Raw genomic sequence first — 72,089 nt, 5'->3', positions numbered from 1 at the left:
GTTAACCATTGATAGTTGAGGAGGCTCCATGCATGTTTGAAGAATGTTTAATTAACCAAGTGCCTATAATTTTTGAAGATAAGAATGAAGGTAATGATAATGGTGCTAGATTTACTTAAGGTATGTATAGTTATGACGTGCTAAATATATCCACTATTTATGCTACATAAGAGCAACCCATAGTGAAAACAATTGTTGAAATACCTTTGTCACAAAACAATTTGCTTGATGTTTCTTGTCATGAAGAAGAGTTGTGCGATGCTTCACTTATATCCATGGCACAACTAGTGAATGAACATGTTTGTTATTTTGTTGAACCATCATGTGTTGAGTTTAAACATGTTATTCACATTGCTGGCGAGAATGAAGAGTTTAAATTACTATCTTCTTTAAATACTTGGGGCTATATTCAATTTGATAAACTTTGTCCACTCAATTGTTTAGAGGTGAAATTATTTGCTAGATCTGAATTGCCATGTCCTTCTCATGTGATTTACCATGTTGTTAGCAATTATGATAGTAAAGCATAATATAATGTGCATCGAGTATATATTTGTTCGAAATTGAATATACCTCCTTTTCATGATAAGATGTATTGTCTAGAGAACCACATGCATATAAGTAATTCTGTATCTAGTTCTTCTAGTTGTTTAAATGAGTTATATATTGGTTTGCAAAAAAGGGAGTGTTGTGGTTGTCGGCTATCAAGATTTTAGAATCCAACCATATGGACATAAAGAAATCTAACTCACCTGGTGTTGTGATAACAAAGATAAGTTCAATAGGTTCAATGACAAGGTGAAACCAAAGACGGTTTCCAATCAAGAAGGTGAAGATGATGAGGACACAACTAGCTCAGATATGCTACACCACGTTGAACAGGCCCAACCAATGCATTGGGTCGATTTATTAGGGGTGAGACTAATCACGGTGAATCTGGTCGATCGCCCATAACCACGCCCAAAAAGGTCTAATACTTTAATTATCCCATCAACTGAGTTAGTGGTAATTAAGCATGGCTAAGCATATAGTTCTAGCTAGGTTAACATAAGTAACACAAGCTAGTCGATTTGTTACCCAAGGTTGACAAAGGACAGATATCAAGTAAACATGGCACAAGCGAGCAGATAGGTAATACCCAGATCCCATGTAATTAGCAAAACATGCACATTTATTTGCAATCGATAAAACATTTATAAATTGGGATCAACATGCTCAAGGGGAATGTGCGACTTGCCTTGCTTCTTCACTTTGATCTTCTGAACTCTTTTCCTCGTGACCGCGGAATTCCGAAACGGCGGATTCTACACGCTGGCACACAAAACAAGGAAAAACTCTAATAAAAACCATGCAAACAGTACATAAAAAGTAATAAAATATGTAGAGCTCAATTTTAGATGAATTTTGCAAGTTGAATGGCTCAATTCAGAGTTCGAATGAATTAGATATGATTTTTAGAAGTTTTGAGCCATTTAAATAAATTTCTAGAATTAATACCAATTTATTGCGCAACTATTAATTATTTTCTCAAAGGAAAAGATCATCGCTGACGTCAGCAAGGGGCGGCCGGCGCCGACATGCGGGCCCCACTAGTCAGCGGCACAAGGGCGCCGGTCCACCGTGGACCTGGACCACTAAGGCGGTCCACCACCGGTCCACGGGAACCGATGGCCCGGATGTGGACACCCCGAGTATTATACCACCACATACTATTGGAGAAGTGGGATCCATACACGCATAAATAGCCACTCGTCCTCAATGTGTCCATGATCGCAGTTGACATCCTTCTGTTATAATAACCGGAATGTCGAGTAGTGAGCGCAAGTCATAACCGTAAGATAGTTTGCCAGTCCACTCCATCATATGCCCGTCAACCACTTGAAGGTGGTGACCAAAAATATACCCCAGTGACTCGATCCAAAGCACTATCCCCGATTATCTCAAGCGATTAAAACCCGTTACTCATGCTTAGCTAGTCCCCAGGAATGCGACTAGCCTCACACTTTCATCTCAAGCAATTAATAAACATAGCAAGTACCATAATAGGGTTAAAGTGCAGCGAGGTACATGACACATAATAGGGTCTGAGGTCCCAACATACAACACATAAATATAGCAGCGGAAGTCTCAAATAGAGTTCATAAGCAAAAGACAAAACCGGTGGTGCCACAACCCCAGTAGGGCAAACCAACCGGGCAAGAGCCAAGCTGCAAGAGATCACTCATTGCCCTCGCCGCCCTCGACAGAGCAATGACCACACAAGAAGCATAACTCATAACCGGAATCCTCTCCTGAAATTGCAGACACCAGGTTAAGTACAAGATTGTACTCACAAGTCTCATCCAAAATTATATATACATAAGGGAGAGAGAAGTATGCAAGCTTTCTAGCCTATAGTGGGTCTCTAGGTTCAACATTTGCATAAAGCTAATTTTATTGAGCAATTAATGTGTAAAATAAGCAAGGACAAGTAAATCTAGCATCATTTTAATCTATGGACAGCAAGTATATAATTCCAAAATGTATAAGCCAATGAGCCCAAACGGCGCTCTCATCATCAACCATGGACAACCAAAGTCCATACCAACATGGCACAACATGCCAACACCACCATCAAACATAATCCCATCTATAATAATCCACATTTGATGCTAATCATAACCGACTAACACATCAAGCATTGTCCATAACCGAGGACGCGGCTATTCGAATAGATTATACTCTGATCAGAGGTGTACAACTAGACCCACACGAAATGAACAAAGATCAAATGCTACACACCCCGTCGAGTGCGGTACACAAGTGATTCAAGCTCATTACATGCCCTTTCTTAGCCCCACCCCAACCACCTATACCACACTGGGGTTCCCGACGACTCAATCACGGGCGTGCGTGGTGTGACCAAGGCGGGCGCGCCACGCGGGAGGCACCCCTGGCCAAACCTAGGCACTTGAGGCCCTCCAAAGGCTACCTGCCTCACGACTCTCCAACGTGGTATAAATTATCACAGTAGAACTAGTAAGAACAAGCCGATCCCAAATAAGGCATGTGGAAAGTACGTAGGGTGCTTGATTAGATGTCAAAATGTTCGGTCCTTAACGACCTAGACGGGGCTACTTGCATCAGGGGAAACCAACCTCCCATCATCGCCCTATCACCCGTCCAAGTCCAACATATTTTATCAACCATTATTTAGTGTAAGTGCTCAAGTTTTATGCCCAATAATGCAAGTTGTCTATATACCACAATTAATAGCATTGTCCATCCCTATAGTTCTATTAGCACTAAGCATGGTTAAGCATTAATGAATAAGACATCCCAAGTAATCCCAACCAGTGGTAATAGGGTATAAGGACAGCAATATCACAAGAACTAAATGCATAAATAGGTTCTACCCATACACCATAAACCGACAATATTAATATCCAGGCAATGCATGCATATATATACGAACAGATTGCAACCAAATCATTTTTAGAGAAAGCATAGGTTCTATATGCTTAGGTGCTTACCTTGCTGCTGAGGGTAGTCACTATCCTCCTCGGGATATGGCTCGTTACTCTCCGGAATCTCCGAATCTATCGAAAAGAAACAATATGTGAATAAGAGCCAAATAAACATGCACATGCAAAATGATCAATAAATTATGAAATAAATACAGTGGGTAGATCATATTTTAACTTGAATTTAGTTGAAATAATCACCAGATTATCACTTATAGTTTGGGAGATATGAAAATGACAAGCTCTCAGGTGCTGAAAATGGCAGTTCTGCAAATATTAACGTTTCCTTTAGTACATTAAAATTAAAATGCATTTCAAACCAAGATTTCATAATAATGATTATTTTTAGAGTAAAGTACATCACTCACAGCTCCTAAGAAAAATTATTTCACAGCTATAAGTGTTGTCATTATTTATTTATGGATTTTACAAGTTAGAAACATAGGAATGTTAAATAAACTCCTAAACATGATTTAAGAGGTAGTTTTTCCAAAAACAACACCACAAAAGAAAAGAGTACTAAAATATAAGCTCAACAAAATTGGTTTCACAATTTTAACTTTTACCAATAATTTCTTACGAATTTCTTAATAGCTAGACCACACAAGGGATACATATAGCTATTTATATTTTTACTGGGAAAACCAGTACAAAAGTTGGTCATTCTTATTTTTCAACATTGAATATCACGTTTTTCTTAATCCACAAAAATTTGGTTCACTGAATTTGCAGTTCATATGAATTAGTTATGATTTTTTAAAGCGCAAACCTCTTTCAGCTCAAAAGCTATCAGAAATCGATTTCTATTTTCACTTCCCCTTTTCTCCAACTTCCACCGGACTTTGCTCACATGGCAGCAACCTGGACGTAGGGTCGTGCGAGGCTAAGGACTCGGGCTGATGGCAAGAGATGTAGCAAGGCCTTGGGATGACGGTAAGAGACGTTGACTAGGGCTGCTTCAACCGAAATCAAAAGAGATTAACACCGGATGAACTGCAGCCACCTCCTAGCTGCAATAATGTAGATGGATGACCTGTTGAATGTTGCTGTAGATGTTCAACATGAAGGGAACTAAAAAAAGGCACCATGGATGGCATGGAAGCTCACCAAATGGAGGGAAACAAAATCATGTTGCTGCTGCAACCATGCAGGCTGAAAACACCACTCTCTTCTCCTATTTCGATCTCTCTCAACTCTCCATGCATGTGCAAGATGTTGGGATGGATGGAAAGCTTGGATGATGGGGATTGTTGTGGTCTAACATGCAGGGATTGATCTTGGGCTATTGGATGGGATTTGGGGAGAAGTGAGATGAGAGCTCAGCTTGAGGAAGAAAAGAAAGAACAAGCAGTGAAGATGAAAGGGGAGGAAGAAGAAGGGGTTTTCTCTGCCCCCACCCCCTTAAGTCCTGAGGTGGGAGCACGCCCATGGGTGTGTTGTGGGGCTAAAGAGGCACCCAAGGTCAGTGACAAGTGGGCCTAAGTCGTGGCTGTCTATGAGGGTGAGAGAGGTGGGTGAAATTTTTTGCAATTTCCAGGATTTATTTTCTTTCCCTCTCTTGGTAAATTCAATTTGACTAGGTAAAACTAGTTCAAAAATTAAGGGATTTGGTGTGGTGATAGGTGTTGTTTTCTAGGTTCCATTTTTCAAAGTTTCACTCAAAAATTTGAAATATTTTAATTCTGGTGAAAAGATGAAATTGGTTAGGCTGAAAGTTGGTTTGAATTTTGAGGAGGCCTAAACAGAGAGTAAAAATTCAACAAAATTTATATTTGTTTGTGATAAATAAACTAGTATTTGAATAAATTATTACACATGTACACTTTTGTTCAAGTTATTGTTCAAATAGAAGTGGTTTCAATTTTACCGATTAGAGTTAATTTTGTTATCGCCTATGATCAAATTGCAATATAGTAAATATGAAATCTAAAGGACAACAAATGCACTTCTAAATACCTGGTTATGAATGTAGGGCTGTTACAGCTCTCCCCCCCCCCCCTAAAAACAATCTCGTCCTCGAGATTGCGACGCATCGGTGAAGAAGGAAGGATAATTATTTCGGAGATGATCCTCATGTTCCCAAGTGGCTTCATTCTCGGTTTGGTTACTCCACTGAACTTTGAGGAATGGAATAGAGTGATTGCGAGTGACACGCTCCATTTGGTCGAGGATGCGAATTGGATACTCGCTATAAGAAAGATCGAGTTGTAGGTCAAGATTTTCAACCTTTGTTTCTTTGGTTGGAACCCGGAGGCATTGCTTTAGTTGTGAGACATGGAAAACATTGTGAAAAGCTGAGAGTGATGGTGGAAGGTCCAGCTTGTAAGCAACAGCCCCTCGCTTAGCAAGAATGCGAAAAGGACCGATATAATGAGGTGCCAATATTCCTTTCACTCCAAACCGGTGTGTGGACTTGAATGGAGTGACTTTGAGGTACACATGGTCACCAACATCGAAGGTAAGCTCACATCGACGATGGTCGGCATAGCTCTTTTGCCTAGATTGAGCGGTTTGCAAGCGCTCCCGAATTAACCGTACTTGTTCGTCGGCCTCCTTGACTAAGTCTGGACCAAAGAATGGCCTCTCCCCGGACTCGGACCAGTTGAGAGGTGTCCTACATCTTCTTCCATACAAGGCTTTAAAAGGAGACATTTGAAGGCTAGCTTGGTAGCGATTGTTGTAGGAGAATTCGGCGTACGGGAGGCATTTTTCCCACTTTATTCCATAATCGAGGACACAAGCCCTCAACATATCTTCCAATATTTGATTTACTCTTTCAGTTTGGCCTCCGGTTTGTGGGTGGTATGCGGTGCTAAAAGAGAGTTTGGTTCCCATAGCTTTGTGGAGACACTTCCAAAAATGAGAGGTGAATTGTGGTCCATGGTCCAATATAATTTTTGTTGGCACTCCATGAAGGCATACAATGCGAGCGAGATACAACTCCGCCAAATTACTAACTTTTGATGTGGAATGAACGGGTAGAAAATGAGCCGATTTTGTGAGTCGGTCGACAATTACCCAAATGCAGTCGTTGCCTTTCTAGGAGGTGGGTAGACCGGTGATAAAATCCATTCCAATATCTTCCCACTTCCATATGGGAATAGGGAGTGGTTGGAGAGTGCCCGCTGGTCTTAGATGTTCGGCTTTCACCCTTCGGCAAGTGTCGCACTCGGCAACATACCGTGGAACTTCCCGCTTCATATGGGTCCACCATAATTTTTGCTTTAGGTCTTGGTACATCTTGGTACTACCTCGATGGATTGAGAAAGGAGAGTTGTGGGCTTCATTAAGGATTAGTTGTTTCAGTTTGCGATGGTTAGGCACAACCAAGCGCTTCCCGAACCATAAAACACCATCCGAATCTTGGTAAAACCATTTTAGCTCGGATTCGAGCCATACCTTTGTCATCTTTTTGGGCCTCTTTGATCTGATCATATAAAGTAGGTTTCACTTCTAGGGCAGCAAGGGAACCATGTGGTACCATTTCTAAACCAAGTTTATGAATTTCCGAACATAAGGTCTCCGATCGGGGTTTTACCAACAAGCAATTGCATTGCGGTTTTCGGCTCAACGCATCAGCAACAACATTGGCCTTCCCCGGGTGATAATGTAAACCCATGTCATAGTCTTTGATGAGTTCTAACCACCTTCTTTGCCTTAGGTTCAGATCTGATTGGGAGAAGATATATTTCAAACTCTTGTGGTCGGTGTAGATTTCACAACGGTTACCGATAAGATAGTGCCGCCATATTTTTAGTGCATGAACAAGAGCGGCTAATTCAAGGTCATGGGTTGGATAGTTCACTTCATGAGGTCTCAATTGACGAGATGCATATGCCACAACTCGGCCTTCTTGCATAAGAACACAACCGAGTCCTTGACGAGAGGCATCGCAATAGATATTGAAGCTTTTGTGTATATCGGGTAGGATAAGAACGGGAGCAGTGGTTAACTTTTCTTTCAAGGTTTGAAAACTTTGCTCACACTCAGCTGACCATACATACTTCTCATTCTTCTTCAATAATTGAGTCATAGGCTTAGCAATTTTGGAGAAATTCTCAATAAACCGACGGTAGTAGCCAGCTAGACCAAGAAAACTCCGGATGTCGGATGGATTTTTGGGTTGTCCCCAATCTAATACCTTTTGAACATTACTTGGATCTACAGCAACTCCACCTTTGGATAAAACATGACCATGACATCCAACTTCTTTCAACCAAAACTCACATTTGCTAAATTTGGCATATAGGCGGTGCTCACGTAATTTTTCCAATACAAGATAGAGGTTCTTTTCATGTTCTTCTTCGGATTTGGAGTAGATGAGGATGTCATCAATAAAAATGACCACAAACTGATCAAGATACTCCATGAAAACCGAATTCATCAAGCTCATGAAGTTTGCCGGTGCATTGGTTAAACCAAAGGACATGACGGTGTACTCATATAGACCATAACGGGTAGAGAAGGCTGTTTTTGGTATATCTTCTGGTCTGATTTTGATTTGATGGTAACCCAACCTTAAATCAATTTTGGAGAACACATGAGCACCTGTCAGTTGGTCAAAGAGATCATCAATTCGGGGCAATGGGTACTTGTTCTTGACAGTGACTTCATTCAACGGACGGTAATCAACACACATCCGCAAGCTAAGGTCCTTTTTTACAAAGAGAGCCGGACATCCCCAAGGTGAGGAGCTTGGCCTAATGAAACCTTTTGCTTGCAGCTCCGTGAGTTGCTTTTTCAATTCTTCTAGCTCATTTGGAGGCATACGGTACGGTCTTTTAGAGATTGGAGCCGTTTCGGGCAGCAAATCTATCACAAATTCAACATCCCGATCCGGCGGCATTCCTGGTAATTCCTCTGGGAAGACATCGGGGTAATCACACACCACTGGTACAGCAGCTATATCAAGGGTTTTGGCGCCCGAAAGAGCATGGAGTTGTGGGGAATGATCATCAAGTGCAAGAAAGATCGGTTCGCCGGTATTATTTTTGAGTGTAATGAGACGACAGCCACAGTCGATAACCCCATGATTTTTGTGCAGCCAATCCATGCCTAGGATAACACCTAAACCCTTTGTATGGAGGATGATAAGGTCGGCGGTAAATTCTACCCCTTGTATAGCTATCTTTGTGTCCCGACTAATAAATTCAGCTCTCATTTCTGAACCGGGTGATGTAACAATTAAAGGTGGGTGCAACATACTAATTGGGAGTTTATGGTCTGATGCAAAACCTTTGGTGACAAAAGAATGTGTAGCTCCAGAATCAAACAACACACTAGCTGGGTATGAATGGACAAGTAGCGTACTGACAAGAACATCCGGTGCATCGTTCGCCTCCTCGGCTGTGACATGGTTCACTCTACCCCTCTTCTGAGTTTGCTGACCCTGAGGTGCTGACCTGAGAGGTGGATGAGGACATGGTGCTGCTGGTCTTGGTCCTTGGAGTTGTGCACGATGAGGGTACGGGCATTGGTTGATGTAGTGGCCCGCTTGCCCGCAATTGAAGCAGTTGTTGGAGCGAACGGATGGGCGAATAGCTTGCTGATTTCCGCCCACAGGAGGCGCGACACGCTGCTGAGGAGGGCATGGCACGAATCCTTGTGGACGAGGAGGTGGTGGTGCTTGAAAACGTGGAGGGGGCGGCCGCCAACCACGGGGTTTTTGCGAACCACCCGCGGCTGAAATCTGCGCAGCCCTCTTGCGCTTGCGCTCGGCTTCAAGGTTCTTCATCTTGCTTTCAACGACCACGGACCTGTTGACGAGGTCCTAAAAGTCCAGAAAAGAGTGTGCAACGAGCTCGAGTTGCATCTCCGCCGACAACCCGTTCATAAACCGATTTTGCTTGCTAGTGTCGGTATTGACATCATCCGGAGCATAGCGAGCTAAGTGGTTGAACTCGCGGAGATACTCCATGATGGACTTGTTGCCTTGAGGGAGAGATAGGAACTCACGTTGTTTGAGGTCCATAATACCCTGCGGCACATGGGCAGCATGAAAAGCATCCCGAAATTGAGCCTAAGTGACGACACGGCCGGCGGGTTGCATGGCGAGAAAGTTCTCCCACCAATCACCCGCTGCGCCTTGGAGTTGCTCGGCTGCCAGGTTGGTCTTCTCGGCGTCGGGGCAGCGAATGAGAGTGAGCTTCCGCTCGATGGTGCGAATCCAATCATCAGCATCAATGTCACGCCCGTGATAAATTCGTCCCGAAATAAAAATCATTTTCTAAAAGGAATAATAGAATTAATTAAAATTCGAATAGAATTTGGCAAACGTTAAAATGCATACAAGAAAAATTCGAATGTGGCCCAGAGAATTTTTGTTAAATTCTCCTTGGTCTAAAAGTAGCCCTCAAATTTAACTTGAATTTTCATAACACCGGGAATAATTATTAAGCAACAAAAACAATTATCAAAGTTTATTAAAAAATAAAATAAAAATTAATCCTCCTTTTCCCTTTGGGCCAAGTCTGGCCCAAAGTTTTCCTCTCTCCCTCGGCCCACGGCCGAAGTCTCTCTTCCCTCCCTCTCTTTTTCCTCTCCTTTCTATCCCAGGGCTCCCCTCCTCCTCCCGGCCCACCTCTTCCCTCCTCTTCCGCTTGGGCCGCCCCTGCCCTGTCCCGGCCCAGCCGACCTGCCGCCCCAGGCCGCCTCCCTCCTCTGCACACGCGACGCACGTGCGCGCCTCGCGCCTAACCGGTGGGTCCACCCACCCGGTTGTCTTCTACCTCCCAGCCCGCTCCTCTCTCTCCTCTCTCCCGTTAACCCTTGCACCAATTCCTCCCCCAAATCCGCTCCATTCATGCCGGATTAATTCAAATTAGTTAGAGAAATGGAATCCACATCCCTTCCTCTCTAGTTCCCCTAACTTTCCCCCTTTAATCCCGTCCCCAATCGCCGGGATTTAATCCCCCTTCTTTGACCGCCATTGATGCCACCGGCCACCTCCTCCGGTGCCGTTTCCGCCCTCTCCCGTGACCGGCACTCCCTCCTTGCCCTATAAAACGAAGTCCTCCACCTCCCCTCGTTCCGTTTTCGTCCCTCCTGAGTCTCTAGCCACCTCCTTCTCTCTCCCCAGCGTCGGCCGACTCCAGCCGCCCCTGCCGCCGCGTCAGCTAACCGGCCGGCCGTGCCGTCGCCTCCCCCGGCGTCGCAGTCGTCTCCCCTTCCCCGGCATGCCGTTCGTTTCCCGCGGAGACCTCCGGAAGTGCATCCCCGCCGGCAACAGTGGCGTTGCTGCCACTGTTCCGCCTCCGGCCACCTCTGCTGCGTCTCCTGTGCGTCGGCCGACGTCGCCACCACCTCTCCCGGCACCGGAATGCCGTCCTCTTCCCCGGCCAGGCCACGGCATCGCCCGAATTTGTCGTAGGCTTTCCGGACCTTCCATTATATTTGAGGGATGAAGTGAATAATTCAAGTCATCAAACAAACATAATGAAACATCCAACGCCTCGAGAGAAGAATATTGGAGACATTGCTAGGCCTTTAGCCTGCCAGTCAACTTTAGCCTGAGATGTGCCCGTCAAACCACTCGAAGGCGGTGACTAGATGTGTTACACATTCAAGAGACTTGACAAAAATGGCTAAAGATCTACAACATCTCAAATATTCTTAACTCATACTCATGTGAATCTAGTTCCCAGGATGTGCACTAGATTCACACTTTCATCTCAAGCATGATTATACATAGCAAACACAAATAAGATGAAAGCGATTATAAACTACATCTACTTTAGTTACATTGGTCGACCGGCCAAATAAATATATAGAACAGCGGAAGCTTGTCTACCCAATCCACAAGCACACCGACTAGGGATTTACCCCATTAAATTTAAGTCCTAGAAGAAGCAGTCGATTACCCGCATCACTCAAAGACCAAGTCTAAAACCTGCAAGCAAAAGATTAATTCAATAGCAAGAGTCAAGACAAGCCTAACACCCTACTTGCAAGGCATATAATCAAGGAAGGCATAATATGGTTCTTTTTAGCATAAAGCAAGTTTTATTTGCATAAAACATTTCTAAATAAGGTTTACTTTCAAATAAATTTCAGCAAGCTAGTACTTGACATATTGGGCATCAAGGTAGGCATTAATCATGTATAAATATGCACCTCATTGCCTTCCATGGCAGCAAGGAGATCATTCTCAAATCTCATCACAATTTGAAGGTAAATTTTAGCATTAAGAAGAATAAACACAAGTCTATACTCAATACATATCCACACGTCGCTCTTGACCGCGAGCACAGCTAATCGATTAGTTTTTACTCTGCAGAGTTTGTACACTTTACCCACATGATGCGAAATAATAATCATGCAAGAGCATGGCACGCGATACATAAGTACCCGATTTATTACCCGCAACAAAGCTTTTCTAAAATTCATGATTTAGCCTTACACCAGCACGATACGTGTTACTCCATACTAAGCCATACACGTTATATGACCTAAAACCGTTAAGTGGCGGGCCCACACCTTAAACTTAACGCCGTGGTGGCGGACACAATGGGAACCCACCACGTGGCACAATACCATTGTATTGGACACGCTTAGTCACCTAAACTACCACTTCGAGGTAAATACGAAGCTCCTCTGAATTATACGAACTTATACACACCGGCCTACCAGAATGTAAGGCTAAACCATAAATAATTTACTAAGCTTGGGCTATCCCATACTAGCACATGTGGTTGCACTGTATACAAAATGAACTGACATTGAGTGAAGTCCTTAGGTCGGTTTGGGCACACTCTCCCCCTATCGGTACACAACTAATCACCATATGTGCACCACTTGAGGCCCAAACCTAAAATCCATGTTTTCCACCATTTTATTTATCAAAATCACAAGTATTAAAGTTCTATCCAGATTAATTAAAAATCAATTTTCATGTTTGTAATGAGCCCAAAATGACAAGGAAGACCATTCTAAGCATGGTTAAGCTTTATAGTAACCTAGTGTCACCAAAACTCATATATAAAGTGGTATAGTCATATTGTTCCTAAGGTTAGGAATGAGGAATATGGATATATGTGGAGTTAAGGTGATAATGCAAATAATAGGAGTTTATCTAACAAGTTTAACAAAATTTTAATTTATTAGTGTACAATCGACATGCAAGATTTGCAAACATTTTCAACAACCTCCAAAACATAGGTTCAAAGTGATCAAAGAGAGGGAGGTGGGACTTGCCTTGAATCAGGAAAATGTTAGCACCTAAATCACTTCTTCACCGTTTAAGCAATCATCTATACAAAGTATACGTTATGCAATTAAACACCGAAATATGCGAAAAATCCAAAATGCTCTAAAATGGATGATTTATGCACAGTGAATAGGTACTGGTATAATATGAATTTAGGTGAAAGAATTTCTATTTTATCTCTTTTTATTTGGGAGTTATGAATTTTAGAAGTTTCCTCAGTATAAGGTAGTATCACCTAGGTAGTGTTATAAAATATTTTTATAAAGTGATGTTTATTAGTTTTGACTTCACAGAGGTGTAGAGGAGTGTTTTCTAAGACTAACACATTTGGTTTCACAATTTTTGGACTTAATATGAATTCTTAATGTATTTTACAAGTTATAATGTGTTATAGGTGTATAATGTTCTATAGGTTCATGGCTTTAGAGGTTTAGGTCCAGAACTTGCCTCGTCTAGCTAGTGATGTATAAAATGAGTATTTTAGTTAACTAATCTAACCTTAGTTCATAGGCTTATGGTCTTTATTATCATGGTTCATATTTTATAAACTAGGGGAGCTCTAGTCCATGCTAGCAATTTATTATATCAACCTAGAAATTATTATATGAGCTAAGTGCCTGAAGTTTTGGTGGATGGGGATGGAACTATGCATTCACTGGTCTAACAAGTTTTATTTGGGTTTCATTATAGCTAGAGTGTATTTCTATATACATTTATATATATACATATTGCTCAATCGATACTATGTGATTAGCACCTATCCTATAAATTTAAAGTTTAGAGCTATAACCTCTACAGAAGGTTCCATATTTTATTTTACTATGTTGAAGCCCACTATTTGCTGGTTCTATAGATATTTGGTTCACTTCATTTAGACTAAAGATGAATTTTCTACAAATTTTACAATTTAAGGTTTCTCTATGTTGGTTATTACTTACATAAGTATTTAGAGGCTTTTATCATACAGTAAGTATATAATTTTATTTTATAACTTGGAAGTATATGTTTTGGTGATTCTACAGAACTTGGGTTTGCTCAAAAAGGATCTAAGATGAATTTTATATGAACTTCTAAAATTCAGCTTATCTAAAACTAGTCATTTAAAGGTAATAGTTTTAGAGGCATTTGATGTATAGTATGTATACTATTTCATTTTGCTTTATAGGAGAACATAAGTTGGTGGATCTGTAGAAACTGAGTTTGCTCCAAAATGAGTTGAGATGTACTTTATATGCATTTTATAAGTTTGTGTATGCTTTATGTATGATTTATCTTAGACCCATTTTAGAGACAAGGTCTGTGCTGAGGGTGCCAAGCTTAATGTTACCACATTAAAGTTCATAGTTTTGTGAACCTATAGAAAGTTGAATCATCTCAAAATAAGTTATATTTGATTTTATATGGATTTTACAAGTTTAGGTGTTTTGCTGTTAAAAAGTAAAGGCTTTTAGTATTATCTTTTACATTTTCAGATTTTAAACTCATTGGGTCCACCTGTCGGTCTCAGGCCAATATGCAAAAAGGCCCCTAGGGTTTCAGGAAATCAAACCGCAGTCCTATGACTGTTCTGTGTGTCTTGAGCTTTTGCAGAAAGGACCCTACATTAACCTAAATTCTTGTGAGGAGATCCCTGGTTCGAGCTGAAGCAGATCAAGCCATGGCTGAGCTCGATCTCAAGCTTGCCAGCGGCAAACGGTGGCTTGGTTGAGGGTGCGACCAAAAAAATGAAGATCATGCTATTGCGATTCCATTCCTCTACTTTTCTCGGTCAGTGGACATCGGAGTAACGCCGGTGGCGAGTCCGAGCGGCGGCTGTGCTTAGGCTGCTATTGCATTTTGAGTTGGTGCTCGATTCTAAATGAATGAAATGCATGAATGCAATCCTATGGACTCAAGTGTGCTCACCGAACCTTGAACGAGGCGCAGGAAAGTCTGGACAGCGGCAGCGGTGAAGAAGATGGTCCGGCGACGGTGTAGAGCTCTGGGAAGACGGCAACGGCTCGATCCACTCATCGAATTGATATGCATGTGTTTTCATGGGGTTAGTGAGGTCCCAGGGATGGTGTATACGCGAAGAATCGGACAATGGCTCACCGGAGGAGGCGGAATCGACAATGGCGATGGCGACCGGAGGTGAAGAAGACGGTAGCCGATCTCCGCACTTGCTGCGCCATTGCCTAGGATTTTTGAGGGTTTTTGAGGAAGACTTCAAGGAGAAGACGTTGGCACGACGGCTCGGCTTGGTTTGGTCTACAGTGGTCGGAACGACGACGATGTCAGCTGCGGCAGCGCTTGGAGCACGCTCCGGAGTGCCGTGGGCACGATGGCGTTCCCGTCGATCCGCTGCACGATAGAGGATGAAATTAAAAGGATAAATCATCGGCATGGTGAGAAGAGTATGGAACGCGAAAGAGATGGAGATTACCCTGGCTTATTTACGAGTACGATAGTTGTCTTCTTTGCGGCCGGCGGCAAGGATGAGGGCGACGGAGAAGTTGAGAGCCTCCTCCCTCGGTTTCTTCGGCTTAGAGGTGGAGAATGATGTGTGGAGATGCAGCTGGGAGGAGGAGAAGGCTAGAATAGGAGTTTGATGGTGTCGACACGTTGTGGCCACGCGTCGTACACAGCCGGCGCCAATCTCTCTCTCTCTCTCTCGGCTGTCTCTGGTCGGCTGGAAGATTTGCATAGGGTGAGGACAAGCCAGAGTGGCTGCCAAGTGGGTCCAGGTCGTGGCAAACTAAGCTAGGGTGAGAGCGTTGGGCAGAAACGTGGGTGAACAAAAGTTTTGAATGATTTTCAGGATTATTTCTCTCTCCCACTTTAGTAATTTAAACAGAGAAGATAAATTCTGGAAAAATTATTTTTATTCATGATAAATGACCTAGTATTTGAATAAATTATTTTACTTATACACTTTTATGCAGTTAAATGCACTTTTAGACAAAGGATGGTTTTAGCCGATTAAGAACTACAGTTAATCTAGTTTTTATTAGTTTGACTGATTTATTTGAGGTACCAAATTTAGTTATTAAATTATACCAAAATTACAGTGAGTTGTATGAGTTGAGTAGAGCCTACAGGAATTTTCCCATGATTTTATCTTGCACGAATTATTTTAGATAATTCGCAAGACTTATGTCTTATATGTGTTTCCCTTTCCTAAATGCATGTAAATGTTTATAAAAGTTATATTTGGACTCTCATTAACCTGAGGTGATATTGATATGATATTGATATGATAGAATTACAGTTTACCTTACACATGTCATAAGCTCCTTACTTATTTATGCATAAGTTTACTTTAGTATTAAATTAAGAGAATGCTTAGAGATGATTAAGATAGAAAATACCCTATATGATATAATTTATTTGTTCGCTTTCATGTTCATGACATGTCTTCAGATGGATGTCCAAATTAGTTTTGTGAGGCTTGACATTAGCCATGTTGATATATTTTAAGGTGTATGGTTTCTATTTTAACTTCCTCTAGCTAATATTCATGAGACCTATTATGAAATGCAAATCAAATATTCAAATGCACATGAAGGACTCAAGTCAAAACATGTTTTATGCAAGTATGCATGCTTTTACTCGTGTTTGCATTTATGTCCTAGTTTATAAATGAAAAAGTTTTAATTTGTTCTCAAATTTTACTTAGGTTCAAGTTAGATTGACCACACCTAGGTTAAAAATGGAAATTTTTAGCTCTCAAAAATGGAAAAGTTAGCTTCCAACTATTTTGATAGGAAATTTTGAAGGTCTAGAATTTGGGTATGTTACAGAATTTCGCCGGAACACCGCCGTGCAGCGCCGGCCTCTCCATCCGCCTCGCCGGAATTTCCCCGGTCGGCCCTTCCTTCACCCATGCGCTGTCGGCCGCGCCACCACCACCTCCGGCATCGCAGCGGCGAGCCGGCGACATCATCCTCGGCATCACCTCCCCTCCATCCAAACCCCTCTGCGGTCCATCGTCGTCGTCTCCGTTCGTCCTCGTCGTCGATGTCCCGTCGGTCGCCCGGCTCGTCGTCTTGCTGCGCCGCAACCATCGTCGTCATCACAGCGCCGTGTTCCGCGCCGTCCTCGCATCCGTGCAGCTGCTGCCGGCTGCCCTGATCGCCTCCTCGCCGGTTCCGGTCGTCATCCTCCCATTGTTCCTGGTCGTCGTGGCGTTCGTCCCTCCATCAAGCCGATCGCGTTCGCCGCCCGTGGTTCGTCAAGCGAGCCGCTGCAGCCCCATTGTCGTCTTCGTCCTTGGCTCCGCGTCATCAAGCCTCGTGCCGGCCACGTCTCGCCTTCGTCCAAGGATCGCCGCCGAAGTCGTTTGCCTCTGTCGTCCCCGAGCCGTCTCCGCCGCGCCCGTTCGTCGTCGTCGTGCCGCGCCTTTTCGCGTGGTGGTAACGGTGCCTCCTCTCGCTGCCCCGTCCTCGTCCTTTCGGTGTCGCCCCGTGCCCATTGTGCGGTTGTCGACCCCGGTACCCGTGTACCGGTGTCAGTAGTGTTCGTGGGTGCGTGTGATGACCGTGTTTGTGTGCCCGCTCGGTAGCCGCGTGGTTTCCACGTGTGCAGCCCGCGTGGTGTCTGGTGGAGTCCGTTTGTCGGCCACTCGCCTCGGTTGACACACGGGGTCTGCTTCCTTCGACCCGTGGACCGTCTCTGTGTACCCGGTCCACTGTGCTCCCTTAGATTGACATGTGGGTTCCGCATGTCAACGGCGCAGCCTTCCTGTCTTTTCCAGGCTAGCGCTTACACATGTTTTATAGTTGCAAAGCCTAATTACAATAATTCGTAAATCTCCACGTGACAGCATTAAACTTCAGATGACCATATCTTGGTCATACGAGCTCTGAATCGACCTGTTCAAGTCTCCTAATGTTTGTTATAACCTAAAGAACCCTGTGCTTTCTTTTTATATATTGTTATTGCTTCTTTATAGGCTTGTAGCTTTGCTTGTGTGCTTCGCGTAGCTTCTGTCGTTCTGGAGGTTCCCGAAGCGTGGTTCGCGGTCGTCGTCGAAGCTTCGGAAGGCCGTTCTCTCTGAGCAAGGCAAGTCGCATCACCCTTTAGCATATTGACTCCCAGTTTATAAAATTATTTTGATTTAAATTAGTGCATTACCGCTTTACTTAAATTCCCACATTATCACTGTTTTATTTAGCCATGCCTATTTACCTTTGTTATGACCTTATTATTATTGCTATTGTTATTATTACCTTGTTCACCCTAGGATAAACAAAACCCCAACTAGTGGGTACTCTATTAATGGTTCCACTAGTATGAATTTAGGTACATGCTTCGCTGATTAATTAGGCAACACTAGGTGGTTTTATAACTTTAGACTTTGGGAGTTCTCATATCATTTGGACACTGTGGAATGGTTGGCTTGTGATGGAATTGAACACACACCTCCCCCCCTCTATTCAAAACTCTCCAAATGGTTTTAGGCTAGGCTCGAGGTGCATGGTTCTGCTAGTAGCACCTCAGCCACTATAAGGACCGGTCTTCGGGCCTCTGTTGCAAAGCACTACCGTACTAACCACATGTCTAATGGCTAAGGCTTAACTCGGTGCTCAGTCTAGTCCTGGCAAGAGTACACGGATGGAGATGGACGAAGTCGGGGCTCGATGGACATCTCTAGGGCAAATGAAGGCTACACGGGCTGCGGCTCGGTATTCAAGATGTCATGGCACATGGCCGGTGTCCTGCTGCTAGCGGCTCAATCTTACCTACCTGTCTCGGGATTCCGGCCGTAGGCGAGGTTGGGTCGGTGCTTTTGTCACGGCTAGGATGGGTAAAGGGGTTATGTCACATCCTTTACGACGGGTTCCACGGCTGTGGAATGCAGAGTAAAGATGTGTCTTGTGGGTAAAGAGTATAATCTATTCTAATAGCCGCGCCCTCGGTTATGGGCAAGCCTAGCAATGTACCCAAGTTAGTGGTTTAATTCTTAAAACTTGCTTAACAACTAAAATGTGGAATAGTTGGCCTGGGTTGGCTTGGGACGAGCTGGGACCTAGGTCGGGTTGCCAGTTCGGTCTGAATCATCGTAGGCCTTGGGTTAAGCCAGGTTCGTGTGGGTTCACGGCCTTGATTAATAATACTGTGTAGCTCTAGGATTGTCTTTATAAAATAGCTTTGGGCAACTAAGTGACTCTTAAATGCTGTTTACTGCAAAACTTAACCCCTATATTATTACCCTTTGTACTCCCTTGCATTAATCATGCATCTCCCGGTGTGACTTGCTGAGTACTGTGGTTGTACTCATTCTTGCTCTATCTTTCCCCCCCTTCAGTAAGAGAAGCTTTGGAGAAGAAGTCTTAGGTGGAGCCCTGGCTTATACCCCAGTTGAGCGCCTATGAAGATGGAGCCATAGGCCCGCTAGTCCGCTGCTGTTTATTTTTGTTTGTCAGGCCTGAAGTGCCTTTGTAATAATGTAAATATTATCGATATAATAAAGATGTGTCTTTTATATCATGTTTGTGTGGTGTACCCCGGCTTTTCCTGGGACGGGGATTAATACACTAGCGTTATGGAAAAGGTATTTTTCCGGGCGCGATAAGCTGGTATCAGAGCCATCTCGACTGTAGGATAAGCCAACTGGATAAAACGTAAGGACATATTTTATAAATGAAACTATTTGCGAAAGTTCCTTTTTCCTCCTTTCCCTAATGCTATTTGCAAAAGGTTTACTTCCTTCTTCCTTCTTCGAATTTCAACTAGTACTAGATGGTCAGCTTTGTGAAGAAGAAGAGATCGTCAATCGTTTGTTGAAGCTCCAGAAGACTGTTGGATCCACTAGCGAAGCGAAGGAAGCAATGAAGCCAGCTGTGAAGTAGGGGTGAAGATCTTGGAGAACCCGTCGCAGAACCTAAGCCACCCTCTAGAGTAGAGTCGTTAGTCGTGTGTTTCCTTGCTTGTGTGTGTAGCGCGTGGTTTGCATCAGTGGAGTGTGATGTAACCATGCTAGATTGTTTGCTTAATCAACTTGCAGAATAAATAGAACATACATCATAATAGAAAAAAAAATAGATCTGTTAAGGTCCTATCCTTAGATTCTAATCTGTCTCTCCCCTTTTGTTTCCCTCTCTCCCTATCCAAACCTAGTAACAGATGGCTGACAATGAAAAAGGCAGTATGGTCAGAAATCAGGACGTGGGTACCTCAAGCTCCCGAGTGAATGAAGCACCAGACACCAGTTGTGTGGCAGTGGTCCAACACCTGATTAACTAGAACAAATTGCTTATAGAGATACTACAGCAGCATCAGACGCCAATTCTGAACCCGAGTCAGATGCAACCTCAAGTGCAGTTGGAGGCAGTCCAAGCACTCACACCACAAGTCAGCGCTCCGCCAGCATCCCAACAGGCCCGTCGTGCCATGCCACATGTGGACTCAAAAGAAGCAAGAATCATTTGTTTTATCTGTGTTGAACAAGGGCACTATGCAAGGAACTGTCCTCAGCAGAAAAGAAAAGCACCAATGCGAACCGAAGATGAGGTCCGTAAGATGACCATTACCGGCATAGAATGGCCTCCACCAGGAATGACAAAACGTCAGAGAAGAAATTTCTTCCGAGGTGCACCACAGTTGACAGAACATCTTTTGGCTAATGGAGGTAGAGTGTCTGATAGCGAAGATTCAGATGAAGTCTCCTCACGGGATGAAGATGAGAAGTCTCTCCAAGGTTTCAATCAGAATAAAAAGGAACATAAGGCATGCTCTCGTTGTGGAGAAATCGGTCACTTTGCCAGCTCATGTATCACCACTTGCGTTCCTTGTGAGGAAGACCATCCACCCGACGAGTGTCCAACGAGCAGGATCACTTGTTTCTTGTGTGAAGGAACTGATCATGTACCAAAAGATTGTCAATTCAGTTTTCTACTGACGAAGAAGATGGCCAACCAACCCGCCAGTTACAACGGAGAGAAGCATCAAGGCAACCCAAATCCTCGACAAGACTATAGTTTCAGCCTAACTCCAGTGCCAAGATAGAGGAATCAAAATGGGAAAAGAAAACGCCAAGTATGGAAAGATATATGTTGCTTCAATTGTCAAGAAGTGGATCATTTCGCTGACATGAGCCCGAAACCGAGAAACATATTTGCTAGCACGTCAGTCCACGCAACTCCCCGCAATCAGAAGCTTGCTCCTCAGCGAATTGTCATCCAAGCATCTTGAAGCAGTCCTATAGCCCAAGATGCAATAGCTCCCACTCCAATGAGTGCACTACCACAAGGTGTCAATGCTCAATTTCAGCCCCAGCCACCAGTTGACAAGACAGAGGCCAGTATCCGCGTTGTACCTTTGGATGTTCCAGCACAACTGAAAGTGCATTAATCCCCCTAGTGGGTTTTGCTGATTAATGACAAATGTGGTTAAGGGACTAATGAGTTCATTGAGTATCTTTCAGGTGCATTAGTCCAAGGTGTGGAAGATGGATGCTTGGAGACCACCTAAAAGTATAAAATCAAAGCGGACCGGAACTCGAGAAGTGCATAGGATAGTTTATATTTTGCAATCGAGTTTTTAGGAAAAACCGTACTATTAAGTGGGGTTCTAGGTGATGCTCTGAGATATCTCAAGTGCTCTTAGTGTGAACCAAGTGTCAAGTTTCCCTAGGAGTCATTTTTGCAAATGCTCCATTGGTCCAAAAATGTAAGTCCGGAACTTCCTGTCTTCCAGGTCCGGAAGTTCCGGTATGATGAAAGAAATTTTCCTAAGCGTTATCAGGAAGTTCCTATCTTCTAGGTCCGGAACTTCCTGTCTAGTTTCCAATTCAAATTTGTGAGTAACGGCTAGATGACGTCACATATACAGCCCGTTTCCAGCTCGTTCCTTGGCCATTCCACTTTCACTTTTTGAACCTAGAGCTGTTGCTAGCCTCTCCCAAGTGTTTCTTGCCTTCTCCACTCAATCTAGAGCCTAATTCTTGTGAGAAAGAGAGATTGAGAGGAAGAGAAGAAGATTTGGAGATGTGTGAAGACTAGGATCTTGGGTGAGCACTTGGAATATCTCGTGGGCTATCATCTCGGTGCTTATTACTCTTGGAGATGATCTCCTAGACGGTTAGGTGTCGCCCGCGAGAATCCGTTGGATATTGTGAATGTCCCGGGTAAGTTTGTGAAGGATCTCCTCTCCTCCGAAAGGCAACGAGGTAAGTTAATTAAGTTCTTGTGCTGAGATTCTAGAGGTTTTCCAAGTAGAGCAACGTACACTTGTGGCGAATTTCTAGAAGTAGTTTGAGTTGGATCTTGGTGGTCACTCAATTCTAGAAACTTGCCTAGGGGTGTTTGTAGTTGAAGGCTGTGGATTTCCTCTAGAGTTTTTGCACAAGTGAGGCAAAGGGGTTAATCGAGACCCAGCTCTTTGGAGCTCCTCAACGGAGAGTAGGATCGCAAGATCCGAACATCAGGAAAAAATTGCTCTTGTCTCTTTCTGTGATGTTTCTGTGGATGTTTCTGTGATCTATCTCCTACTTAGAATACCTGTGCATCATCTTGTAAAGATTGGCTTAGTCTCCTGATTCGAAATTTGAATTTCATCCTTGTTCTGTAACCCGGAAGTTCCTATCCTAAGAACACCGGAAGTTCCGGGCCTAGCAGGCCAGAAGTTCTGGAGTTCCTTACTAGGAAGTTCTGAGTCTGTTTGAATTTTACCGCTGCGATTTGTTTTTAAGTTTTCAGGGATAGCCTATTCACCCCCCTCTAGGCTTCATCAGCACGTTCAATTGGTATCAGAGCAAGGTGCTCTTGATTCAAGCTTCACCGCTTTGAGTGATCCACGATGTCGGACTTAGGGGGAAAGAACGGGGAAAATGGAAATGAAGATGGAGCGAGCAGCAAGGGAACTCCATCACCCAAGGGAGCTACTATACCTTTTGATTACAGCAAACTTACCATTCCCCCTCACAACTTTGTCTCCATGCCTTCCGGGCGTGCTCCTCAATTTGATGGGACACATAACGCCGCTTGGAAGCACAAGATGAAGTTGCATCTAATCTCTTTGCATCCAAGTATTTGGAAAGTTGTTTGTACAGGTGTTGATGTACCCCATGATAACATGGAGCTCACTTCGGAGCAAGAACAACTCATCCACCGCAATGCTCAAGCTTCCAATGCAATTCTCTTCGCCTTGAGTCTGGAGGAGTTCAACAAGGTTGACGGGCTTGAGGAGGCCAAGGAGATATGGGATACTTTGCAATTGGCTCGTGAGGGATCACCCGCCGTTCGTGAGGCCAAGATTGAATTATTGGAAGGAAGGCTTGGAAGATTTGTGATGGATGACAAGGAGACACCACAAGAGATGTATGATAGGATGATGATCCTTGTCAACAAGATTAAAGGACTTGGGAGTGAGGACATGACAAATCACTTTGTGGTCAAGAGACTTCTCCGTGCATTTGGTCCAAGAAATCCCACTCTTGTATCAATGATACGGGAAAGGAAAGACTTCAAGAGACTCACCCCAAGTGACATTCTTGGAAGAATTGTGTCTCATGAGATGCAAGAAGAGGAAGCTCGTGAAGTGAGGCAAATGGTGAAGAATGCCGCCATGATCAAAAATCAAGAAGTTGCTTTGAAGGCAAAACAAGAAGAAGAGTCAAGTTGTGAAGAAAGTGAAGATGAAGAGATGGCTTTTGTTGTCAAGAGATTCAAGCACTTTCTTCGCAAGTGTGGCTATGGCAAAGGGAGGAAGGATGATGACAAGGGAAAGAGGCAATCAAAGAGAGCTTGCTTCAATTGTGGCGAACATGGCCACTTCATTGCCGATTGTCCGAAGTCAAATGAAGCTAAGGCTAAGGGACGCAAGAAGAAGCCGGAGCGTGCTCATGTGGCGGAGGCACACATGGCGGAGGTGTGGTACTCCGGAGATGAAGAAGATCTCGAGGTCAAGCCCAAGCCCAAGCCAAAAGACAAGGTTGAAGGAGAAGGTGGTGTTGCTACCGTCGTCTTCAAGTCATCCTCTTCAATCAAGGAGCGTCTCTTCAACAACTGGAGTGATGACGACGACGACTCCTACCACTACTCTTGTTTCATGGCCCAAGGCCGCAAGGTGATGACTCAAAAGTCCTCTCACACCTCTCTTGATGTTGATTCTAGTGATGAGGAAAGTGATAATGAATTAGATGATGTGCTTAAGAGCTTTAGCAAACCCGCTATGCAACATTTGGCTAAGTTAATGAGAGCTTTAGATAGTAAAGAACAATCTCTCGAAAGGCAAGAAGAATTACTTATTCTTGAGAAGAAAAGAAACCTTGCCTTAGAGGAGAGCCTAGCTAAAGAATGTGCTAAAACTGAACAACTAGCTAATGAGCTTAATTTGGCTAATGGTTCTCTAGCTAGCCGTAGGGATGTCAATGAAACTCTTCAAGAGAAATTTGCTAGTTTAGACAAAAGTCATAAAGATCTTGAAGTTCAATTTGACACTCTTTGGAATAGCACTTCTCAACCAAATGTGGTTTCTAATTCTTCCAACCCATCTACTAGCAATGGTTGTGCTAGGTGTTACAATATTGATTTGAACTCTTATGCTACTAATGTTGATGCTATGCAAGCTCTTAAGAAAGAGAATGAAAGATAGGGCACATTGGTGAAATATGGATGCGTGAAGACATACCATTCAAAAGATGCCCTTTACAAGACCATCACCGCTCATCCTAACAAGGATGGACATGGGCTCGGGTTTTCTGGTGGAAGTCATGTGTCTAAGCGTGTGATGGTAAATGGGAAAGAATGCTTGATGTTTGTGAGAGAAGGAAAAGCTCCACAAGCAAGTGAGGTGACTTGTCCCCTCACTGGTCAGACACCCGGAAGTTCCGGGCAAAATGACCGGAAGTTCCTGCCTTGTAAGACAGGAAGTTCCAGACATTTTGTCAGGAAGTTCCGGGCTTCTGATAGGCCGAAGGGGCTGACCGGAAGTTCCGGGTATAATGCCAGGAAGTTCTGGCCAGAGGGTCTTTACTATGATTCATATGTAATTTCCAAAAATTCAGAGGGCAAAGTGGTTGCTTATTTCAATGGGAATTACAATGATGAGTACCGCACTTGTGTGTAGGTGCCAAAGGCTTTGGTGACTAACATCAAGGGACCCAAACTTAGACAAGTTTGGGTTCCTAAATCCCAAGCTTGATTTCTTTTGTAGGCATACTCCTCCAGTGGCTCAAGTTGGGTTGTGGACAGTGGCTGCACCAATCATATGACGGGAGAGAGGAGTATGTTTACAAGTCTTGATGAGGAGGGTGGAAGTCGTGAAAATATTGTCTTTGTACATGATGGTAAAGGAAAGGTAATGGGTCTCGATCGTGTGTGTAGTGCTTGCCAAGCCGGGAAGCAAGTTGGCAGCCCACATCCTATAAAAAACATCATGACTACAACAAGACCACTCGAGCTTCTTCATATGGATTTATTTGGGCCCGTGGCCTACATAAGCATTGGAGGTAACAAGTATGGTTTCGTCATTGTTGATGATTTTTCACGCTTCACTTGGGTGTACTTTCTCCATGACAAAAGCGAAGCTCAAGATGTCTTCAAGCGCTTCGCAAAGCAAGCCCAAAACCTCTATGATCTCACTATCAAGAGGGTGCGAAGCGACAATGGAGGAGAATTCAAGAACACTCAAGTGGAGGAATTTCTTGATGAAGAAGGAATCAAGCACGAGTTCTCCGCCCCCTATGATCCTCCCCAAAACGGCATTGTTGAGAGGAAGAACCGAACCCTTATTGAAGCCGCAAGGGCAATGCTTGATGAGTACAAGACTTCGGATGTCTTTTGGGCGGAGGTCGTGAGTACCGCATGTCATGCCATGTCATGCCATCAACCGCTTGTACCTCCACAAGATCCTGAAAAAAACTTCATATGAGCTCTTGAGTGGTAAGAAGCCTAATGTTTCATATTTTCGTGTCATTGGGAGCAAATGTTTTATTTTAAGTAAGAGGCCTCGCTCATCTAAGTTCTCACCTAAGGTGGATGAGGGATTCTTACTTGGCTATGAATCAAATGCACATGCCTATCGTGTCTTCAACAAAACCTCCGGTATTGTTGAAGTCACTAGGGATGTGACATTTGATGAATCTAATGGCTCCCAAGGAGCGCAAGTTGTTGTACATGTTGTAGGTGATGTGGATCCAAGTCAAGCTATAGGCACTAAGGCTATTGGAGACATACGACTAGTCGAGACGCAGGATGACCAAGAAGATAGGGATCAACCTCTGTCATCGACATCCAATAGCCCTACAAGTGCTGTGTTTGCTGAGCCGGAAGTTCCGGGTCCTATTGATCGGAACCTCCGGAAGTTCTGGGTTCTACAGTCTGGAACCTCCGGACCAGTGGCAGTGAAGACGTGCCAACAGCACAAGTGGATGGGATCGATGCTGCAGGCACTTTAGAGCATACTGATCAGGCTCAGGTCCCCCAGTACACCATCCAAGGATACATCACACTGTCCAAAGAGATCATCCCGTCGACAACATACTTGGTGACATAAGAAAAGGGGTAACTACTCGCTCTCGTGTCCTAAGTTTTTATCAACACTTCTCGTTTGTCTCTTCTTTGGAACCAACCAGGGTGGAAGATGCGCTTGGTGATCCGGATTGGGTGATGGCCATGCAAGGGGAGTTAAATAACTTCACTCGCAACCAAGTATGGACTTTGGTGGAGAGACCCAAGCAAAATGTCATCGGCACCAAGTGGATCATTCGCAACAAGCAAGATGAACATGGGGGTGGTTGTAAGGAACAAAGCCCGGTTAGTTGCGCAAGGGTTCACCCAAGTCGAGGGCCTCGATTTTGGTGAAACCTTCGCACCTGTCGCTCGCCTTGAGTCAATTAGAATTCTTTTAGCCTATGCCGCTCACCATGATTTCAGGTTATTCGAAATGGATGTCAAGAGTGCCTTTCTCAATGGACCTATCTCTGAGTTGGTCTATGTGGAGCAACCACCGGGGTTCGAGGATCCAAAGTTGCCAAACCATGTGTACAAGCTCCACAAGGTGCTCTACAGGCTCAAGCAAGCCCCTAGAGCTTGGTATGAATGTCTCCGAGATTTTCTTTTGAAGAATGGTTTTAAAATTGGAAAGGCGGACACTACTCTCTTCACTAAAAAATTTAAGAGTGATTTATTCATATGCCAAATTTATGTCGATGACATAATATTTGGTTCTACTAATGCCTCTTTTTTGAAGAATTTAGTAGTATCATGACTAAAAGGTTCGAGATGTCTATGATGGGCGAGTTGACCTTCTTCCTCGGGCTACAAGTGAAGCAAGCACAAGAGGGCACCTTCATCTCTCAAACCAAGTACATGAAAGACATACTCAAGAAGTTTGGGATGGAGGATGCCAAACCTATCAAGACGCCCATGCCTACTAATGGCCACCTAGACCTCGACGATAATGGTAAATGTGTAGACCAAAAGGTATATCGCTCCATGATAGGATCTTTGCTTTACTTATGTGTATCTCGTGCCGACATCATGCTTAGTGTGTGTATGTGTGCCCGTTTTCAAGCGGAGCCTAAAGCGTGCCATTTGATTGCCGTCAAGAGAATTCTAAGATATTTAGTTCATACTCCTAATCTTGGCTTGTGGTATCCTAAGGGTTGTGACTTTGAGCTTTTGGGCTATTCCAATTCGGATTATGCCGGGTGTAAGGTTGATAGAAAAAGTACAATCAGGACTTGTCAATTTCTTGGGCGGTCCATTGTTTCTTGGTCCTCCAAGAAGCAAAATTCCATTGCTTTATCCACCGCCGAAGCCGAATATATCGCCACCGATTCTTATTGTGCCCAACTCCTTTGGATGAAACAAATCCTAAAATACTTTGGCTACAACTTCACCAAGATCCCACTCCTATGTGACAATGAGAGTGCCATCAAAATAGCCAATAATCCCACCCAACACTCAAGAACCAAGCACATATATATTCGCCACCACTTTTTGAGAGATCACGAGACTAAATAAGACATATGCCTTACCCATGTGAGAACCGAGACCCAATTAGCCGATATTTTCACCAAGCCTTTAGATGAGAAAAGATTTTTTGAGCTTTGGGGTGAGCTCAATATCTTAGACTCTCGTAACATTAGGTGATGGGTGGTTGGCTAATTCATAGCCAAACATGTGTCACTAAAATGTAAATTAAAAAAAAAAGCTTTTGTGTTTTGAGATCACTTCGTGTGTAGAAGATGGTCTTGATACTAGGAATAAAGCTCAAACATTCCCTCTATTATCCAAAAACCCTTTTGTAAAATTTTGCAAAATTTTTTGTGTGTGTTTTTATTGAGAAAATTTGGTTTTTATCCCTTCTTGTGATGTATATTGACCATTGTTATGTAATGTTGATTGTTGGCTGGTCATATGCATCATAAGTCTCTATATGTTCATAGGTTTTTATTTCTAAATCATTGAATTCTCATCTATTCCTTTGAACTTGGGCCTGACTGCCCTCTGTTCTGTCAGGCCGGAAGTTCCGGTCATCCCAGTCCGGAACTTCTGGGGGTCGGGGGTATAAATACCTGGAGGAGCCCGAGCCTGTTCTCTCTCTCCTCACTTCTTCTCCTCCCCGATTCCCAAACCCTAGCCGCCGCTACAGTGCTCCTCTCGGCGATTTTCTATTCCAACCGTGGAAATTTGATTCCTCTCCGTGGAATCAACTACATTGGTGGCTAGGAGGTTCATCCCGCGATCGATTTGCGATTTCCCCTCTCAAGGTAGAGCTTTTGATCTTCTCTTTTGGTTCATCATGTTTTTGCCCCGATCTCTAAATATGTGAACCTAGGGAGAAAACCTTTTGGATAGAATTGTTCTTGCTACCTTGTAGATTGCCGATCTATAGGATTTTGTCACATGCACTGGCCTGGTTAAATCCTCTGTTCTTCAGTTTTGTAGGCCGGAAGTTCCAGTGTTCTTGGCCCGGAACTTCCGGTCTCTGTCCAGCCAGCCAGTAACCTTGATTCTGCTACTGTTTCTTTTAACCATTGCACCCCAACCTTGTTGATTCTTGTTGCAGTGGTCATTATGCCTCGTGAGAAGAGACAGAAGCTTTCACAAGATGTTCCTGCTGACTCGAGCCCCCCAGTTCGTGGTCCTAGGGGGAGATTGGGCAAAGAAAAAGTTGGAGATTTTTACAGTGGGAGTTAGATTCCGATCCATTTCAGGAGGGATGGTAGCATTGTCATTCGTGATGCTCCCCGCTCTCCCTTTCCAGCTGCATCAGAGTCAGATGATGGTGGCAATGAGGATGAGCCTGGTTCTGAAAGCAATCCCTTGAGGCTTTACAAGACAAGGGCTGTTGATCCTGATCCTAGACGCCCAAGAGTGAACTATCTGAAAAATCTGCTCAAGTGTGGAAAGGACAATGATGAGTCCTGATACTTTGCCTGCTGACTCTCAGGATGACAGATTCAGGACCTTGGTGCAGGTTGATTGGTATAATTCTATGATCATGGGAAGATCTCATCCAGTGGTAGAGATGAAGTGGCTAGACTGGCAGTACATGTCCTCAAAGAACAACTTAGTTTTCAATGAGGTGCACAAGGTGTGTGAGCGCAAGCATGTGGCAGATTTGTTAGCCTTGCAGTATTCTTGGAATGAGGAAGTGATTGGTCAGTTCTACTCCACTGCTTTCTTTGGCACCACCAAGAAGGGGCTTGATTTTGTGAAGTGGACCATTCAGGGGCAGCAGTATAGGGTCTCTATGGCACAGTTTGCTGCAGCTTTGGGGTTAGATGATGATGACCTAAGTCGTCCACATATCATTGTAGAGGATGCTCTGTCACCGACCAACACTACCTTTATGTATGAGAAGGATGCTCCCAAGGATTGTTTGGGGACTACTCGAGGGTTGCGTCCATACTATAGAGTGTTGTACTCGATCTTCAGGTGGTCTTTGCTCCCCAAAGTGGGAGATGCTACAGCTCTTTTAGGTAGGCATGCGCTCCTCCTCAGTCGCATGCGCTACAACAAGCCAGATTTCAGCATCATGAAGCTTATCTGGAGTGAGATCTATGAGACAGTGTGTGAGCCAAAGAGGGGTTGCATCTATGCTCCTTATATCATGAAGATGATTGAGGCCAAGACTGGGATTTGTTATTTCAAGGACAATCAACACAAGCCTTTTCGTCCTCATGCTCCCACTACTTCAACTACTTCTACTGCCAGAGTCACTCGTGCTTCCACCTCAGCTGCTCCTTCTTCCTCTGCTGCACCATAGCGTTCTGAGTCTTCTTCTCCCATAAAGAAGGCTCTCAGGGCTATCTTTTGTATGTGTGCCAAGATAGCTAAGAAGGTAAACAAGATAGAGAGGCGTCAGAAGGAAGATTGGATTGCAGCAGGCAAGGATGTCTCTGACATTTCTGATGATGAGGAGTTTGTTGATCCTTTTGCTGCTTATGAGACTGCTCGAGACATTGCTAGTGGTGAGGGTCCCTCTGGCACTTCTCGTTTCTTCAATGAGGAGTCCTCTCACTCAGAGGAGAGCAGCGATGATGAGGAGTCAGATGCACCTACTAAGAATATTCCTATAGATCCAGATGAGGCAGCGGACGCCACCGGGCAAGACATCGACTCTCCTCACTCCGGCGACACCGAGATCATTGCTTCTGATGGCGATGATGATGAGGCTTGATCCTCTTCTTCCCTTGTGATTTTGTCTCTTTTTAGTGCCTTGATGCCAAAGGGGGAGAAAATTGCAATCGAAGGGGGTCAAAATTTTGTTTTTGCTGCTTGCTGCCTGCTCTGTCTGTTTATCCGGAAGTTCCGGATCCTCTTATCCGGAAGTTTCGGACATGGCAGGTCCCTCGCTTTATTGTCATGTCAGCTTGTCCGGAAGTTCCGGGTATCTTATCCGGAAGTTCCGGACCTGGCAATCCTTTAGCCTCCACTCTTAAGATCTTATGAACATGTAATAATTCTCTATTTGTGTGGATGTAATGACAGTTAGATGCTCTTAGCTGCTCTTTATTTATACTGCTCTTCATTTATGCTATGAGTGTCTTATTTGTTGTTTGTGATGTGATGTTGATTTTATCCTTTTGAATGCTCACCATGTCGTATCTTTTGCATATCATATCTATTCTTACTGCTTTTTGCATCCCACGAATGAGTAGGGATGAAGGAAACTCTCCTCGGTTGCTCCCTTATATATATGCATATGAGCTTCACTCATATTTTCCATATACATAAACTAAGGGGGAGTTTCATTCACCTCTAACCATTCAAAACAAAATTATTATCAATCTTTTGTAAGCTTTAACCATGTTGTCATCAATCACCAAAAAGGGGGAGATTGAAAGTGCATTAATCCCCCTAGTAGGTTTTGGTGATTAATGACAAATGTGGTTAAGGGACTAATGAGTTCATTGAGTATCTTTCAGGTGCATTAGTCCAAGGTGTGGAAGATGGATGCTTGGAGACCCCCCAAAAGTATAAAATCAAAGCGGACCGGAACTCGAGAAGTGCATAGGATAGTTTATTTTTTGCAATCGAGTTTTTAGAAAAAACCGTACTATTAAGAGGGGTTCTAGGTGATGCTCTGAGATATCTCAAGTGCTCTTAGTGTGAACCAAGTGTCAAGTTTCCCTAGGAGTCATTTTTGCAAATGCTCCATTGGTCCAAAAATGCAAGTCCGGAACTTCCTGTCTTCCAGGTCCGGAACTTCCTGTCTAGTTTCCAGTTCAAATTTGTGAGTAACGGCTAGATGACGTCACCTAGCCGTTACACATATACAGCTCGTTTCCAGCTCGTTCCTTGGCCTTCCACTTTCACTTTTTGAACCTAGAGCTGTTGCTAGCCTCTCCCAAGTGTTTCTTGCCTTCTCCACTCAATCTAGAGCCTAATTCTTGTGAGAAAGAGAGATTGAGAGGGAGAGAAGAAGATTTGGAGATGTGTGAAGACTAGGATCTTGGGTGAGCACTTGGAATATCTCGTGGGCTGTCATCTCGGTGCTTATTACTCTTGGAGATGATCTCCTAGACGGTTAGGTGTCGCCCGCGAGAATCCGTTGCATATTGTGGATGCCCCGGGTAAGTTTGTGAAGGATCTCCTCTCCTCCAAAAGGGAACGAGGTAAGTTAATGAAGTTCTTGTGCTGAGATTCTAGAGGATTTCCAAGTAGAGCAACGTACACTTGTGGCGAATTTCTAGAAGTAGTTTGAGTTGGATTTTGGTGATCACTCAATTCTTGAAACTTGCCTAGGGGTGTTTGTGGTTGAAGGCTGTGGATTTCCTCTGGAGTTTTTGCACAAGTGAGGCAAGAGGTTAATCAAGACCCAGCTCTTTGGAGCTCCTCAACGGAGTGTAGGATCGCAAGATCCGAACTTCGGGAAAAAAATTGCTCTTGTCTCTTTCTGTGATGTTTTTGTGGATGTTTCTGTGATCTATCTCCTGCTTAGAATACCTGTGCATCATCTTGTGAAGATTGGCTTAGTCTCCTAATTCAAAATTTGAATTTCATCCTTGTTTTGTAACCCGGAAGTTCCTGTCCTAAGAACACCGGAAGTTCTGGGCCTAGCAGGCCGGAAGTTCCGGAGTTCCTTACCAGGAAGTTCCGGGTCTGTTTGAATTTTACTGCTGCGATTTGTTTTTAAGTTTTCAGGGACAGCCTATTAACCCCCCTCTAGGCTTCATCAGCACGTTAACAATAGCCAAGAAATCAAGTACAAGGTGGAGAACTCGAGTGTAAGAAAGTTATGATTTGTTACAACTACAAAGAACCACAACATTACTCCAGGGACTGTCCCTAACCAAGGAAAAAAAAATTGGCCTCCACATTTTCGCCAATTTACAAGAAGCAGACATGCCAATCGCCAAGTGTTAACTGGAGCAAATGCAGTACCAGTCAAGCCTAGTGCTAGTCAGAAGCAACCATAACACTCTTGTATCGATGTTCAAGTACTTTTGTTTTATAGTTGTTCTCTGCCAACCGTGTAATAAGGAAGAAACGGGAAATAATGAATGAGTTTGGCAAATGTATGAAGGATCCATATTGAGACTGCAAGTGTTGTGAGTTGTGTACATTTTGTTGATGATTAAGGAGACCTGGGGTCTCACTTCCGTAAGCTCATAATCTGTTATGAATCAAATAACCTAGCAATTGATGGCGAAGAAAATCAAGTGATCAACCAAAGAGACATTTGTTTGGACTAAGAGTTTCCGATGTGTCCTTTTTCGGATCAAAGGCAACGACAGTCCGTATAGCTTTTGACGAACTACTTCAAGGTTTCTCTGAAAGGCAGTAGGCCCAAGGACCTCATTGCCCCAAAAGCACCCACAACACCCGAAGTGAAGAGTACCTGGTTGAGAAAGGTCAAAAGGTGATTAATGGAAGAGATCGGAAAAGATGTTTGCTTACTGGGAAAAGAAGTAGGTCGAAAGGTGATTGGTAAAGGATAACGAGAAACATGATTTGTGTCACTCGAGGAAGACTCCCAATAGCAATCGACCCTACAACAGTCACCCTGTCATTAAGGCAGATGAATTTGCGAGTAAGCAAGATGACCACAGGTAGAAGTACTTCCATGAGGACAAGGATGGAAACCTTTGTGACATGACCAAGAAGTCAAGAAGTTAACCTGAACAGTTGGAATCTAAAGCTCGGTTCAACCTTCAGCTCTGTATTAGATGCTACCTAGAATAAAAGCACTTGCACTAGTATCGTTCAACACAATTTCCTAGCAATCGATCCATTGGGAAAGAACACATCAAGGTTGAAGGTGTGAAAGAATACGTTGAATACTAAATGATGACAACATGAAGAGAATAGTGGAAAGTAAACTGAATGTAAAGAAAGTGAATCTGAGTTGCTTGTTCATGAGAGCCATTCCCAGTTATGAACCAAGTGATATGTTCAAGGATAATCTACAGAGGTCAGATTAAAATCACATCCAATAAAGAAGCTTCAGATTTGGCAGCATAACGATCAGACAATAACAAGTCCAGCAGTAAAGTCATTTGGGAAGACGTCAAAGCATGTCAAGTGGGATAAGTTGGTTCTCTTGGGAAGCATAATTCAAAGTTAGAGTGATCGACCCTCGCAGTGAATAGCAGAAGTATCTAGCACCCAGAGACCAGAAAAGCTAATATGAGACAGTTAGTGGCAAGTTGTCAATCATGGTATCCTTGGTAAGCGGGATATGATAGTCTAAAGCATTTGGTGGTAAGCTAGAAGGAAACGCCAAGCATGGTATTCTCATGGTGACAAGCATGGTATCCTAGTAATGACAAGTTGGTATCGACGCACAACGTGAAATTGGTAACTTGTATGAGATTGACACCAAGGGTATGAATTATGAGAAGTCCTAGAACTGAAACCCCGTCTTCAAGTACCGCATCCCAGTCGAAGTCAGCTCAAGGTGCAACCAAGGACAAGTCAGGTGAAAAGAAGATTCCATCTGCAACAGGAGATCAAGCCGAGCAGTTCAGAGTGGGGAAGTTTTGCTGGGCAACTTTGTTAAAGAAGACGCAACGGAAGAAGTCAGACCAGAAGAGAAGACTGCCCAACCTATCTTCTTGCTAGCCTTCTCGAATCTCGGGGGCGAGATTCCAGTAAGGGGGGTGGATTTGTCACGCCCGTGATAAATTCATCCCGAAATAAAAATCATTTTCTAAAAGGAATAATAGAATTAATTAAAATTCGAATAGAATTTGGCAAACGTTAAAATGCGTAAAAGAAAAATTCGAATGTGGCCCGGAGAATTTTTTTTAAATTCTCCTTGGTCTAAAAGGAGCCCTCAAATTTAACTTGAATTTTCAGAACACCGGGAATAATTATTAAGCAACAAAAACAATTATCAAAATTTATTAAAAAGAAAAACTAAAAATTAATCCTCCTTTTCCCTTTGGGCCAAGTCTGGCCCAAAGTTTTCCTCTCTCCCTCGGCCCGCGGCCGAAGTCTCTCTTCCGTCCCTCTCTTTTTCCTTTCCTCTCTGTCGAAACATTAATTCGGCAATAATAAAAGGGGGTAGCACACGAGACCTAAAAGTGGATGGATACGGAGACAAGGATTTAGACAGGTTCAGGCCCTCCCAATGAGAGGTAATACCCTACTCCTGTTTGGGGATTTGAATTCGCCGAGTGTAGTATAGATCTGACGATCTAGTTGTCTCATATGGCTCCTAGAGGGCCTCCTGCCCACCTTATATAGGATGAGGGGCAGGATTACAAGATAGAAACCTTAACCAATACGGTATCGGTTTCCTAAATCTACTTTACAATATTATCAAACCAGGACTTTGGCCCGTTCCGTAAGATACAAGGAAACATAACACCCAAGTCATGATCCGTTACATGTTCCATATATATAAGTTATCCCCTATAACTAGTAGGATAACCATGCCATGTGGGTATGGGGTACCCATAATCTTCACAGTAGCCCCTGAGACCTTCACAGTCGAAAAGATAATCTTCTCTCAAACTAGATTACTCCAAAGCCGAGTGCTTCAATCATCTTTGCCATGATCTCCCGAGTACTTTTACCAAATCTGAAGACTGTGGAGGGTTGAAAAATAAAGTCAGGTGCATCGACTAGATGCACCTATTAGGTGTAGCCCCCGATTATGTGGTTAACTGAACAAACCAAGCATATAGTCAAGGAATAAATAATCCAACCAACCAAGTGGTTTCAATAATTATGGTCAACCAAGCGACTTGATATTAAAATGTAGCATATGCGGTGAGAATCCCTGAATAACATGATCCGAGTGATATACCGACTGCTTTGTAAAATATGATGAGTATAACCTAAGGTTGGCCACATCATTGAAAATTCACATAGCAAAACAGCTATAAAGAAGCTTGTATGTTGTGAATAAAGAAATTTCCAAAGTATTGGGCATACGTCATGCGCACACCGCTTTAACAGATGTGCTTAAGTCCCTAAAAGACACATGGTTTCACCACACCTGGAAATATATGGCATATGTGGTGTAAAATCCGAGTAAATAAACTCATAAAGGATTTACCAACCGCCTGGAAAATGACCAAAATATATAATCAGCCTAAGCCATAATATTGGTCAATAAAAGTGCACACTTACGTGGCAAAAAGCAATGATATTGTATCCAATCAATTGCTTTATGAACCCAAACAGCGCCTTGACTTATATAAAAAAGTCAGCGGGCAGCTATATAAAGCATTACTGTTTGGCACCTTTTAAAATGCATTGTACTAACTCCTAAAAAGTTGAGTAACTACGGTATAAAAGGATTTTAAGGTATTGGGCATTTGATCACGCGCACTTTGGCCTAAGCAAAAAGTGCCTAAGTCCCTAAAAGAACGTGACAGGCCATACCTGAAAATATGGGCAGCAGACATATTAGGCCTAGGCCAAAAAATATGCCTTCGACACCCTTTAAAGGATGACGCATGTAACATGCTCCCGAGTAATAAATCTTCCGGGTAATATAGACCAAGTGTAGCTCATATGAATAGCTTCTGATCTGAGTGATTATCCCTTATGGGATACTCCAAAATAGATATAAAGATTGAATCCCGACTGGCGCAAGTATTTGGTTGATAACCCTTACGGGGAATAATAAATAGTCCAGTCTTTGAGCATAGAAAATAAACCCATGATCATGAATTCATGTTGCATGTATCCAGAACAAGTCCAAATTGAAAGTATGATACTTGTGTTTGAACTAGTAAGCCCCTGATCATATAGCCTGTCCTTCTGTAGTCACAATGGTCCATTGATGGTAGCAATCAAAAGTGATGAAGTTGCATAGCCATGGAGACGAAGAAACCAGTCGACAATAGTCAAGTCAGCCATCAATGAAGATGAAAGCGCCCAGCGATAAAGTTGTGTAGTCATGGCAGCGAAATAATCAATCGGTGACAGACGAGGCAAATCAAAGGCTATGACGAAATCCACCAATCCTGAAGATGAAGAAAATAGTCGGCGACGACAAACACAACTGACATGATGAAGATGACGATATCGGCGATCCAGTATCGCAACCAATGATAATGACGAAGACGCTCATCAGCATTTGCATAGTAGGTCAACCGTGAAGGTGAAATAATAAGTCGGTGAAGACATAATCATCCATTAGCAACAACGGAGATGTCAGGGTCGATGAAGCAGAGGTGCTAGTGATGATGTCAGTGACTCCAAACTCCCAGACATGGAAATTTAATCTTGACCTACTGCTTTGAAGCGAAGACAAAATTGATGACTCCTAGAGTTGACTTCTTGGCTGATTAATTGATTGCTTCATCTTGACATAAAGCTTGTCGAATTTTGAGCCATGTATTTGTGTAGCCCCCGACTCTTCGGTTAGTTGGGAAACAACTGAACATAGAGTCGAGAATTATAGCTTCTTGTCGTCGAGTAGTCATTGCTTGATTGAAGATATGTGTTGAAGATATCCAAGTAGTAATCCTGAATATTGGAGAGCCACTTGTTGTAGTAAAATAACACGGCATCGCATGCCGAGATGTTGAGGTTCACAAAGACGTTGTGGTTGGTGAAGTAGCAAAGCTTGCGAAGTAGAGGCAATAGAGTTTGCCGGTGCCGAAGATAATAAAGATGAAGCCGCAATACCATGGTGACAAAGTTGCATAGCCATGATGAAGTGAACACGAGTCAGCAGCAACAGAAGCAAACCGGTACCGAAGACGCGCAGTTGTGAAGATAAAAGCACCAGTCGGCGGCGGAAGACGATGATGTCCATCAATAGTGGTAGCGGCATAAACCAGACGTAGAGGCAAGGACACCAGTCAACAGCAGACGAGACGACCGGCGGTGAAGACGATAAGGCCAATCAACAGTGGCAGAATAATGCAGCCATGGAAGTGAAGAAACCAGTCGGCAGCAGACGTAGACAGCTTGTGTTGAAGATGATGACGCCTATTAGTCGCGGTGGCAACGTGGCCAGCCGTGAAGACGATAGCACCAGTTGGCGTCATATGAGGCGGCCGGTCGGTGAAGATGTAGGCGTTCAAAAACGGCGGCATAATAAGCCAGCCGTGTAGACGGAAACACCAGTCGGCGGCGGACGAGGCGGCTGGTCGGTGAAGACGTAGACGCCCAACAACGGCGGCATAATAGGCCAGCTGTGCAGGTGGAAACACCAGTCGGCGGCAAACGAGATGGCCGGTCAGTGAAGACGTAGACGCCCAACAACAACGGCATAATATGCCAGCCGTGTAGGCGGAAACACCAGTCGGCGGCGGACGAGGCGGCCGGTCGCTGAAGACGTAGACGCCCAACAACAGCGGCACAATATGCCAGTCGTGTAGGCGGAGACACCAGTCGGCGGTGGACGAGGCGGCTGGTCGGTGAAGATGTAGACACCCAACAACGGCGGCATAATAAGCCAACCATGTAGACGGAAACACCAATCGGCGGCGGACGAGGCGGCCGGTCGGTGAAGACGTAGACGACCAACAACGGCGGCATAATAGGCCAGCTGTGCAGGCGGAAATACTAATCGGCGGCGGACGAGGCGACCGGTTGGTGAAGACGTAAACGCCCAACAACGGCGGCATAATATGCCAGCCCTGTAGGCGGAGACACCAGTCGGCGGCGGACGAGGAGGCCGGTCGGTGAAGACGTAGACGCCCAACAACGGCGGCATAATAAGCCAACCGTGTAGACGGAAACACCAGTCGGCGGCGGACGAGGCGGCCGGTCGGTGAAGACGTAGACGCCCAACAACAGCGGCATAATATGCCAGCCGTGTAGGCGGAGACACCAGTCGGCGGCGGACGAGGCGGCTGGTCGGTGAAGACGTAGACACCCAACAACAGCGGCATAATAAGCCAACCGTGTAGACGGAAACACCTGTCGGCGGCGGACGAGGTGGCCGGTCGGTGAAGACGTAGACGCCCAACAACGGCGGCATAATAGGCCAGCTGTGCAGGCGGAAACACTAATCGGCGGCGGACGAGGCGACCGGTCGGTGAAGACGTAGACGCCCAACAACGGCGGCATAATAGGCCAGCTGTGCAGGCGGAAACACTAATCGGCGGCGGACGAGGCGACCGGTTGGTGAAGACGTAAACGCCCAACAACGGCGGCATAATATGCCAGCCCTGTAGGCGGAGACACCAGTCGGCGGCGGACGAGGAGGCCGGTCGGTGAAGACGTAGACGCCCAACAACGGCGGCATAATAAGCCAACCGTGTAGACGGAAACACCAGTCGGCGGCGGACGAGGCGGCCGGTCGGTGAAGACGTAGACGCCCAACAACAGCGGCATAATATGCCAGCCGTGTAGGCGGAGACACCAGTCGGCGGCGGACGAGGCGGCTGGTCGGTGAAGACGTAGACACCCAACAACAGCGGCATAATAAGCCAACCGTGTAGACGGAAACACTAGTCGGCGGCGGACGAGGTGGCCGGTCGGTGAAGACGTAGACGCCCAACAACGGCGGCATAATAGGCCAGCTGTGCAGGCGGAAACACTAATCGGCGGCGGACGAGGCGACCGGTCGGTGAAGACGTAGACGCCCAACAACGGCGGCATAATATGCCAGCCATGTAGGCGGAGACACCAGTCGGCGGCGGACGAGGAGGCCGGTCGGTGAAGACGTAGACGCCCAACAATGGCGGCATAATAGGCCAGCTGTGCAGGTGGACACACCAATCGGCGGCAAACGAGACGGCCGGTCGGTGAAGACGTAGACGCCCAACAACAGCGGCATAATATGCCAGCCGTGTAGGCGGAGACACCAGTCGGCGGCGGACGAGGCGGCTGGTCGGTGAAGACGTCGACACCCAACAACAGCGGCATAATAAGCCAACCGTGTAGACGGAAACACCAGTCGGCGGCGGACGAGGTGGCCGGTCGGTGAAGACGTAGACGCCCAACAATGGCGGCAAAATAGGCCAGCTGTGCAGGCGGAAACACTAATCGGCGGCGGACGAGGCGACCGGTCGGTGAAGACGTAGACGCCCAACAACAGCGGCATAATATGCCAGCCGTGTAGGCAGAGACACCAGTTGGCGGCGGACGAGGCGGCTGGTCGGTGAAGACGTAGACACCCAACAATGGCGGCATAATAAGCCAACCGTGTAGACGGAAACACCAGTCGGCGGTGGACGAGGCGGCCGGTCGGTAAAGACGTAGACGCCCAACAACGGCGGCATAATAGGCCAGCTGTGCAGGCGGAAACACTAATCGGCGGCGGACGAGGCGACCGGTTGGTGAAGACGTAGACGCCCAACAACGGCGGCATAATATGCCGGCCGTGTAGGCGGAGACACCAGTCGGCGGCGGACGAGGAGGCCGGTCGGTGAAGACGTAGACGCCTAACAACGGCGGCATAATAAGCCAACCGTGTAGACGGAAACACCAGTCGGCGGAAGACGAGGCGGCCAGTCAGTGAAGACGTAGACGCCCAACAATGGTGGCATAATAGGCCAGCTGTGTAGGCAGAAACACCAGTTGGCGGCGGACGAGGCGGTCGGTCGGTGAAGACGTAGACGCCCAACAACAGCGGCATAATATGCCAGCCGTGTAGGCGGAGACACCAGTCGGCGGCGGACGAGGCGGCCGGTCGGTGAAGACGTAGACGCCCAACAACAGCGGCATAATAAGCCAGCCGTGTAGGCGGAGACACTAGTCGGCGGCGGACGAGGCGGCCGGTCGGTGAAGACGTAGACGCCCAACAACGTCGGCATAATAAGGCAGCCGTGCAGGCGGTGACACCAGTCGGCGGTGGATGAGGCGACCGGTCGGTGAAGACGTTGACGCCGAACAACAGCGGCATAATAGGCCAGCCGTGCAGGCGGTCACACCAGTCGGCGGCGGCGAAAGCAAGCCGGTGGTGATGTTCTGACTGATCCATTCCTGGAGTGTAAGAGATAAGCTTAAAGCCATGAATCGCTATCTATTTCTGGATCCTGCAGAACAAACAGATAGGATGAGTAGTATCTGATATAAATATAATACTCAAGAAAAATTCAAGTATTTTAAAATATTTATAAATATGTATTTTTTCTCTTGTCAATTTTGATTTCCCCGAGCAGATGACTCATTACGTTTAAACACTCTGCCCGACTAGTCATAGCCACCAAGCACCGGGAGTCGGCCTAAGCACTTCCCAAACATGCATATGAGTGACATGAGTTCGTCATTAATGGAACAAAGTTTCACGGATCGGAGTTTACTACTCGGGTACTTTTGCAATTATTAAGAGCAGAAAATAAATTATCTTATCTCTATGCTTTTGATTTATTCCGAATAATACTTAGCACCTTGCGTTATTCGGTCCATCCACCAAGCCCCCGGGTGCTAGGAATCGGCCCAAAGGCAACTATCCATTGGCAAACCAAACGAAAAGCATAGGAAGATGGAACTCCATAACTCGATAGACACTTTTGTACTCATTTTCACTCCCCCTTTTCTCCAACTTCCACCGAACTTCGCTCACATGGCAGCAACCTGGTCGTAGGGTCGTGCAAGGCTAAGGCCTCGGGCTGATGGCAAGAGATGGAGCAAGGCCTCGGGCTGACGGTAAGAGACGTTGCCTAGGGCTGCTTCAACCGAAATCAAAAGAGATTAACACCGGATGAGCTGCAGCCACCTCCTAGCTGCAATAATGTAGATGGATGACCTGTTCAATGTTGCTGTAGATGTTCAACATGAAGGGAACTAAAAAAAGGCACCATGGATGGCATGGAAGATCACCAAATGGAGGGAAACAAAGTCATGTTGCTGCTGCAACCATGCAGGCTGAAACCACCACTCTCTTCTCCTATTTCGATCTCTCTCAACTCTCCATGCATGTGCAGGATGTTGGGATGGATGGAAAGCTTGGATGATGGGGATTGTTGTGGTCTAACTTGCAGGGATTGATCTTGGGCTATTGGATGGGATTTGGGGAGGAGAAGTGAGATGAGAGCTCAGCTTGAGGAAGAAAAGAAAGAACAAGCAGTGAAGATGAAAGGGGAGGAAGAAGAAGGGGTTTTCTCTGCCCCCCCCCCCTTAAGTCCTGAGGTGGGAGCACGCCCATGGGTGTGTTGTGGGGCTAAAGAGGCACCCAAGGTCAGTGACAAGTGGGCCCAAGTCATGGCTGTCTATGAGGGTAAGAGAGGTGGGTGAAAAACTGAGTACAGATTCGTTTTTGCAATTTCCAGGATTTATTTTCTTTCCCTCTCTTGGTAAATTCAATTTGACTAGGTAAAACTAGTTCAAAAATTAAGGGATTTGGTGTGGTGATAGGTGTTGTTTTCTAGGTTCCATGTTTCAAAGTTTCACTCAAAAATTCGAAATATTTTAATTCTGGTGAAAAGATGAAATTGGTTAGGCTGAAAGTTGGTTTGAATTTTTAGGAGGCCTAAACAGAGAGTAAAAAATCCACAAAATTTATATTTGTTGGTGATAAATAAACTAGTATTTGAATAAATTATTACACATGTACACTTCTGTTCAAGTTATTGTTCAAATAGAAGTGGTTTCAATTTTACCGATTAGAGTTAATTTTGTTATCGCCTATGATCAAATTGCAATATAGTAAATATGAAATCTAAAGGACAACAAATGCACTTCGAAATACCTGGTTATGAATGTAGGGCTGTTACACCGGATCGGCCCAAGCCGATCGGGCGGCCACGGGGCGGCGCACTGGGGCACGGGCGCGGCTTAGGCCGACCGGCCGAACGATGGCATGCGGCGGCGCGGCCACCGACGCGGGAAGCGGCGGCGCACGTGGGCTGCGGCGGCGAGCGGTGCTAAGGCACGGCGGCGACACACAAGCGGCGGCCGGTGCGGCAAAGAGAGGAAAAGAAAGGAAGGGGAGGAGGAGGGAGATGCTCACCGAGATGACGATGACCGGCACGGGGAAGGACGACGATGACCACGGCGATGGCAGCGCCGGCCCGGCAAGTGAGGGGGCGGCCGGGGAGCGTCGTGGCCCGAGGAAGGAGAGAGAGAGGGGTTAGGCCGCGTGCGGTGACCAAAGACAGCAAGGAGAGGCCGCCAAAGGCGGTAGAGGTGGTGGTGGCTCGGGTTGGCGGCGGAACCGGGGCTCCGATGATGGTTTGGGGATCTGGAGTGGCGGCCGGTGTGCGGGGCAGCGCGGCGAAGCCGAGGGTGGCGGCGGATTTGCGTGGAGATGGCTGAGGCGGCGAGGAGCCGTGGCTTGAGGCGACACAGGCGGTGGTGGAGCTCGGGTCGACGGTGGAAGCAGTCCTCAGGCGATGGAATGGACGGGTGGAGTGGCGGCCGGGGCGTGGCACGACGCGGCGAACCCGAAGGCGGCATCAGCGTGGTGCGGCAGCGGCTAGAGTGGCGGTGGCGGGCGGCTGGAGGCGGTGGAAGGGGCAGTGGCTCGGTTTTATAGTGGAGATGGAGTTCCGACGATGGAATGGGGAAACGGAGTGCAGGCCGAGTTTGCCTGCGCGGCGGCGAAGCCAGCAGTGGAGGCGACGCAGCACGGCGGCGGCGGGAGCGGCGGTTGCGCGCGGCTGGAGACCGCCGGCGAGCGACGGAGCTGGGGCGCACGTGGGGAGAGCGGGGAAAGGCGCGGGGAGCTCGGGGAGGAGGGGAAATGGGAGAGTATGGCCGGGGGATGATTTATATAGGCCCGGGAGGGAGTGGCTCGGGCCGGGATGGGCGGCAACCGGCGTCGGAGTGGAGGCGGCATCGTGGGGCGGGGTGGAGGTGGCTCGTCGCCGATTTTCGCGGGGCGTGAGGGGGAAGTGGTGGAGGACGTGGAGGGGGTCGTGCCCGCGCCGACGGTTACGAGCGCGGGAGGCGGGAGTGGCGGATTTTGCGGCAACGTGGGCGGGGTGGTTCGGCCGGCCATGGTGATTTGGATGGGGAGGCCAGAGGTAGGAGGTGATAGGTGGAGTCCACGGGTCTCACCTGTCGGGGAGAGAGGGAGGGAGAGTTGGTACGGGGAGGAAAGATGGACTTTTGCAAGGACGGGCCGAGGGAGAGAGAAGCCGGCCGGAGAGAGGGAGAGAGAGGGCGCGGGCCGCGGGAGGGGAAGGGGAATTGGGCCGGGGCGGCCCAATTACAAAAAAAGGTAAAGTTAATTTGTTTTTCTTTTTATTTAATTGGTTAAATGATCTTTGTGACTTTAAAATTAGATATTGAGCTCCGAAAATTCGCGGAAAATTTCAGAGTGTTCATTAGGGCGCAGAGAATATTACAAAATATTTCCGGCCAATGATTTTTAAAGGAAAATTTTAATTCCCTCTATAATTTACTTGATTAAATTGATTTAACTTTTATTTAATTTCTAGAAAATGAATTATTGAATGATTTTTAATCCCGAACAAAAATCGGGGCGTTACATTAATACAATGAGCGTTTGGGAAAATGGTAGCATTTTTCCCGACGTGACAATGTGTCTGCCACCTATTTAGTTTTTGTGGGTGGATCTTACAATGTTTTACTCCGGTGAAAAGTTGCACGTTATGGAAACATGTTATGTTTTACTTGATCACCAGAAAGGATAAACTAAGAGAATAAGAACAAGCAAAAATTACCTATCTTTAATGTTTGTAAAACAATCCAATAATCTACTCATCTCAGCGTTTGTCTTCTTCAAATTAATGGTTGATGTAGCAATTAGAGTTTAAATCGATAAAGTTTCTTAACACTCATATGGTTGATCCATAAGATGACAACATCAAAAAGCATCAATACCGCACCCACAATGTGCAAAAATTTATATTAAGGCCGAGAAGCTCAGATCGATCAATTGTAGCAACACAGGAAAAATAATAAATGAACATTATATGTTACACATGGAATCGTCTTTTGCCAACGATGAAAACATCACCTCTTGATCAAACCCATGGTATTTGTTCTTCGCATATTACCAACGAAACAAGCGCTGCAAGTGAAATTTCAAATGGCAAAGTTAAATTTATGAAATCAATGATTAGGAAGGAAAAAAAATTTTTTAGCATAAGTATATAGTAGATGAGTTCATAAAGAGAACAAGCAACACTAATTATTTGGTGAGAATCTCATATATTTTGGTACACCGGTCAGCGACAAGTGCAAAACTTTACTTCTTGTAGTTGAGGGTCACAACACAGCAGCAAAAGGATGCCTTTTAATTTCCCTTTTTTACCTTGCTTTTCTTCTTCTTTTTCTTCTCAATGTATGCCATGATCTCCTCTTGCCGCTCAAGAGTCTCCTGCAAGGCCTGAAAAAAACATATAATATGCGTGTTTTAGAAATGGTTTAGTAAGAGTAGTAGAACAACATGTAATTTGTTAGTCTCAATACATTTAATAATACAGAGCTATGGGATTAATGTAATAAGAATGTGCTTATCATCATTATGGTGAAAACAGACAAACCTTCTTGGTCGCTGCAAGTTCCTCCTCCAATGCACTAACACGGCTGACGGCAGTCTTTAGCATCTCCTTTTTATCAGCTGGCATTTCTGCAGGCTTGGTGAGAATCGCAATGACCTTCTCCTCAATATCGGACAAACGCTTTGTAGAAGAAACATATTCAGCTACTGACACAGCCTCCACTGATATCTCGGATAGTTGTTGTGCTTGGATTTTGGATGTACTTTGTGCCCCAAGGGTAGCACCAAGTACCTTCTTTGGCATGTTGCGGCTAACACGGAGCATTGTTGCAATGCTCATGACAAGAGCCATGATACCCCCATAGAGTGGAGGATTGGATCCATTAGAGGCATTTACAATCGCTGCAAGAAAAAGATTATCCAATCTGTTAGTTAAAAACTAACTAGAGAGTAACAATATTAAGTCACAAGATTATTAGGCCGCAAAGATGTTTAACCTTTGGTTACTGTGACATTCTCATCTGGCAATCCCTTGCTCTGGCAAATGGCATCTATGGCCTTCTCTACCATTGGAACATCACAAGAATAAGCTGATCCTAGGGTCTGCATTAAAAAAACTCCTTTTATATGAGGACTAAGCTTAGAAAGTATTTAGAAAAGAAATATATGAACCACTACACCACAAGAATGAAAATTTATATGATGACTAAGCTTGGGAAGTATTTGAGGTTTTACACTTTTCCTAGAACTGAAAGATCATCACAAAGTTACTTGTCTGTGCATGTCTATCGCATTATCAACTGACGAGCCCACTTAAGCTTGTAAGTTAAGACTCAAATTTTTTTTATTCTAGTTTGTCTAGGGAGATTGAACCTCTAGTTTCATCCATAAGACGTGAGAAATATTCTTTTAGTTGTATGGTTCAACACTAACTGCAAGTTTGTTTGCGCAAAAAAAAACACACTTTAAATTTGTTAAAGTACAAACATGTCATTGTTAGAAGGACAATAGTGGAATTTCATTTTCCGGAAGAATAGTGGAAATTCACCAGTGATAAAGCATAACTCACAGGAAGTATCGTAGGAGGAAGTTCCTCACAAACAGGCGATAATGAAGGATGTTCAATTCGGGCACAGGATATTTTTCGTGACAAAGTGCACCCTTCATCTTTGAAAGACTCCTGCCTCTTTATTTTACGTAAATAAAATAACAGATGTCTAAGTACTATGATCCAATACATTTAGAAATACTTAAATATGAATGTGCAAGTGCAAAGAGCGTGTAACATCTTTGCTACCTTGGTGTGCATGGTGTCATCTTCACAAATCATCATTTTCTCCTCAGCATCCAGATGATTCAAACTAAGATTTCCGCACCACCCAGCCCCGCTTTGAACCATCTAAACATAATATAGCATAGAAATTTTGAGTTCCTTGTCCCTTATGAATTGTAATTTAAGAATTTGTTCAAGGATAATAAAGGTTCAGATTGGAACAGTCACCTTCAATATTTCAGCATCCTTCCAGGGGCCCTTGTCAGCCTTCATGCAACCACCTTCACATTGGCAAGTTCCACCAAAAAACTCCGGCAGCTCACTAGACAACATAAATTAATAGAATTAAAATGGTGAACATTGTCTTCGAATATGATGGTTAACTTAGAGCATCAGGTGTTCTACCTAGCATCGATCACCTCAAGAAGCTTGCTCTGGTACTTGTTGCCCAACACCTAAAGAAATGCACAGATTATTGATAATCAATTTTCAAGTTGAGCACTCATAGACAAAGTATTGGAAGAACACTAACATGAATCTTTGCTGTGGTCTTTGGGTCAAGGAAACTCTTCACTGTGCTCCAAAGAAGTCGGAATCCTGGCCCAGCATTAATGATGAACATTCGACACAGTGTCTGGAAAAACAATTACATGCGGCGAGAACTTTAATAAATCCAGCACAAAATTTTCTGCAGAATTACAACCAATATATTGTGCATCCAAGGCATTACCTCAGGGTAGTTATCACCATCAATCTTTTGAAGCTGACCAATGAGGTCTCTTGCAGCTTTGCTGAATTGTTTCATCCCCTAAAAATGTATTTTTTTCTTAGATTATAAATAGTAAAAGTGCAATCATTTAATGAATTATCCAAATATTTGCACATACATACCACCCCTTGCACATCAAGAATTGTTGTGCTTTGATCAATGTGGCACTTGGCAGCAATTGAGCAAGCTGGGAACTTAACAGCAAAGTTCTTCTCAAACTCCCTGACATGGTTCTTGATAAAACGATCCATTGTGGTAACCTGCATTAGCCTATTGACATCGATCTGCCCAAGACGTTCAATGTAGACAGGCCTTCCTTCCTTATCAACCCCATGGTAACCTTGAGGATAGCATTCTGCCACCTTGTCAGCTTCTTCAAATTCAAAATCCTGAGATAGGATTTGAAGAAAAATGTGTCAACTGCTTATAAACAAGGGTATGTATCAACCATAGAAGGATTAGTCCAAATATATTTTAATCTTAACCTATGCAATTACCTCAAGAATGGTATCTGCAGCGAATTCCTTTCTCCACCGCAGCATATCAACCCACATTTGCTTTGCCTTCTCCACATCAAACTTTCTTGCCTTCAAAAACCTATGTAATCTCAAATTTTAGTAATACTTTTTTCACATAAGAAACTATAAATAACAACATGATGTGCTATTTTCAGATTATACACCTTAGCATCATGTGGTAGTCATCATGGTGAGATGGTAGCAACTCTTCAAGTACAAGGAGCTGACGGAAGGCATCTACAGCCTGCACCTCCTCAGGATCACGTTCATCCGCAATTGAGATGGATATGACCTTGCTACTCCTCCTCCCCTTCTTCATTGAATGCCTTAACTTTTGTGAAGCACTCATTGCCTTCTTCTTCAGCGATATGATTTTGGCTTTCTTCTCATCCTCTGAGTATTCAACATTGGATTTCCTCTTCTCTTCATAGTGACCATCTAAGGTTGCTGACACATCGTGTATGTCAGTTGGTCATGTATATTCCAATATACCAGATTCTAAATATTTTCTAAACAGTTAAGTTAGAAATTAATTCTTTGATAGTGAAGCGGGAGAATACCATTGGGAAAAGGGCATACGCTTTATCTGAAAATAATGTTTATACTTTGAGATAGAAGATAATATAATGATTTTTTAATAAAAAATACACATTATTAGGGTGTAATATTCCACTTTAAACAATAAGAAAATGGTTGTGACAATTATTTGCTTTACTTACAAGAGCTTAGACGGTGTTCAAGAGGTCTTGATAGGACTTCTGTCATGACTGTTCGGCTCTATCTGGACCTGAACAGTTATACACATTATTCTTGGATTATATCACATGCTATGTCTCAATGTATAATAAAGGAGAAAACGAATAATTTTCTAAATATCTTGATGACCTAAAGTATTGCTTGGCAGTACGATGCAGTGTAAAATAAGACAAAAGGTCTCAGTTTGCTGGGAATTTTTTAATGCTTGAGCAGCAGGCCTGTGAGACACTAATTAGCCTCATCTCATGGTATATATCATAGTCCATCAGTATAATTATAAGTTTAGTAACATGTGTTCCTTTTCTGGATTAACAAAAAAATTTATAAAATACATATATAAATTAATGATAACGTTGAAACACCAGATGATAAAAACCTACAGGTGCCTGAGATTGTGCTTGAAGACACAAATTCAACACATTAATTTACAGCCAAGCCCAAAATTCACAAGAACACTTGAATAACACAAAACAGAATAAATTTCGCTAAAAAAATAGCAGAAAAGTAATCTAAGTGGAAGATAGGTGTTATGATCTGGAATAATTTGAATAATTCTTGCACCCATTATAAGTCATGACATGCAACACAATCAGAACCATCAAAAATCAAATGAAGAAATTATAAAGGCCCAAAAAACCACAATGAACCAAGAATGTACCAAATCCTAGATCCCCTTGACAATCCCTGGCCGACCACCCAAAGAATCCAAAATACAAATAAGCAACTGCCTCCGATGTAGATTTTCCCAATCTTATGAAATTGGAGCACAACAAGTATTGAACTAGGTAGAAAACAAAGTAGAGCCTCTTTATCCTCAGTCCACATGGGAAAAGATGTATAACTGATGCTAACATTTTATCATTAAATAAAGAACATACAATGCCGGAGCAACACGATTATTACTAATGTCCATAGGAAGAACCAGGATCAAACAAGGAATTGGAAAGAGAATCATGTAGTGGTGGAAGAGAAGAGCATGCACGTACCACCAAGAGGAGGAGCCTGGATGTGGGAAGGGGAGGAGGTGGTCAGGTGGGTGTGGGGGTGGGGGCAGAAATGGAGGGGCAGACAGAAAAATAGACTCATCAATGGCGCGCATTCCCCGCTGCCAAACAAGGAGAGTACCATAGGCAGGACATCTGGAGCTGGCGATCGATGTTTCTGTTCTACAATTATGACATGTACGGTTTTCTTCCAATATTAGATAATTAGACCACCAAACCCTTATTAGATGTGTCCTTCCTGTATAGAACGGTTTGATTTTCCTATTAATAGAAAAGACATAATTTTTTTGACACAGCATAATGTTTTCTGTAACTACATTTTTATTGTAACGTGAAAATTTTGTCATGACTCATGCAGCCATACACCTACATGAACGAGTATTTATTTATACATGTATATCTAAATAGATGTTTTTTTAAAAAAATCAACCATGTTATTGTATATATCGTATATATGCTCATGCTTTAGGCAACATATCCTATGCACACAGGCCCTCACGTGTACACACGTACACACCAACTAAAAAATATCACCAAAAAATCTAGAAAAAATCATACACATACTTTCAATTGTATTACACCTAGGGTTAAAATCTTAACGTCAAATTCATTATATTTTAGCCGTAACAAAAAAAACAAAAAATCTGACAGTTTTAAGGTTGCAATTTTGTCAGAATTTTATCTTTTTTGTTATTCTCTATGTAGAATGAATTTGAAGATGCGACTTTGCACGTAGATGTAATACTATTGAAAGTATATGTATGAATTTTCCTAGAATTTTTTGTGATAATTTTTAGTTGGTGTACACGGTGTGTACATGTGAGGGCCTGTGTACATAGGATACGCTCCCCATGCTTTATCTCTCACTTTTTTTATTTAATCTTTATTAGTAGCTTTCTGCAATATATATTATTTTTATATTGATATGGGTGAATTGTGTGTAGTGCGTGAAGATGTACTTCTTGATGTATTGTGTTCCGCAACTCATACACAACGACACTAATTAAATGCTAATATTTCTAAAAATCCAAATGGAGTGCAACCCAATTTTTTTCCAGAAATAAATAATCCAACAAAATAAATACCAATCGTCCAGATCTAAAACAATTTTTATTAGGTTTTTCTCTCAAAAATATTTTCAGTGTCATCGCAATGAAATACTTCACTGGGTCGTATATCAATCATCCATGCCCTGGTGATTGCCCCAACAAATGCTTACTTTCAAAAAATGACGGGCAATTAATTGGCCATATGCAAATATCCATGGCTAATCTATGCCATAATTGACCACTAGCTAGGCACTTATCCACTTCTAAGTTTCAAATGATAGAGTGGAATGGAAACTGGGATAACCCCGCAGGGGATGGCAGCGTTTATGGAGTGCTGGTATTCCATATAAAATTAAAGTGAATGGCCAGCGATTAATTTAAAATGGGCTAGCACTTGGCTTAGAGTTGCAGAGAAGGAAAATCAAGACAGGGGTAAGATGTTTGTTCTGTCAAAGGGAAGAAAATGTTGTCCATAGGTTTTGGGAATGCCCCTACTCCAGGTGGGTTTGGAGTAAGGGGGAAGGAAAGCTAGGCGTCAACTTCTTGGTGCCAAATGAGGAATACAACAACTATAAAATGTTTGCCTTGTGGGTGTTTGACAGACTTATGGATCAAGCAGACCATGTAATACATGCAGTCTTTGTGACTCTACATAACTTATGGGCTGTTCAAAAAGATGGACGCCATGCTCAGATGCCAGAGAATCCAACAGGAGTAGCTATGAGAATTGTGGCACAACTAGAGGAATGGTCGAACGTCCATGAAAATAAGATGGGCACTGTAGCGCATCCGACACAGCATTGGGAAAAACCAGAAGAGGGATGGGTGAAACTGAATGCAGAAGGAGCTTTTTAGAAAATGAAAATAGAGGGGCAGCAGGTGTGGCGATGAGAAATGAGAAGGGAGACTTTATGGCGGCTGCTGCTCATGTTTACAGTGGAATTGGGGATGCGACGTGCGTAGAAATCCATGCGTGTAAGCAAGTAGCAGGATTGGGGCAGCGGAGTTAGGATTTGCAAAGTTGGTAATTGAGACTGCTCATTGGAGGTTATCAAAGGAGCTTAACAGGTCGGTCCATGGAGTGATGATCCAAGACTCAAAGTCATTTTGAAGGACTTCCAGGATTAGAAGCTGAGGTGGGTACATCGTTTGGCTCTAGGTGGATAGTGTTGTCCTCGGGTGGCTCTACGGTTCCATCTCTGCCGATCTTCTCCAAGAGGGCGATGACCCACGTCACCACTACTCGGTCCGTCTAGCATGCTCTCGAACTCCAGTTCTTGGGCAACAGCGAGCAGCGCGCCCTCATGCTTGAAGCTGAATTCCGCACCTTCCATCAAGGCGATCTTTCAATCACCGACTATTGCCACAAGATGAAGGCTATGGTGGACACTCTCTGTCGACGGGGGTGTTAATGACCAAATTTGGTAATTCAAGTATTGAAGATGGAGATAAAACTGAAGAGGAATCCAAGATAGAGATCGTTCCGGAAACAGAGCAAGAATTGGCTAAAGTCCGAATCGGCTGCGACCAGAATCGGCAGAGTTCGAGTCGGACAAGGTTAGCCGATTGAGCCGATTCCGACAATGTGACTCGGTACACGTTGTCGGGTTGAGTTAATGTGCTTCATATGGATTGCCACGCATGGATTAAGTCCTGAAAAAGGCAATTGTATCTATTAGTTAGGATATTTTATGTAATTTCCTTAGAAATAAGTTTGGGCAAAAGTCTGCCGCAAAGACTTATGGTATTTTAGAGTTTTTTTAGAGATATGAGTCGTGTCCGATAAGGACATATTTTGTATCTCGGGTATAAATATGACCCAAACCCATGTAATCAAACAACACACATTCAATACAATCTCGGCGCATCGCCACCCTTTTACTTTCTTTTACTTTCGACGAGTTCTTGCTTTCGGGTTGAGTTGCATCGGTTTCGATCTTCAACTAGAGGTAAAACTTGTTATGGCGGCTTGCGTTCTCGGGATTAGTGCTTCCATCTTTATGATACTCTAATCTTGTTTATGTAATTCGCCGAGTTATCATATATCTTATATAATCTTTGACAATATTGTTATTTAACTTTCAATCGGCCAACATCCATCATTGGAAGGCAGCCGATTAGGTTTAATATCAATGTTGACTTAGATTATATAGGATATCCACCACCCTATGAAACACTCAAAGGCTTGATTGTCTAGATATTGTCCTTCTTTTCCTACTTATAGCTGCATCAGTTGAGTTTGACCTTATAAGTCGTGATTAGAATCTTAATCTCTGGCCTGCTTTTGAGTTGCCGATTAGGGTAGCATTAGAGTTTCAGCCGATCTTACCTGATTTAACTATTTTATATCTTATATGCCTGATTGACATGTTAAATCCGCCCTTTATGCTAAGATCTTGTCGCATATAGGTATATTAAGCTTCATGTTTGATATATTTTGCCTGCTTTAATATCTTAATATAGAGTAGTATCGGAGTATTAGCCGATACATGCTGGATCTATCTGATCGGCTATGCTATGAATGCTTATAATCTCCTTGTTAATATATATTTCGATTTAAGTGATTTATACTGTCTCGGCATGGCGACCGATCTATCCCAATCACTTGATTTAAGTATATATTGACGGAAGTATTATATATCATTAATAACTTCAGCCGATCGAATAGATTTAGTTCTTTTTTACCTATTTATGACTGTCGATCGACTTAAATATGACATCGGCTCAAAGATAAATGACACGTCATCAGCGACTGACCGATCGGCTATCGTTTATAGATTTAACCGCTATTTTCCTGTCTTTGTTCCTTGCTGATTGCAGGATAAAATCAACTGGCACGCTTACGAACCTAAAGGTAAGATTTTTGGAACTGCACTGAAGTTAAGCAGATCTTCCAGGCCTCGTGTTTTTCGCATCAACACGCTTTTGGCACGCCTGGTGGGACACGACAAACATGTCAGCAGAAAAGCCACCTCTGCCATCGACAGGCAAGTCGTCAGACCCTCAAACCAAGATTCCAAAACCGACTGGGTCCGACGTTAATGAAGGGAACATTGTTCCAGTCACTATAGACAAGTTGTCACCAGAACAAAAGAAGGATTTTGAATTAATGATGAAGAGCGCTTAGGAGCAATTCATGAAGTCGTTCGTAGAAACCCGCGGGAAAGTCTACCAAAAGTACAAAGTGAAAGTAGTTGTTGCCGACAAAGTTGGCTCAAGCTCATCCCAAGGTGATAAAGGCATTGCAGATGGCTCAGGCAATAAAGGTGACGGCCTTCAGGATGAAGTGGTTGAGAATCTTGATGAAGATAACAATGAAGTGCAACCGCAGTTTAACAACTTCCAAGATCGGATTGACTACGCAGTGTAACATGCTTTGATCAACCAATCAGGAGTCCTAGTCAATACCTTAACAAACATGGTAAAGTCTGTGGTTAATGGTACAATAGCTGAGCATCAAGCTACGGGGCCAGTTTATCTTCCAGGAGGCGTTTTCCCAAATTACAGAAACTTGGTAACTGGTAACCAGCAGTCTGCTACCAATGCACCATCAATCCAGCCGATGGCATCAGCTTCGACTCCAGCACCAGCTGCACCATCATCGGCACCAAGGCAAATAATTAATAATCCTCGCCTCTTGTCTAGAGAACAACCGCAACATCCTGGTCAGAATATCAATCGGCTGTCCCAAGAGCAAATTGCTTCAATGTTTTTGCCAACTCAGCCGACTAGTGGATCCATTCAGCAGACGCCACCAAGGCAGCAGATAGGTCAACCGATTCAACAGCAGACAACTTAGCTGATTCAGCAACAAACGATCCAGCAGATGCCGACTGGGTTGAGGACGCCTGATAATCGGCCGTCGCATCAGAATGTGACTCAAGTCGTCCTTGAGCATCTGGTACACGTTGTACAACCGGATCAATCGGTTGCTGCCCAAGTTATCCCTGAGCACTTAGTGTGTAATATTCAGCCGAGTGTCTAGAACTACCAAGGGGGTAACTTGAATTATCAATACCAGCCTCCTTCGCCTCATGTTCACTATCAACAGGGGGATTGCCTCAGCCTCAGTATGCTGCTCAGTTCAACCAGTTTGAGCCGATACAGCAACAAGCGCAAGGGGTGCCTCAGCAGAGACAATGGGCCGATATGATTGCAGATGTGATGAGGGAGCAGTTTGGGCTTAAGCCAAAGGATACTGGAAACTTGTATCGGCATCCGTACCTTGAGTGGTTTGAGAGGGTTCCATTACCTAACCGATACAAAGTTCCAGATTTTTCAAAATTCTCAGGACAGGACAATGTCTCAACTTATGAACATGTCAGCCGATTCTTGGCTCAATGTGGTGAGGCATCAGCTATTGATGCTTTAAGGGTTAGATTGTTTCCTTTGTCCTTATCCGGATCGGCATTTACTTGGTTTTCTTCTTTGCCATACAACTCTGTCAATAGTTGGGCCGATTTGGAAAAACAGTTTCACAGTTATTTTTACAATGGAATCCATGAGATGAAATTATCTGACTTAACAGCAATCAGACAAAGGCATGATGAATCTATGCAGGATTACATTCAGAGATTCAGAGAGATGAGGAATAGGTGCTACAGTTTGGCTTTGACCGACTCTCAGCTAGCTGATTTGGGTTTTCAGGGTCTGATAGCTCCGATCAAGGAGAAGTTTTCATCTCAGGAGTTTGAAAGCTTATCTCATCTTGCACAAAAGGTAACCCTACATGAACAAAGGTTTGCAGAGGCTAAGAAAAATTTCAAAAAGATCAACCACGTATACCCTTACATGTATGGTTCCGATGAAGAGGATGATTCCGAAGTAGCAACAGCCGAGTGGGTCAGGAGCAAGAAGGTTGTGCCATGTCCATGGGTGAGAAGTTCTGGGAAAGAGGAAAGATTTGATTTTGATATCACTAAGGCTAATAAGATTTTTGATTTGTTGCTTCAGGAAAAACAAATTCAACTTCCTGCTGGTCATGTGATTCCATCGGCTGAGGAACTAGGCAAGAGGAGGTATTGCAAGTGGCATAATTCTGGTTCTCACAATACCAATGATTGCAAAGTTTTCAAACAGCAGATCGAGGTTGCCATTGAAGGGGGGAAGATTAAGTTTGATGATTCAAAGAAGCCGATGAAGGTTGATGGAAATCATTTCCATGTTAATATGGTGCATATAGCTGGAAGATCAGCTGATGAAAGGAAAACTTGAGCTTCTCAGTTGAATTCAACCAGGATTATCAACAAATATCAAAGAAGGTATGGCAAGCAGCAGGAGAGGTATTGCGAAGAAGATGATGGCGGGTTTGATCCTCATTGGGACTGTGAGTTCTTTAGATTTTGCTGGAATGAGGGGATGAGGTTGTCGTCCATCGAAGATTGCCCTAGGTGCAGTGATAACGCAGGGAGTTCAAGCCGACCTTACAATAGAGGCAATCGGCTGAATCAGGAGAGGGTGTCCGTTCCCTCAACAAGGCACTATCCGTTATATTGGATATGCTTAGACGCCCATGCCATATGGCGAACACAACCATACCCATAGTGGTCACATGGGTAGCTCCTATGAACCATCGCTCAGACTAGTCCCTACTACAACGGCCTCCCAATGCAAGGCTAAACAGTAAACAACTTAATAAGCCAAGGTCGCCCCATAACCAACACATGTGGTTGCACGGTAATCTTAGTTGGTGATACATAGTTCAGTCCTTAATCGACTCGGGCGTACACTCCCCCCTATCGATGTGCAACTACCACCATATGCACACCACTTGCCGCCCAAGCCTAAAATCATCATTTTTTTCAGATTTCAATTTTCACAAAAATAACATAGGCAACCCCTCCATACAATATTTTTTTTCAATTATCCCATTTATAAAGAGTAAATATCATGTCATAAGTAACCATCGGGAATTTCTAAGCATGGCTAAGCAATAGCTATATTAGTAGCTCGAATATACCCACGGTGGTGCTTGGATACTACCACATAAATACCCATCCTAGTGCTTCAACAGTAAGGATAACCAATATATCAAGGTAGGTAATGCAGCAAATAGGTCATTTCTACCGATACCCCATTTTCTTTATAAAACATCGCATGCAATTTATAAAATAATAAAGCATTTGCGAAGATATTGGATTCAACATGATCGAAGGAGGAATAGAATAGGACTTGCCTTGATCAGGAGTTACTCAAATATCTCTTAGTCCTGCACTCCCATCAACGGCAACAATCGATTCGTCCTCTATTTAAATTTAAACATGCATTCAAATGAACATCCAATAAAACTCCAAGATAAAATATGATGCATGGTGCATGAACATGTTCAGTGTATAGAGGATGATTTAATATAAATTTAGGAGAAAGAATCGCCTAAATCCAATGTTGTATGTGCAAGTTATTGCGTTTCTAAGATCTAATATACGATAAAAACGAAGTTTACTATTCAAACTTAATTTAGTGAAAATTTTCACAACAGTGGTGATAATTTTGAGTGTACATCTTCAAGAGAACAATATTATGAATCTAACAAATTTTGGTTCACCTCAATCGGAGTTAAAATGAATTCTCTATGATTTTCCAAAGTTTCAGCATTTTATAGTGCATAAATAATTAACCGAAACCATTTTCTTAGATTTATTAATTTGTTTATAAAGAAACTACAGCGCACTGCCCTGATTACGTTTTCCTACAGGGAAAGCGTATTCATGTTCTGTGTATTCATTTTAAAACCGTGGGTCCACATGTAAGTGTCTCGTAAATAACCCTATACTTTTTATTATTTACATATAAATCCGAGGTCCCACTTGTCAGTGTGTGGCTTTTTTTGCACAAAGAGCCCTATAATTTACCCTAATTACAGGACAAGTTCCTTCTTCTTCAACCTACAGGCAGCTCGATTGGCAGAGGCGCGGCGGCTCGGGAAGTGCTCGCCGGCGACGAGCGGCGATGGGGATGGCTCGGCAGAAGGCCGGGGAAGCTAGAGGTGGTCCTTTCGCACACCCTAGAGGCGGAGGCGTGGCCGGGGAAGGCTGGAGGCGGCGAGCACCATGGCCGGTGTTGGCGGTAGGTTCGGGACGGCGATGGCTAGCGCGCTACGATCGACAGCAATTCGATTCCTTCCTAGGGGAGGGTCTAGGGACTACGAGAATCCTTACCCCGTGCGTGGTTGGAGTGGAGACGGTCCGAGGCGGCGTGGCGACGAGCTCTCTAGGCGGTCGGCGGCGACATTGGTGGCGGCGGCTCTCCGGTTGAGGGGTCCTAAAATAGATTGCGGAAATGGATTTAGGGAGGTCCTATGATCCTGGTGGCGTGAGGAATCGAGAGGGAACTCACCGAGGCGACGGCTCGATCGTGTGGGTTCGGCGGCGGCGCTCTGTTCGGCCGGCGCGGGGCGCGACGGTGGCGTGGCCGTTCCCGGCGAATCAGAGGGTTTCGGTCTTCGGCTTTGGGAGTGGAGGTTGAGGGTGGTGTGGAGAGTTAGCTGGCGCGAGGGTTCGATTTATAGGCGAGGAAGGAGCGAAAGGCAAGTGCGGGGAATTGTCGCGAAGTGCTCGGCGTCTCTCGCGCGCGCAGGCGGTGGTCGGCGGGGAACACGGCTTGCAGCAGGCGCCGGCTTTGCGCAGGGATTGCAGAGGGGGTGCAGGGATAGTTAGGGGGAGCCAGGGGCGGTCGGTCTCGCCTTGTCACTTCGTGCGTCGGCTTTGGCAGGGGGCAGCGGCTCCGGGTTGGCGAGGCGCGCGGCGAGGCCGGCTTTGCCAGGCGCGGCATCGGCGGTGCAGAAGCGAGTCAGCGGCTTTGCAGACGGAGGCAGCGGCATCGGCTTTGCGCAGGGAGGAGGCAGAGGAGGAAGGCTGCGTCGGTCTGGCTTGGTCGGCATCGGGCAGAGGGCCACGGTGTTGGATTGGCCACGGCGGCTGCGGTGGTCGGAGCCTAGGCGTGGCAGGGAATCGGCAGGGACAGCGTCGGCTTTATGCAGCCTTGGCACAGCGGGATTCGCGGGCAGAGGGTGGCGCAGTGTCGCGTCGCATCGTTGCTCGGGCAGAGAGAGAGACAGAGGGAGAGCAAGAGAGCGGCAGCTCCAGCAGGGGCGGATCTACAGTGTTAGCATCGGTGTCAGGCGACACCGATGACTTTCGGCAAAACCTATAGTTAAACTGCTTATCCATATATTATAACACACTAATATAAGTATAATTAGCATGCTATGACACCGATAGACACATTATGACACCAGTGAATCAATTTTCTAGATCCGCCACTGAGCTCCGGGTTGGGCGAGCCAGCGAGGGACGCGGCAAAGGCAGCGGTAGGGCCTCGGGCAGGGGTGCACCAGCTTTGCCTCAGCTTTGCCAGCGGGAATCGCGGGCAGAGGTTGCTTGGTCGGCTTGGAAACGATGACCTCGATCTCGCACGCTAGGTGCTCGATGAATTGCCTGAAAGAAATAGAAGGAGAGAAGGGAGAAAGACAGAGAGCAGGGATATGGGGATGGTGGCTGGCAGGTGGGCCCAATGATCCTTAGGCCCACTGATCAGAGAGATAACGGGAGAAGGGATGAGGTGAGGGGATTTCTCTCTGGGTATTTCCAAGAAGGCTGAGAGTTTGATTAATTTTTGGATATGCTAATGTGCTCAAAAGCTTGTGCTAAAATTTCTGGAGGTTAGTCTGGTCAAGACCTCCACTTGGTAAATTTTGGGGATTTTTCTCAAGAGCAGTTTATTTTTTGAAAATTCAAACAAGTTCACTGTTTTTATTTTAATTTGAATCAAATTTTGGATGCTTTCATCTTTTTAATTGAGATGCAAAACTTGTGAGATTTGTGAAAGGTTATTTCAAGTCTCTACCACTTATTTTAATTAGTTTTTTTTGTTATGTTTATTGCATGCAAATGCGTTATGAGGTGCATGGAAAATCCAAGAACACCAAAATTAACTTCAAATGACAAGGACAAGATCAAAATCAAATTTTTGCTAAGTTTTCTTCATTTTCTTTTTTTTAGCTTCAAAGAATTCTTGGTATGTTACAATTCCGATTATTTCTCGCATTGTTAAATTAAGATTTGCTCCAGGTTAAACAAAACATTTTCTTTGGGCGATTTATTGATGAATTGTAAACTAAGGGAAAGGGGAAAACTCCGGGTGTGACAGCTACCCCGTCCAGGATCGCTCCCTCATCCTCAACACCCTCAACGGTTTGAGTTTGACAAGACATTCAGTCTAGTCATCAAGCCGGCCACCGTCCTGTTGACGAAAAATCCACGCTCGGCCAATAGTGCCGGAACTATGTTGGCGCGAACTAAGTCAACGAACACAACAGCCGAGGAGATCTCCTTAACTCCAATGCAGGTCCAAAGATTGATGAGATGAGGGCGTACTAGTTAGTTTGATCCAACAACTGTCAACATGTGCAAACAACAGATGAAATAGCCGATCGGCTGACAAGCCAATGGAGTAATTCCAGCCGATGCTGATACTAGCCGATGCCGATACCAACTAATGTCGATAGGGTTTTGAGCAATCGGCTATATGTCCAATGTATATTCTGATACTTAAGTAAATAATGATATATAGACAATCGATTGATAATAATGTAATTAAGCAACAATATAATCCAATAGAAACCAACCGACTAATAATGATATGATAGAACAAATATTGATCCGATGGTTAAAGCATACATCGGCTAGAGGTCCGGTGTCATAAAATCCAAATGATTAGATAATCAGTTAAACCTTTGATGCAATCGGCGAAACCAACTTGTATGTAATCATTATAAGCCGATGCAACATCCAGATAACTCATCGGTTGAAACCCCGATGAAACCCTTTATTATAATCAAAGACAGGTTAGCCTTTATAATTCTAAGTACGACTAGGGATGATGCATCGCAAAGTATGCTAAGAAACATAAAGTCTAAATAATCAACCTTTGGCTAATTTTCAGGGTGGTGGATACCTTAGTTAATCTAATCTAGCATGATAATTTAGCCGATACTGGCATAAACCCTAAGACGACTCTCAACCGATATGATCAAAATTAAGATGCTAAACTAGATTAACTAAGATATATGATAAATAGGTAGGCAAAAATATCAACCGAACCAGAGCGATCCAAGAGGTTGAAGCGATGCAACCTTGAGCAACACTAATGTAGCTGATACAATTGCCAGGGCCGACGGAACATAGGACTTACCCCTTCACCAGAGATTGAAAGCCGATGCATCCCCGCATTAGGAGCCAAGTTCCGCCGTGATAAGTAAAAATCTCGGAAAAGAGAGTGATGATGCAACGAGAATACTTGTATTGATCTGTAAGATAGTTTACAATGACCTTGGGTGTACATATTTATACACATGGGTAGATACTAGTCCTTCTTGACAAGAAAGAAACTTTCCTAAAGATAAAAGGAAAACATAAAGTCCTTAGTGGACAAGAAACATACTTTCCTAAAGAAAAAAGGAAACTAACAGATTCTCCCTAATTAATAGATAAACTCTCATGCCGCATCCTCCTTGAATTCATTTTCTTCTAGATAAACTTCCTTTAATTGATTAATTTCCTTAACCAAATATAGCAAGAATACAACTATTGGCGACTTGATAATTCCCATCGGCCGATTCAAGGACTCTGAAGCCGATACTAAATCTAGGCCGAAGATGACTTCGGGGCTTACCAAATTTCACTGTTAACACATCCGCACTGTCCTCAGCCTGGCAGTCTCCTACAGTTGGCCCATCGACTAGCTTGATGTCAAGAACATGTTCCTTCATGGCACTCTCCAGGAGATAGTCTACTGCATCCAGCCTCCCAGCTTCGTCGACTCTACTCGGCTAGACATGGTTTGCCGCTTGAACAAGTTCCTCTATTGGTACAACAGGTTTGCGGCATTCCTTCTACCCATTGGTTTCTCTGAGACCAAGTTCAACACTTCACTGTTTGTCCTCCATTGTGCCTCTGGCATAGCGTACCTCCTGGTCTACATCGACGACATCGCACTCACTGCCTCCTCTGCATAGCTCCTAAAGTGGACCATCTCCTCTATGTAGTTTGAGTTCTCCATGAAGGACCTTGGTGCTCTCCATCACTTCGTCGGCATCATCGTCACACAACAGACTTCTAGCCTTCTCTTGCACCAGCGGTAGTACAGTCTCAACATCCTACAGCATGCTGGCATTGCAGATTGTAAACCCTGTTCCACTCCAGTTGACACCTAGGCCAAGCTATCATCCACTGATGGCGCGCCGGTGGCAGATCCTACAGATTTTTGTAGCTTTGCTGGAGCACTACAGTACCTCACATTCAACCGACCGGGCATCTCTTATTCAGCTCAACATGTGTGCCTCTACATGCCTGATCCTCGCGAATCTCACTTAGCAGCTCTCAAGAGGATTTTGCGGTACATCCATGGCACCCTGGATGATGGACTTCAAATCTAGCGCTCCCAGGCCGCTGATCTTGTCGTCTACTCCGATGATGACTAGGCCGTGTGTCTTGACACTCGCAAGTCCACCTCCGGCTATGTGGATTCTTGGTCTTCCAAGCGCAAGAACACTATCTCCCGCTCGAGTGCTGAGGCCGAGTATCATGCTGTTGCCAATGCTGTTACCGAGGCTAGTTGGTTGCGACAACTCTTATGTGAGCTGCACTCCCCTCTATCCAAAGCCACACTGGTGTACTGTGACAATGTCAGTGCGGTTTACCTCTCGTCCAATCCTGTTCAGCATCAACGCACGAAGCACGTTGAAATCGACTTACACTTTGTCCGCGAGAGGTCGCCCTTTGTGATGTTCGAGTGTTACATGTTCCTACCTCGTCTCAGTGTAGTGATGGTGAAGCCAATATAGACACGTGATCAATTAACAGTGGATCAGAAAATCGGATGCTGCAGAACGATCCCATCACACTCCTTCTCCACACGCAATCTCCTTCGCACCACCATCACGTAACTCCTCCGGATCACGGGTCATTTAACTATTTGCCACTTTTAAAATATGGCAATTAAGGATTTGCCACTCATGTGTCTATGACATGTGGACTCTCATGTGTCTATAACATGTGGGCCCTCATATATCTATTGCCATGCCCGAAAATTCACTAGTAATTTCCGAACTTATTTATGCATAAAATCCTCGTCCAGGAATCAGCCGAGGTACACAAATTGAAAATTTAATATACAAATCAATCATAACAATAACGTTACATACTTACAAAAGAAAAGAAAAACAGCAGCGGAATAACGGACTGGCGATGGCTTCAGCTCCACTCACACAGGCAGCTCAACTGGGGTTTAAACCAAACGTCTTTTCCTTCTAGATCCTTTTTCTTCAACTGAGGTTTGATTGATTATTGCAAGGTGAGTACATGGAATACTCCGCAAGCCACACAACAAATATGCAAACACACAAGGGTACCAAAGGATGGCATAATATAGGCTCATTTGCAAAAGCAGCATTTAGCAAATATTTGAGAATGTAAAATAGTAGAGTAATTAATCAATGTTAATCAACACTGAACAGCACACCCATGCTGCTCAGGCCCAACCATCCTGAACAACCATACCCGGCTGTACAGATCTAACTCCAAACCAGGAGCTAAGCAAATTATTACCAGTTATAGCATCAATAATTATTGTGAGAGGTGTGAGACTAATCACGAAAAACATTGCTCAACCCGCCCATGACCGCGGGCACGGCTATTTAAATAGTTTTACTCTGGCCAGAGGTGTACCACTATACCCACAAGACACAGCCTCAAAACATGTTACCATGCCCTTAGTACCACCACGGTACCTCGAAACGGGATTGTGACAGTACCCCTCGCACAACACAATCCACCACCGAGGCATGGACTCCCCAGCGACCCCCACGGACTTCTCGCCACTTCACAGTCTGGTGCCCCGCAATGAGCCATACTATACAAAAGGTAAAGCTGTTGCCCACGCTGGCTTGTGGTTGGCACGGTTAATGTCTCACAACAGTAGCTCGTGAACCGATCCTTAATTGTCATGATCACGACCTTCAAAACCATGTGCTCACAACCCACCATTATCAAGTTTTAATTATCAATTAATTATCATAACATGATTAACCATCATGAGCTACCATTTAATATAACCATAAATAATAATGTAGTATGATTCATCCCATTAATGAGCTAATGTAGCTAAGCATGGCTAAGCAATTATATATATAGCATTTAGCTGAACCAAACCAATATATAAGGTTCGAGCTAATCAATTTATTACCCATAGGAAAATAAAGTCATCTTCGGTCATAACTATTTGGGAAAGGCTCACCACCCGATGACATTCGAAAATAATGCATAAGTTGAAATGAAACAATAGCTTTAAATGGGTTCAACATGCTCAAAGGGTTATTTGGGATCTTTGTGACTTGCCTTGCAATAATCGGTCTTCAATTAGTCCTCTTGAATTTTTCTGATGCACTCACGACTCTTCGAAACGACGGATAACGACAAGCTAACACGCAAAACAAAAAAAACTAATAAAAACCAAATAAACAATACATAAAAAGTAAACAAACATGTAGATCATGATTTTAGATGAATTTAGCAACTTGAACCACTTAATTCCGACTTCATATGAATTAATTATGAATTTTCGAAGTTTAATCAGTTTTTCACCTAATACAGAAAACCATTACGATTTAAATTTAAGAATTTATGATGTCATGATGACATCACTAACGGGCATGCCTCTGGACCACACAACCGCCGGCGATGGAGGACTCGGCCGGGCCAACCGAGGGCATCTACGCGATGAGGACGACGAGAGGAACTCACCGGTGGTGACGGCGACGACAATCAATGACGGAAAACGGCCGGCGACGAGCTTCAAAAGGCAGCGGCCTCGGGTCGACGATGGCGGCGGTGCTCCGGCGGGAAACGGCGGCAATAGAGGGGGGCGGGCTTCTTCTCGCTGCTGCGATCCCGTGGGTGGCGACGGCGAACGAAGGCGGCGATGGACGGCGACGAGCGGCACGGCTGAAGACGTGGCGACGAATGATTGCCTCGGGTTGACGGCGACGATGAAGCTCCGATGGTTTGTAGTGGCGGAGAAGGGGTGGACGGTCTTCGGCTTGGCGCTGCGATGCCGAAGACGGCCTCGGGGTGAACCAGCAACGACCGCAACAGCGAGGAGGCTCGGCCGGAGATCAAACCGAGGCGGCGAACTCGGCCTTCACGGTGATAGCGGCTTCCGGCGGGATTTGGCGGAGGGAAACCGGTGGCCGGGGTAGAGATCAACCTTGCAGAGCGGAGGGAAGTGGCGGCACTGATCGGGAACGGCCGACGCGACGGGAAAAGGCGGCTGGAGATGGTGGCCGGAGTTGGAGAGAGAAGGCGAGCGTGCGGAGGCGGCTAGGGTTAGGGAAAACCTCGGGTAACAAGGGGAAACCGAAGAAGAGGCCGAGGGGCTGCTATTTATAGCCGGAAGAGGGAGAGATCGGCTCGGGAACGGATGGATTCGTTGAAGGAAGTTAGGATTTATCCCGAGTTCACCCGGATAAAAAACGGGCCGAAATTCATGGGATAGATAACGAATTTGATGGGGTTTTCTTGGGATTAGATAGAGGAGATCGAGAGGAATCCGTTTTTGCAATCAATTTCGGAAGGGTAGCAATGGATGCACCGGATTTGATGGAGGAGGCGGCGCGGCAACGCACGGCACGGGATGAGATCGGCCGGCTAGAGGAGGAGGAAGACGGCACTATGCCGAGTGGGCCCCAGGCGCCGGAGAGAAAGAAGGAGGAGGGACACAAATCAGACTTCGGCCAAGGGAGAGATTGGGCCAAGAGCGAGTGAGGACTTTTCCTAATTCAGCCCAAAAAGGAAAAAGGGACTTTTAATTATTTTTCCAATTAAACTAATCACTGAAATGATCTTTGTTAAAATACTTCCAATGCTCAAATAATTTCAAGAAAAATCCTGAAAATAATTGGACACTCAAAGTACTTAACAATTATAATCAGACCATTCAATGACTAATTTAATATTTAAATAATTGCTAAAATGCTATTTGTATTATTAAAATTAGGAGTTGAGCTCCGAAAAATCCGAGAAAATTCCAGAGAGTATAATTAATCATGCAGAATTTAATAAAAATTAAATCCAGCCATGCTTTATATTTAGAAAATTTTATTTCCCACATTTAACTTCACTTGTAAATTAATGAATATTTAATATAAATTCTAATAATAATTTATTAAATAATTTATAAATCCTGAAACGAAATTCAGGATGTGACACACTGGTGTACTGTGATAGTGTCAGTGCAGTTTAGCTCTCGGCCAATCCTGTTCAGCATCAACGCACGAAGCACGTCGAAATCAACTTACACTTTGTTCGCGAGAGGTCGCCCTTTGTGATGTTCGAGTGTTACATGTTCCTACCACTTACCGCTCCCGCCTGCGATTTGACGCCGCCCTCAAGACCCACTGCCAGGTCGCCCGTCCTCAAGATCGGTGGGAGAGCAGCAGACATGGGGGATCTCACTCGGTCTCATCGGCGCGGGGAAGCTCACCAGCACGCAGAGCAGAGAAGCTTGCCAATGGGGGGAGTTGCAGGTGTGGAGGTCCTCGTCGGTGGGGGTGTAGTACGTGATTCCTGTGAGAGGTGAGTAGTTGAACACAAAACTCATCATGCAGTCCTTGTCGCTCTTCCATAGAGTACAACGAACGTGGGGTGCTCGCGAACTTCCATGTCCATCTCCACACCTGTAATGCCGAGATCATGTGTTCTGGAGAGTGCATATGAATTCTGGATTTTAGATCCACACAACGACTTGTACGTGTGCCAAGTCATGGCGATCGTTAGTAATATGAAGGTGTGTATTCATCGAACTATTATGCATATGATCTTTAGGTGATAAAATATTGATTGAATTGTCTACCGTTATCTTTCAGAATCCATACTCCAGCAATCTTACATATACACATATTTGTTGCATCAAACCTAAGCTTTCTTTTCATACATCCCTGAACAATTCAACTTCACAACTGCTCTCGACATAATCTCATTCAGAATGGTTTTTTTTCCTCAAATTAGTTGGACATAGCAAAATATTGCTTTTCAAGACTGTAACACAACCAACTAGCAGGGATATTCATAAATTTTCCCCTTCTGTTGGGTGTTTTTTTATAGACATATATAATGAAGGCGTATATAACAAAGGGAGAAGCTGTTTGAGGGTCTTAAGGACAATAGCTCAATTGACTAGGAAATTGATGTACAAATCTCTACCTTGTTTTTTGATTTATAGTTTCTTTGGTTTCAAAAAGTAAAGTAGCTCATGACATGGGAACTTTACTAGCAGAGAAATGGGCTTATATATTATTGGAAAGATAAATTTCTCCATCGATACTTGCTGCCTTGATTGTGTTGCGTGTGCCAGCCCTGTAGTTGGCAAATCATTGGAGAATCAGATGCAGCTTTTAGATGGGCAAAGTAAGGCCATGGTCGGTCTGATTAATCTGTACAGCTTTCAGGCATAGGCTCTTGAGATAAAAAGGTATCAAATTTCAACTTCTTGATACTTAGTACTCAAGACATCTGTTAGGAGTAGAGCTCAGAGAAACCCTATTTTTAGATCCTGTAATCAGTGGCAGAGCTTCGTGGAGGATAAACTGGGTTATGGCTCCTCCAGCTTCATGCAAATACACTATATTGAGTATATGTTCATCTTCATAGACATTGATTACCATCTTTAACAGGTTAGTTTATGTAGAAATCCTACATTATATTTCATGTTAATGGCCACTTCTTGTTAGTCTATGAAGCTCCGCCATTGTCTGTAATGTTGTTTCTGTTAATGGAAATAGGGGTAATCTTCAAAAAAAGTCTCATCTTCGCACTTTCACATTTTTTTTGAAAAAAAATATTTCTAAAATAAAATTTTTTTAAAAAAATAAATCCTACATTATATTTCATTGTATAATATGCTGATTTAGTGATTTTGAGTAGAATTTCAGGGAGTCAATGCAAAAACTTGCATAGTTTGGTCATCATGAAGAGTTGCCCAGGCAAGAAGAACTCTGGCAAGCTCATCATCACATGATTCATAATTCGCACTCAAAACATAGAAGTTCAAGACTTCAGGTTATTGTCTCATCTCTAGATCTGATTATCAAATTAGTTTTTTTTCCCATTTTTCTATATTTTATAAATTCCACTACAAATGATCAATGAATAACCTCAGGATTTGACTTCTTTTTCAACTGATCTCTTTTTTTTTAGCAAAACACTGTAGGGGAAGCCCCACAGTAAACAATATATTAAAAATTAAAAAAAGATATTTACAACAAGTTCAACCAATGAATGAGGACTGGTCTCTCAATTACATTTAACTAGGTGATACCCTGCGCGTTGCTGTGGGATTTGTAAGAAGTGATCATGATATTTTAAGTGCTGACAAATGCTCAAGCATTACACAACAAAGTAATCAATTAGGGGTAGGAACGGTGCAAACAACTCTGAAGAAGGGCAATATAAATGTTCTGTACAAATATATACCTGTAGTCTGGTACGAATAACGGGAGTTCTTCATTGAAAAAAGCAGATCTCAGCTCAGCGGTAGTGCATTTGTATATCTAGAAGTAGCTATCAACTTGTCAAGTGTGAATGTATGATTTCCTAAACATCTTAATTTCCCACAATTAATGAATCTCTAACAAAAAAAAACTGTTGTATATTTACCTGTTGTGCATTTACCTGGTTAAGTGGTGTGCTGCTTCTGAACTCCTTTTAAGTACCATTCAAACCCTAATCTAGCTACCAACTGGAGTGATTACTTGATTAGTGAAGGAGCATTGCGGGGTTCATAAAAGTGTGAGCAGATAGTTACAAACCGTGGAGGCAATGGATATTGTGTAATTAGCAGATCATATTCAAGCTTGAAATTAAAAACATGTACAATTGAGTGTCCAACATAAGAATGTGACTTAGCCAATGATTGTACACTGAAATGTCACTTAGCCTATGATTGGACACTTTCTCATTAGCTGAACATGTAGCTGAATATTAGGCATCAGAGCTTGTATGTGGGTAAACAACAACTAAAGAATACATCATAATTGATGACATGATCCAGAAAAGTCACCTTGTAGGGTGGTAATAACAGTACTTGATAAAAATAGGCAAAACATTATCAAAATGGCACTTAGCCTATGATTGGACACTTTATCATTAGCTGAACATGTAGCTGAATATTGGGCATCAGAGCTTGTATGTGGGTAAACAACAACTAAAGAATACATCATAATTGATGACATGATCCAAGAAAGTCACCCTGTAGGGTGGTAATAACAGTACTTAATGAAAATAGGCAAAACATTATCAAAATGTAGAAGTGTGATGAAATAGTAAAGTTCATTTGCAAAACGTAGAAGTGTTTTGTATGGTTAGTAAAAGTCCCATGTAAATTGGTAGCAAGATATTCACTTAGAAAAATTGATATTGCAAGATAGACAATATTAAATGCAGGTTAGTGGGACACATTTATAGAATAGCAGAATATGCCTGATACTGTACGCTGCTGAGAATTGCGTTCATTTATTCTTTGATTAAAAGTGCTTGGTATGATTGCCACTGGCATAATATTAGAAGTGCTTGATATGATTGCCACTAGCATAATATGGTATAGTCCGATAATAAGAATTAAACAGAGAATAACGTATTGCAGTTCTGAAAATTTGATAAATCACCTTTGCATTAGAAAAAAAATATCTCATCAAAGAAAATAAAACTGAAAACTGAAGGTGAAATTTAGAGGCAAGTGCTATAAAATCCACAGGAAAGTAGGAATGCATGCAAGATGTAGCATGAAGGACCTAACAGTACATCGGACAAAGGATGAGCAGTGCAAAGCCTATACAGCGGAAGAACTAATTGGGAAATAGTGGAGCTTGAACGAAACCAATGAACCAAATCTGCTGACGCTCTGCACGTATAAACATGATTTAGCTCAAACAATACCAAACCTCGATGCAATAAGCTGATCAATGGGGCTTAGATAAAAGTAGAAGAAAAGAACTTGAGAAAAAGGAAACATGAAGATAAAAATCTCAAGTCATACCCAAACACTGTGAGAAGACATCTACGGCCAGGAACCGGATGCAGGTCGAAGAAATCGATATATGAGAAAACTCAAGTGTGTTGATGGAATTGATAATTGATTTAATTGCCACAGTTGATGCCTTGCAGTTACCTGAATTTGGGGAGATAACCAAAGGTTTTAGAGAAGAGGAAGGGGAGGAGAATCGTACAGAACTTGGTGGCGCTGCACCATGCGTAGTGAAGGAGATGCGCTTCGGCTGCTTGGAGGAAGGAGGCAATTATTCGGCTAGACATGCAAAAATACTGTAATATCGAAAGGTCCTGATTCTTAGTGATCTCTAATCCAAGGGCTCTATTTGGCTGATGACATGGAGGCATGTGGAGCAAGCTTTATAGCCAGTGGGTATCAACTATATAGGAAGAAAGGATCTATGAACTAACAAAGAGAGATCACTTTGCCTACAGGAAGAGATTAGAGCAAAGAATAAGGTGGATTACAGGATTAGTATATACATGGTTCTCATTGTAAATCGTAAGTTCATTCACATACTTATACATGAGAAATGAGTTTTCTAACTTGATTAGCATATACAATTTTGTAACTTCCTTTCCATATACCATCTTAATGATTTTCATCCAAAATCTATTTACTGTACAGTGGAAGCATGTAGCAATATTTTTTTTGGCTATTAACTCATGTGATGAAAATTCCAATTGTTTAAATTTGTCGATAGTTTGTAAGCTTCAGGCTGTAATAATAGAAAGCCCGTGTGCTATGGCAAGGAAAGAAGTTTTAGTTTTATGGACTGTTTTGTATGCGCTTTGTGAAACTTCTTTTTTTGTTTTATGGATATTTTAAATATCCATATTTGATCGATTTCCTTTGGCATCAAGTGAAGCCGAGAAGCAAGCCCGCAGAGATGTTAGTAATTCTTTCTAGCCTCCAATAAATTTATAGCAATATAAAATTAATTTTTAGGATAATTTATTACAATAATGTATGTCCTTGCTTGGTTATTTGGACTTAAGATATTTTAAGATTTGTTTTGTCAAGGTATATATATCTTTTAATTATGAGGCAATTGTGTTCTTGTCCCGTTTCAAGATGTAATTGCGATTTTACCCTTTTTTTTAAGGTTTGTGATTTTACCCCTGTTTTTTCAAATTGAAGCTTCAGTTTGCCCCTACTCCGTTAAGTCCTCTTCACACGGTGTTAATTTAGTAGTAGAAAGATAGGTGCGCTCTTTGCTTTCTTTGTGAGGATGCAGTGTTTTTGCCCCGTTGTGTCAATGCATCCAGCGATGGATCTGACATACATACTGGAACTTTAACTTTGAGATTATATGGCACCTCCACACAAATCAATTTTTTGCCAATTTTTTCAGGAACATATAAGTTGCATATATACAAGAAGGTGACCAATTGTCCAAACAAATCAATTTATTACCCATCTTTTCATGAGCAAAGACATTACACACAAAAAAAGGAAAAAGAAAGGAGAACCCAAGCAAAAAAAAAAAACCCCAAATCCACACGCAAGCCTGCCCGCCGCCTCTGCACTTGCTTGCCTCCAGCAGCACTGATCCACAGCCCCGGCGACGGTCGGCCACCCGTGGAATTCACACAACTACTTGAGGTCTCCTAATCAAATGCCGCCCACGCAGTCGTCGACGGAGTCGCCGCACGCCTCCCTGCGCATTGGCATGTAAAAACACGAGGCCTGTGAGATCTGCTTAACTTCAGTGCATGTCCAAAAGCTTGCCTTTAGGTTCGTGAGTGTGCCAGTTGATTTGATCCTGCAATTAACAAGAGATAAAGACAAAGAAACCGCAGTTAAATCCATAAACAATAGCCGATCGGCTAGTTGCCGATGACATATCATTTATCTTTGAGCCGATGTCATATGTAGATCGATCGGCAATCATGAATAAGTAAGAAAGGACTAAATCTACTCGATCGGCTATAGATATTAACAATATATAATCCTTATGTCGATATATATTTAAATCAAGTGATTGGGATAGATCGGTCGTTATGCCGAGACAATATGAATCACTTGGATTGAAATATATACTAACAACAAGACTATATATGTTCATAGCATAGCTGATCAGATAGATCTAGTATGTATCAGCTAATACTCCGATACCACTCTATATTAAGATATCACAGCAAGCAAAATATACCAAACAAAAGCCTAATATACTTAAATGCGGCAAGATCTTAACATAAAGGGCAGATTTAACATGTCAATCGAGCATATAAGATAAAAGTGGTTAAATCAGGTAAGATCAGCTGAAACCCCGATGCTACCCTAATCAGCAACCAAAAGCAGGCTAGAAATTGAGATTCTAATCACGACTCATAAGATCAAACTCAACTGATGTAGCTATAAGTATGAAAAGAAGGATAATATCTAGACAATCAAGCTGTTGGATGTTTTATAGAGTGGTAGATATCCTATATAATCTAAGTCAGCGTTAGTATTTAACCTGATCGGCTGCCTTCTGGCAACAGATGTTAGCCGATTGAAGGTTAGATAGCGATATTGCCAGAGATTACATAAGATATATGATAACTCAATGAATTATATAAACAAGATTAGAGTATCATAAAGATGGAAGCACTAATCCCGAGAACGTAAGTCGTCATAACAAGTTTTACCTCTAGTTGAAGATCGAAACCGATGCAGCTCAACCCGAAAACAAGAACTCGTCGAAAGGGTGGCGATGCG

General features: G+C 43.8%; 2 protein-coding genes and 1 pseudogene across 4 annotated transcripts; all 3 read right to left on the bottom strand.

Moving 5' to 3' along the window:
- Positions 1 to 2,017: 2,017 nt before the first annotated feature.
- On the bottom strand, positions 2,018 to 4,708 carry LOC127764567 (uncharacterized; annotated as a pseudogene).
- Positions 4,709 to 11,367: 6,659 nt separating this feature from the next.
- LOC127761224 (uncharacterized) lies at positions 11,368 to 15,094 on the bottom strand. Its single transcript, XM_052285484.1, has 3 exons — positions 14,803 to 15,094; positions 14,619 to 14,716; positions 11,368 to 11,391 (listed from the first exon to the last, which is right to left on the bottom strand). The coding sequence occupies exons 1-3, from the start codon at positions 15,092 to 15,094 to the stop codon at positions 11,368 to 11,370; spliced, it is 414 nt and encodes a 137-aa protein (XP_052141444.1).
- A 29,191-nt stretch (positions 15,095 to 44,285) lies between these two features.
- LOC127763866 (phosphatidylinositol/phosphatidylcholine transfer protein SFH3-like) lies at positions 44,286 to 49,302 on the bottom strand. Of its 3 annotated transcripts, none has more exons than XM_052288664.1 (15): positions 49,222 to 49,302; positions 48,199 to 48,266; positions 47,644 to 47,926; positions 47,459 to 47,558; positions 47,084 to 47,350; positions 46,923 to 47,000; positions 46,725 to 46,826; positions 46,598 to 46,647; positions 46,421 to 46,514; positions 46,217 to 46,318; positions 45,989 to 46,105; positions 45,417 to 45,522; positions 44,963 to 45,321; positions 44,731 to 44,805; positions 44,286 to 44,487 (listed from the first exon to the last, which is right to left on the bottom strand). In XM_052288664.1, exons 2-15 carry the CDS (start codon positions 48,242 to 48,244, stop codon positions 44,470 to 44,472), a joined length of 1,797 nt encoding a protein of 598 aa, XP_052144624.1. In that variant the 5' UTR covers positions 48,245 to 48,266; positions 49,222 to 49,302; the 3' UTR covers positions 44,286 to 44,469. The 3 variants fall into 3 exon arrangements, with proteins under 3 accessions (XP_052144624.1, XP_052144625.1, XP_052144626.1); XM_052288665.1 differs by having other exon boundaries at positions 47,644 to 47,917; XM_052288666.1 differs by lacking the exon at positions 45,989 to 46,105.
- Between the last annotated feature and the right edge of the window lie 22,787 nt (positions 49,303 to 72,089).

Source organism: Oryza glaberrima, chromosome 2 (genome assembly GCF_000147395.1).
Source record: "Oryza glaberrima chromosome 2, OglaRS2, whole genome shotgun sequence".
Taxonomy (NCBI): Eukaryota; Viridiplantae; Streptophyta; class Magnoliopsida; order Poales; family Poaceae; genus Oryza; species Oryza glaberrima.
This window is presented reverse-complemented; position numbering and strand designations above follow the sequence as displayed.

Coding starts and splice junctions, on each gene's coding strand:
- LOC127763866 (XM_052288664.1), bottom strand. CDS start 48,244: ATGACAGAAGTCCTATCAAGACCTCTTGAACACCGTCTAAGCTCTT. Junction 45,322..45,416: donor GAATGTCACAGTAACCAAAG/GTTAAACATCTT, acceptor TTTTTCTTGCAG/CGATTGTAAATGCCTCTAAT. Junction 44,806..44,962: donor AACTTGCAGCGACCAAGAAG/GTTTGTCTGTTT, acceptor TGTTTTTTTCAG/GCCTTGCAGGAGACTCTTGA.
- LOC127761224 (XM_052285484.1), bottom strand. CDS start 15,094: ATGCCGATGATTTATCCTTTTAATTTCATCCTCTATCGTGCAGCGGAT. Junction 14,717..14,802: donor TGTCGATTCCGCCTCCTCCG/GTGAGCCATTGT, acceptor CAATTCGATGAG/TGGATCGAGCCGTTGCCGTC. Junction 11,392..14,618: donor TTTCCTGCGCCTCGTTCAAG/GTTCGGTGAGCA, acceptor TTTTGCTTGCAG/GTTTTAGACTTGGTCTTTGA.